Here is a 72,089-nt window from a genome sequence, read left to right on the forward strand (position 1 = left end):
CAGATTGACTCCAATTTGCTGATTTGGTTGGTATATTTTCTGATCCATTCTTCACACCTTGAATCCTCATATCAATGCTGATGGTTGGGTTGTGATGGTTATGGTAGGATTTGTTTTACTTTATTATAATTAAATTTGGCAATTACTGTGAATATTGTACATAGTTTATCATCTAATAAGAATTGCTATCTTATTTCTCTGTAAATTGTTGCTGCTTTTATGTGTATTACTTTGAAGGTTTGGATATATTTAATTTATAATATAGAATATTTGTTTGATCTGAATTTCGAACATGATTTATGCTACTAATAGTTTATAGGAAGCAATGCTTGTTGGTGAAGTTTGGGTCTGTTTGCTTCTCTCAAGGTCTCAGGTTCGATGCCACTAGGTAGGTCATGCTTGTATTAGGTCAGTCCATACGGAACACTGCTCTAGCTTTAAATGGGTCCTTCTCTAGCGAACTGAGGAATTGGTCCCTTGAATTAGTCGGCCTCAGGCACGATGCCAAGTTTCTAGGAAGCAATCTGGTTAAGTGTTGAATTATTAATCATTACTGCATGATTTGGGTTAGTTATATGTATTGTGTGCAAGGCAAGGCAAGGCATTCTCTTTTATGAGTTAATTTTTGTCATATGTTTGAGAGGATTGTACCAAAGAGAAGAAATAGATTTTTGGAATTTCCTTGGATATGAATCATCAGAGCACTATTTATCTATTAGGCCATTATTCCTTCATTGCATATGAACCATTGGATTTTGAAAGCTGGAGGAAAAAAATTGGAGACAATGCATTCACAAGATCATATTACCTCTTTAACAAATTTATTTTCTTGTGCCACTTCAATGTATGGGATTTTTTTATATTGTTGAAGGCAAAGAGAAGAAATAGATTTTTTTGGACTTTCCTTTGAAGTACCTTGAATGTTACTGTTTCTGCTGCAAAGTTTCTATTCTGTTTTGATCCTTCATTATGGTGTTCTGCCTTTTGGTGTTTTGTTGGATTCAAACTATTTTGCTTGTCTACACTTACACTTTTTATAAGCTCCTTGTCAACGATTTGAGAATAGTTTAAGGATTATTTGTTACATTTCTTTCTGTTTAGAGACTAAATAGTAGAGACAGTAACAATTTACATGGATAAATTGAAGGTTTATTTTGTTTAAGCTTGCTCACAAATGTTTCTTATTGACTTCAGTCAAAATTAAGTAAATGGACTAAATGTTAGTTGGTTCAGTGGTGATTGGTGCTGGATTTGATAGGGAGGATCATAATTCGATCTCCTGTAGCTGTGTTTATGAGGGAGCTGAAATCATTTGATGTCAGAATTAACTCTTGAACCGGATTAGTCGGTCCAGTGGACTGGATACCAGATACCGGTGGTGGAAAAAAAATTGAATTCTATTTTGGCTTCTTTTATCTTTCTTGGGTACCATGTTATGTTACCATGTTATGTTAGGAAGATCTCATATCTCCTTGAAAGTCATGAACATTCTTCGACCTTAAAAATGATATGAACCACTCTAGTAAGAAATGCAAATATTCTAAATAAGATTAATGATTTTAGAAAAGTTTGGTCCTAATGGCGTGAATTAAGTTGGCAAGAGTTTTGGAAGTTAATCTATCTATCACTTCCCCCTCTTTATGATGTGTTTCTATCTATCTTATTTCTTTCTTTGCTAAATAGCTAGCTTGCACCATGCACGATTTCAGTGAGTCTTGCATTTGCATCACGCTATAAACACTCTTTGGCTAGTAGCCGTGAGAGTTACTACTAGCTAGACTTTGATGTTTATTAGCTCATCATTTTTTTAATTTCAATCCAGACTGTAATAGAATTATCTATTACTCTCTCCGATTCTTTATAAGTGTCATTTTCTTGATAAATTTTTGTCTTTTTTAATTGTTACTTGTAAAATTTTAGGTAATATTAAATGTATTTTTGTCAAAATTACTCCAAAATAATTATTACGGAGAGAAAAAAAGTAAAATGAATGTAATAAATAATCAAGGGTATTATAGGTAAAATGATAATTCTTGTTTAAAAAGTAACAATAATGATTAACTTTATTAATATGTGTAAAAAAATCAAAAAAATATGACACTTAAGAAGGAACAAATGGAGTAGTTATTTATGAAATTTAAATTCTCTCTTAGGGTGTAATAATTGAGTGTGGAGACTGTAGCGGGGTATTCGTTACCTTTAGATTTATTGACTAAATCAAAAGTAAATCATACAAATCGATTCGCCACCGCACTTCTATTTATCCAAAGGAAAGGTTAGAAAGCGAACAAAAATCGAGAAATTTTATCGAATAAAAAACTAATAAAAATGTCAGAGATCGGAGTAAGGGGGTTGGTTATGCAATGGGAAGATTATAAGCACCCAAAACATCCTAGGTACTCCTAAGGAGCCCTTTTCACAATTGTTGTAAGGTAGGTTGGTATTTGTGAAAATTATTTGTGCAAACATGATTGGGGAGATGAGAGAAATAAAAATGTCAGAGATCGGGGTAAGGGGGTTGGTTATGCAATGGGAAGATTATAAGCACCCAAAACATCCTAGGTACTCCTAAGGAGCCCTTTTCACAATTGTTGTAAGGTAGGTTGGTATTTGTGAAAATTATTTGTGCAAACATGATTGGGGAAATGAGAGAAGAATGTACAAATTATTTACAATTTTGTGTTTGAATGGATAAACTCATTGCCTACGTACCATCTTAAAAAAGATTAGGATCAAAACCTCGTAGTTCGGGGTAAAAATCTCAAAACAAGTTGGTGAATTGATTGGTCCAAAAGCCTTAAGGTCTTTTGTTATCCAAGGGAGAAAACTCAACCTAAAATCACAAATCCACCATGTGAGGATAGCTTCAACATGCTAGTGAGGGGTTAACCTTATAATAAGCATGAAAGTCTTATGGTCCATCACTAAGGATATAGGTGAGTATTATATCAACCTTAAGGATAACTTAAACCTAATAGCTAATGTTTATGAAAAGTTTTGGTAAGAAGTGGCCATTGAAACCACAAAAATAATTGAGTGAGTTGTATTTACCAATGAAAAGTATTTACAAAATATGGTCAAAGTTGACTTAAAGATTCAATTCAAAATAAGTATTATGAAAAGAAGTTTTGGAAAATCAAAAGCATAATGCTTAGGTTTCTAATTTTGAAAACAAGTGTTAATGTTTGCACAAAAGTTTTGGCTTGGGTTAGAGTGGAGGGAAGAAGAAGAATGACTAAGGTCCTAAACATACAAGAGGTGAAGGGAGAGAAATAAAATCACAAATGGAGTTCCCTTCTTGAGATCATAGTGATGATCTAAGTAGCTCCCATCCTTTGGAATAAGCAAGCAAATAAGCAAATACTCAAGCAATCAAGCACACAATCACACAAGCTCCTAGGAATCTTCCAATGACTTTTGTATCTCTCACTTTAGAAGCTCATGACAATGGTTCTTCAATTAGACTCAAGTTGGAATCCCTAGCACAAGAACACACACATCAAAAAATTCTATAATGCAAACAAAGAAATGGGCAAGAGTGAGTTTAGAGGTTAGGTCCTTTCAAAGTCTTCAACATTAAGCATTCTAAAGGCATGAGGCCTAGTTGCTCTTTGACATTTATAGCACTCTAAAGGCATGAGGCCTAGTTGCTCTTTGAATCCATTTTGCATAGGGTATGTCCTAAAGTCTAAGTCCTTTTGTCCATTTGCATTTGGTTCACAACAATCAAAACAAAACACAAGCACAATAGAATATACACAATTATGTGCTCAAGTGAGCAAAAGACAAATTGCATTAACATAAACATGTGCTCAAGTGAGCAAAGGGCAAAAACAAATGAATAATATGTACAAGAATATTAAATTGCATTAATGTAAAGTGCAAGAATTAAAAGTTAATGGTCAATAGTTAGAGTTAGTGTGCCATAAGGCAATTTAGCGCTATGTTAAGCAATCGTAAGTGGACTAATGTAGTAGTCACACCTATCTGAGGCCGGTCAATAAAAATATAGGCAACGAACACAAGTTAGAGATCTTGATTAGTAAATCAAGCTCCTACAACTTGCCAGGCCAAAAGAAAGTGACAAATGATCTTGTATTGATTTAGGTTTTCATGCTTGATTAGGAAGCAACCTATCCTTAATGCAAAGTCATTCACTTGACCTTTGGATCAAGAGGAATTAGATTTGAATCAAGGAAGGTTAAACCTCCCATACATCAAGGCTAACCACCAACCTTTAACTCATTGATCAAAAAGAGAAAAAAAGATGAAGAAGAAGATGGATACGAATGTACATTAATTGAACTTCAAATAAAATAAGCAAATTGCATTGACCAAAGACAAATGGAATCAAGGTCAAACACTAGTAAACATAAGCAAAATGAAACTTAGAAGTCAAGAAACAAATAAAATATTTTTGGTATTTTTCAAAATTAGAATAATACTTGAATTAAAATAAACAAATAAATGTCAAACTTCAAATCCATCTCAAATCAACTTTGAAAAGTCCAAATGGATCATCCTAAGTTCAACAAGGTCAAACAAAGTTTGACAAAAAAATTCAGCATTTTTAGAGACCAGAAACTATTTTTTAATCAATTAAAATGCATAAAAAATAACCTAATTGAATTAAAATCTCAAATAAATCTCAAATCAAGTAATAAATTGATGAGAATAGTTTTCATAGATCCATCATCATTCAAAGAGGTTAAGAAAATATTTTTGTATTTTTTGGATATTGAAAACTATTAAAAATGAATTAACCAGAAAAGAGAAAATTCATAAAAAATATCAAATGATAAAATAAAAAATATTAAAATCATTTTTAGAAACTAGAAATTAAAAGAGAAATAATGCAATTGGTCTCATATTTTTTGGAAATAAAATGAGAGAGATGTGATTTTTTGAAATAAATCGAATTAAAAGAAATAAAATGGAAATTAAATCAGAAATTGAAAAATGCTAAAATATGTGGCACGTTGGATCCAAGCTCATTAATTGAGCTGACACATCCAAGGGTCCAGGCCTGCGCGCGCATCAAACACCTTAGTCAACTGAGACACATGTGGTATTTAAAAAAAGTCATACAAATGAAGAGTGGAGATTAGATCTGGAGAATGCATCGCACGACTCACATTTGATCTGGAAAACAGACGGTGGTGTACACCACCGTCTTCTCCGGCGAGCTCACCAGCGCCGGTGAGAATTGCAGACATGGCAAACTCAACCAAATGGAGCGATTTATACATCAATGGAAAGCTGGGGTGATGTACATCACCCCTGTACCATTTATTTTCACTCTAGACCTCCATGGGAAGAGAAATCGGAGGTGGAAAATAATGGTGTTCAACTGGAACTCAATGGATTTGCAAAATTTAAAGCACAATTCAAATGCCTCTTATGAGAGGACTTCAGCCAAACCAATAAATGCAAGAAACAAGCTACAATTAGTGAGTTTCGAAGAAGAAAAGTTTGAACATCCACCTCTGAAATGTGGATCTATGGAGCACAATTCCTCTTAGCTATTGATTGCAATGTGATCTAGAGATGAAGATGAAGCAAGGCCAAGGAATTTTGAGTCTGATAATCAACCAATGTAGTTGAAAATCAGATCTGAAATTTTGAATTGAAAGAGTGAATTCCTTTAGGTATGGTTAGGGAGTGAGTCTTACAACATAACATGCGCCTTCAGGTTGAAGAATAATGAAGCCAAGCACCTCTATTTATAGCAAATGGCAAGGCAATGCATGAAAATTGTGTGTGCATGAATGAAGAGGGCGTCTATGCATGGGCCTGTACAGGCGCATGGTGTAACACCCCGATTAAAATAAGAGAATTATTTAATTGAGTTAATAGTATTTTATTAATTTAATTAAATAAAGTTGAATTATTGGATTATTATTATTATTATTATTATTATTATTATAGATATTATTTATGTTAATAATAATTAAATAAATAATATAATTGGAATATGAAGAGTGGAAGGGTAAAAGTGGAATTGGGTAAAAGAGGCCAAAGGAGATAACTGAAGGTTTTCATTTTCACGTATTTTGCCTCAGAGTCAGAAAAGGGAGAAGCGCTGAAGAGAAAGAGAAGGAAGAGGAAAAGACCAAAGATTGCTCAGAGCTTCCTTCAATCCAAAGAGGTAAGGGGTCTGAACCTTATTAAACGATAATATGCGAGCAATTACATGATATAGGATTGGGTTGTTGATAAATTTGGGGAATTTAGGGAGATTGGGAAAGTTGTGGTTTTTGAGGGAAATTGTCCGATCTGTGAGTATGGTGGCGTTATATACATTGTAATCGAAGTATGTTGTGTATGTATGATTGTTAAATGTTGATATTGGGTTGTAGGCTTAGAAGCCGCGCGTCCACTGTTTCTGCGCTTAAAATCTTGTTTATGCACATAACAGCCAAATGACGTTCGCCATTATGCCTTTGGCGCTCGCCATTTGGGCCTTTTTTCAGAATAAGAGCGTTTAACGCTAATGGCGTTCACCATTAGCCTAACGGCGTTCGCCATATCAGTTTGACAGACAGTTTTCAGAATAAGAGCGTTTAACGCTAATGGCGTTCACCATTAGCCTAACGGCGTTCGCCATATCAGTTTGACAGACAGTTTTTCCAGAATAGGAGCGTTTAACGCTAATGGCGTTCACCATTAGCCTAACGGCGTTCGCCATATCAGTTTGACGGACAGCTTTCGCGTTTTAAACTCCCAGATGTGATATCGTTGTAATGTTGTTGTTGTTTTGTTGAGTTGTATGTCATGCTATTAATGAAGATGATAACATGACTATATGATGTTGTTGTTGCTATGTTGATTATGATGCATGTTTGATGTGCATGCATTCATGAAAGGCCGATGCCTAGTGATGAACGGACTGAGTTCCAATGATGTTGTTGACTCCGGGCTTGTTGAGAGGCTTGGTTCCTTATGGGGAACTCGGATTCTATGGTGGTGAATCTGGGAGTAGTGATCCTGTAGTGGTCACAAAATGGGTATACCGAGTCGTGTTGAGTCATGCATGGGTGTGTGTATTGCAATTGATGTGTTGTTTTGTTGATATTCATGAGTTTGTTGATTATAATGATGATTGTGATGATCCGTGTGACATATGTGCAAATTATTCATATTATATTCTGTCGTTATATTATTGTTTAATAATGTAATTCTCACCCCTTCTGCATGTGTTTATGTTCATCTATGATGAGCAATGTGCAGATAATGAGGAGTAGCTTTTGTTGAGGTGAAGAATAAGTGTAGAGTTATTCTACAGAGTCGAGTCAATGCTCTGGTCATGTGACACCGGGGTTATGGGATTCAATAGAGATTATATTATTATTTAAGTTGTGTATGAAGACTAAATTATTGATATGTTTTGTTGAAACATTTTTATAAATCGTTAATTGTGTTGTTGTCCGCTGCGAAGTTTTATTAAAATAAATGAAATATTTTTATGTTGTAAAGTGATGAGTGTTAAGTTGAATGAAATGTAAACTCTTCTACATGTTGTACTCTGATAAATTCTTTAAATATGTCGTTTGGGGTAGAAGGGTGTTACATTAGTGGTATCAGAGCATAGTCAGTCCAGTCGAGTCATAATGTGATGTTTTCCCTGTTAGTCGATTAGTGTAAATGACACTGGTGCTACTCATTCGTTTATTTCGTATGAGTGTGCGACCAAGATTGGTGTGATTATGTCGTCCCTAGGCGGAAGTATGGTGATAGATACTCCTGCTAATGGTTCTGTGAAGACTTCTGTTGTCTGTCGAGGTTGTCATTTGACGATCTTTAAGAGAGAGTTCGTGATTGATTTGGTGTGCTTACCCTTGCACCAAATTGATATTATTCTGGGAATGAATTGGCTAGGATTCTATGGCGTGTTCATCGACTGCTATAGGAAGACGGTGCGGTTCTCTGAAGTTGGTGAGAATGATGAGGCAAGATTTCTATCTGCTAGGCAGATAGGGGATTTTGTGAAAGATGAAGCTCAGGTATTCGCTTTATTTGCGTCTCTACAAGCGGATAAGAAAGTAGTGAGTGTAGATTTGCCTGTTGTCTGTGAATTTCAGGATGTGTTTCCGGAGGATGTAAGTGATTTACCTCCAGAACGTGAAGTCGAATTTGCCATTGACTTAGTACCAGGTACGAGTCCAGTGTCGATGTCTCCTTATAGAATGTCGGCAACTGAATTAGTTGAACTGAAGAAGCAACTTGAAGAATTGCTTGAGAAGAAGTTTGTGCGTCCAAGTGTTTCTCCTTGGGGTGCACCAGTATTGTTAGTGAAGAAGAAAGAAGGTACGATGAGGTTGTGTGTCGATTATCGGCAGTTGAATAAGGTGACTATCAAGAATCGGTATCCATTGCCGAGGATTGATGATTTGATGGACCAGTTGGTTGGAGCTCATGTTTTCAGTAAGATTGATTTGCGATCGGGTTATCATCAGATCCGAGTGAAGTCAGATGATATTGCGAAGACTGCTTTCCGTACGAGGTATGGTCATTATGAATACACTGTGATGCCGTTCGGTGTATCTAATGCTCCAGGTGTGTTTATGGAATATATGAATCGTATATTTCATCCGTACCTTGATGATTTTGTTGTGGTGTTCATAGATGATATATTGATATATTCTAAGACGGAAGAAGAGCATGCAGGACATCTGAGAATTGTTTTGCAGGTGTTAAGAGAAAAGAAATTATATGCAAAGTTATCTAAATGTGAGTTCTGGTTGAAGGAAGTGAGTTTCCTTGGCCATGTGATTTCGAGTGGTGGGATCTCTGTTGATCCTGCTAAAGTTGATGCTGTGTTACAGTGGGAGACTCCGAAGTCTGCTACTGAGATACGCAGTTTTCTGGGGTTAGCTGGTTATTATCGCAGATTTATTGAAGGCTTCTCTAAGTTGGCATTGCCGTTGACGCAGTTGACTAAGAAGGGTCAAGTGTATGTGTGGGATGCAGCTTGTGAAGCGAGTTTTGTTGAGTTGAAGAGGCGGTTGACCAGTGCTCCAGTGTTGATCTTGCCTAATCCTGGTGAGTCCTTCGTTGTTTATTGTGATGCTTCTTTGATGGGTCTTGGTGGTGTTTTGATGCAGAATGGTAAAGTTGTAGCTTATGCTTCTAGACAGTTGAGAGTTCATGAGAGGAATTATCCTACGCATGATCTAGAGCTTGCAGCTGTTGTATTTGTGTTGAAAATGTGGAGGCATTATCTGTATGGTTCCAGATTCGAAGTGTTCAGTGATCACAAGAGTCTGAAGTATCTGTTTGATCAGAAAGAGTTAAATATGAGGCAGAGAAGGTGGTTAGAATTACTGAAGGATTTTGACTTCGAATTGAGTTATCATCCCGGTAAGGCTAATGTAGTTGCAGATGCGCTGAGTAGAAAGTCTCTACATATGTCTATGATGATGGTTCGGGAGCTTGAGTTAATTGAACAGTTCCGTGATATGAGTTGGGTTGTGAAGTTTCCGCTGATAGTGTAAAGTTGGGTATGCTGAAGTCGACTAGTGGAATTCTGGAAGATATTCGGAATGGTCAGCAAGTTGATGTCGCTCTAGTTGATCATATTACTATGGTTAACCAGGGTAATGGTGGTAATTTTGAGATTGATGGGAATGGCATCCTGCGATTTAAAGGTAGAGTTTGTGTTCCCGAGGTGTCTGAATTGAAAAAGAGTATTCTTGAAGAGGGCCATAGGAGTGGATTGAGTATCCATCCAGGTGCAACTAAAATGTATCAAGATTTGAAGAAGTTGTTTTGGTGGGCGGGTATGAAAAGAGATGTTGCTAAGTTTGTGTATGCCTGTTTGACTTGTCAGAAGTCAAAGATTGAACATCAGAAACCGACAGGTATGATGCAACCTTTGAAGATTCCTGAATGGAAGTGGGATAGCATTTCCATGGATTTTGTGACGGGACTGCCGAGGACGGTGAAAGGTAATGATTCTATTTGGGTGATTGTGGATCGATTGACTAAGTCGGCGCATTTCTTGCCGATGAAGATTAATCACTCTTTAGAGAAGTTGGCAGAGTTGTATATTGAGGAGATAGTGAGGCTGCATGGTATTCCATCCAGTATTGTGTCTGATAGAGATCCCAGATTTACTTCTAGATTTTGGGAAAGTTTGCAGAAAGCGTTGGGGACTAAGTTGAGGTTGAGTTCAGCTTATCATCCTCAGACTGATGGTCAGACTGAAAGAACTATCCAATCCTTGGAGGATTTGTTGAGAGCTTGTGTGTTGGAGCAGAGTGGTTCTTGGGATAGTTATTTGCCGTTGGTGGAGTTTACTTATAATAATAGTTGTCATGCTAGTATCGGTATGGCTCCATATGAAGCATTGTATGGTAGGAGGTGTAGAACTCCATTGTGTTGGTATGAGTCAGGTGAGAGTGTTGTACTCGGACCTGAGATTGTGCAGCAGACGACTGAAAAGGTTAAGATGATTCAGGAGAAGATGAAGATTTCTCAGAGTCGTCAGAAGAGTTATCATGATAAGAGGAGAAAAGCACTTGAGTTCCAAGAGGGAGATCATGTGTTCTTGAGAGTTACTCCGACGACAGGTGTGGGTAGAGCTTTGAAGTCTAAAAAGCTTACTCCGAGGTTTGTGGGTCCGTATCAGATTTTGAAGAGGGTTGGGGAAGTGGCGTATCGGATAGCTTTACCGCCGTCGCTTTCTAATCTGCATGACGTGTTTCATGTATCTCAGTTAAGAAAGTATATTGCGGATCCGTCGCATGTTGTTCAGTTGGATGATATCCAGGTGAGGGATAATTTGACCGTTGAGGTGTTGCCAATTCGGATAGATGACCGAGAAGAGAAGACCCTGAGAGGTAAGAAAATTGCTCTAGTGAAAGTTGTTTGGGGAGGTCCAGCTGGTGAGAGCTTGACTTGGGAGCGTGAAGATCAGATGAAGGAGTCGTATCCGGCTCTATTTGCTTGAGGTATGTTTTCGAGGACGAAAACTTCTAAAGTGGGGGAGAGTTGTAACACCCCGATTAAAATAAGAGAATTATTTAATTGAGTTAATAGTATTTTATTAATTTAATTAAATAAAGTTGAATTATTGGATTATTATTATTATTATTATTATTATTATTATTATTATAGATATTATTTATGTTAATAATAATTAAATAAATAATATAATTGGAATATGAAGAGTGGAAGGGTAAAAGTGGAATTGGGTAAAAGAGGCCAAAGGAGATAACTGAAGGTTTTCATTTTCACGTATTTTGCCTCAGAGTCAGAAAAGGGAGAAGCGCTGAAGAGAAAGAGAAGGAAGAGGAAAAGACCAAAGATTGCTCAGAGCTTCCTTCAATCCAAAGAGGTAAGGGGTCTGAACCTTATTAAACGATAATATGCGAGCAATTACATGATATAGGATTGGGTTGTTGATAAATTTGGGGAATTTAGGGAGATTGGGAAAGTTGTGGTTTTTGAGGGAAATTGTCCGATCTGTGAGTATGGTGGCGTTATATACATTGTAATCGAAGTATGTTGTGTATGTATGATTGTTAAATGTTGATATTGGGTTGTAGGCTTAGAAGCCGCGCGTCCACTGTTTCTGCGCTTAAAATCTTGTTTATGCACATAACAGCCAAATGACGTTCGCCATTATGCCTTTGGCGCTCGCCATTTGGGCCTTTTTTCAGAATAAGAGCGTTTAACGCTAATGGCGTTCACCATTAGCCTAACGGCGTTCGCCATATCAGTTTGACAGACAGTTTTCAGAATAAGAGCGTTTAACGCTAATGGCGTTCACCATTAGCCTAACGGCGTTCGCCATATCAGTTTGACAGACAGTTTTTCCAGAATAGGAGCGTTTAACGCTAATGGCGTTCACCATTAGCCTAACGGCGTTCACCATATCAGTTTGACGGACAGCTTTCGCGTTTTAAACTCCCAGATGTGATATCGTTGTAATGTTGTTGTTGTTTTGTTGAGTTGTATGTCATGCTATTAATGAAGATGATAACATGACTATATGATGTTGTTGTTGCTATGTTGATTATGATGCATGTTTGATGTGCATGCATTCATGAAAGGCCGATGCCTAGTGATGAACGGACTGAGTTCCAATGATGTTGTTGACTCCGGGCTTGTTGAGAGGCTTGGTTCCTTATGGGGAACTCGGATTCTATGGTGGTGAATCTGGGAGTAGTGATCCTGTAGTGGTCACAAAATGGGTATACCGAGTCGTGTTGAGTCATGCATGGGTGTGTGTATTGCAATTGATGTGTTGTTTTGTTGATATTCATGAGTTTGTTGATTATAATGATGATTGTGATGATCCGTGTGACATATGTGCAAATTATTCATATTATATTCTGTCGTTATATTATTGTTTAATAATGTAATTCTCACCCCTTCTGCATGTGTTTATGTTCATCTATGATGAGCAATGTGCAGATAATGAGGAGTAGCTTTTGTTGAGGTGAAGAATAAGTGTAGAGTTATTCTACAGAGTCGAGTCAATGCTCTGGTCATGTGACACCGGGGTTATGGGATTCAATAGAGATTATATTATTATTTAAGTTGTGTATGAAGACTAAATTATTGATATGTTTTGTTGAAACATTTTTATAAATCGTTAATTGTGTTGTTGTCCGCTGCGAAGTTTTATTAAAATAAATGAAATATTTTTATGTTGTAAAGTGATGAGTGTTAAGTTGAATGAAATGTAAACTCTTCTACATGTTGTACTCTGATAAATTCTTTAAATATGTCGTTTGGGGTAGAAGGGTGTTACACATGGAGGACCCAAATCCTATTGAAATGGCAAGCTGAAGTCATTTTAATCTGGAATGGACGTGCAACTGTGAGGTAATTGGATTGTGCAATGAGTTTGAATCAAGTTTCCATAAATGCATCAAAATATTCCCCTCTTTGAAAATGCCACTTCCAAAAATAAAACATGGCCTTGTGGGTAATGGTTGGAAAGGTCTTGACATGTGGATCATTTGTTATGTTGGACAAAACTTCATTTGAAAATGGGAAATTAGTGAAAATTGGTCATAAAGTTCAATGCGCAAAACTTGTGTATGTGAAAATTTCCAAAGTGGGCCAACTTCAAGCCCTTCTGTTTCAATGATGCAAGCTCCAAATGACAAACCTTCAACATAAAAGTTGTATATCTTTTCAATACAATCAATTTGGGCTCACACTTTGCATCATTTGGATTTTTTATGAGAAAGTTATGGGTACTTGAAGTTGGACTTTTTCACATTTCAATGCATTTGGTCCAAAGTGACCTATAATGTTTTGCATTATCACATGTATTTATTTTAGGATTATGAAAATTTGTTCAACATAAAAAATGAAGTAGACATCTTAAAATTTCCAATTCATTTGATCTCGCCTCAAAATCATAAAAAATGAGTGAGTTAGGTCCTTGGGAAGTTGACCCAAAATTAGGGTTTCAGACAAAATGACCTATAATGTTTTGAAGTGGATGATGACCTTACAAGCTTCAAATCAATTTTTGATGAACATGAAAGTTGTTTATATGGTTCTTAAGAACATTGTTTCTCTTGGGGTCATATCCATTTGACTAACACATTAAAAGTTAGGTCTCAGTGTATTTCCAAATAGTCAGATGAATTGACTGATCAACTTCTCAAGTCCATACCTCAACTCTTGATGAATTGATGATTGAGGACACTCAAATAAGCTCAAATATGCATGAAATTATGATTGGAAGAACTTCCCTTGATTGTATTTAATCATGGGTTGAGGTTGCTTCCTGAGCAAGGCACAATTGATGAACAGATGAATTAGGGTTTCCTTGGGAAACAATCCTCAAGCCCTTTGGTTTGCTTTGATCAAATTGACAAATTGAGACACTTGGAAGGCATATATGATGATTGAGAGCCTTGGGAACCATTGTCATGCTTGCTTTCACCTTCACCTGGCCATATTAATGAGCATAGGGTCTCCTAGGAGCATTAGATCTTATGATTGCTCAAGCTACAAAACAAAAGATGTTAGTGACATATTTTTGTGTTTTTGGTTAGAAAACAAAGTAAGAAAAGCAATAATATACAATTCAAGCATGCTTGGTGGTCTCAAACCAACTCACAAAAGTCCCACCCTAGGGTTAAGGAGCCAAGATGCTATGATCCTTGAGGCAAATACAAAAATGCAATGATATGATGCCATGAGGGATCTTAGGGTCCAAATTAGGGTCTTATAGAGAGGGAGAAGAAGAAGGAGAGAGAGAGAGAGAGAGAGAGAGAGAGAGAGAGAGAGAGAGAGAGAGAGAGAATTGATGATGAAAATATGAACATTACATAGTTCATAAGATACCTAAAGAGTATATATACAATATTAAGATGATGTATAATTAACAAATCGTCTACGTAGAGACATATGATTATCACCTATTTATTTGTATCCATCTTTACAAATACACCATGTTCGGATACACACTTCTTGAAGTCTATCTCCTTTAAGAAACCATTTATCCTATTATTCCAAGCTCTTGAAGTTTGTTTCAAATCGTATAATGCCTTCTTCAATCTATATAACTTTGACTCTTGATTTTTCACAACAAAACTAGGGGTTATTCTACATAAACATCTTCTTCAAGCGGTTTGTAACACATATTTGATGTCCATTTGATAAATGGACCAATTTTCGTTTTTTGCAATTCCAACAACCAATCGAATTGTAAATATGAGTGCACAACCTAAGAGGGGTGAATTAGATTTTATGAAATTATTCGGTTATTTTTGCAAATGAATCTCTCTTTTATTTTTCTGGTTTAACAATGGAAGAAATGCAGAAAAATAAAGTGCATAAAAATAAATAATACAAAGATATATATTGGTTCCTCTTTTCAAACAAGAATAATCTAGTTACCTTACCACGTGAGAGATTTTTACTATTTTCAGATCTTTGTACAAGCCTACCATTAAGACTTCTCTTACAATCTTCTAACAATAACAATGCAACAAACCACTTTCTTAATTTCCAACAACACCAACTATGATGGACTTTGGATCACCTCAATTCAAAGGACTTTTCCAAAAAAAAATAGCAAGACAATCATTCCTAATTGCAAACACCTGTAATAAGTACAACAACTTTCTTCCATATAAAAATCACCTCACTCTTGGTTAAATAAATTACAAGTGACAAATAAAATCGATTCTGCATGAATTCTAATATTTTGAAAATATATTTTTTCTCTTTCCTGTAACAATTTAATCAACGAATATACCTGAAGTGCTCAATATGTTAAAAGAATTTTTTGTCTCATATGTGACATTTATGTAATAAAAAAAGTTTCTGTAAAAATGATATTAACACAATAATTTTCAAGAAAGGGGTAATTTTGAAAAATCTGATAAAATGAGATTTTATAACATCATGATATCTTTCAAATTACCATTCAGTATTTTGATAAAATCTGAAAGAGGTAATTTTGAAAAATCTGATAAAATGGGATTTTATGAACACAATAACCCACGCATAATTACCATTCGGTATACCAAATTTTTTAAAAATAATATGCATCGATGGTGTGACCTTTCAAATTACAATAAAAAAAGCAATTGGATCCATTTGGACAAAATTCATCAAATCCATCCACCAAAAAATCCATCCAATCCATCCACTACATAAAAACTAAATTAATGGATTGGATTAAATCCATTCATTTATAAACATGGATTGACTCAATCCATCCAACATATTTTAATGATCCAATAGATTTTTTTTATCTAATTTTAAAAAAATGAATTTTTTCAAATATTAAAAAATTATTTTTTTGAAAAATAAAAAATTAATTTTTTTCCGAAAAAAAAAATCGATTTTTTTTAAATAACAAAAAATTGATTTTTTCCAAAAATTTTAAAATTATTTTTTTGGAAAATATCAAAATTCGATTTTACTTTCGAAAAAGTTATTTTTTTACGAATATAAAAAAAATTAATTTTTTTCGAAAAAGAAAAACAATTTTTAAATTATTTTTTCCGAAAATACAAAAATATGTTTTTTCCCGAAATAAAATTTTCCAAAAAAAAAATTGATTTTTTTAGAAAAAAACTGAACTTTTTTCATTCAAATACAAAAAAATATTTTTTTTCTGAAAAATATAATTTTTACAAAAAATAAGTGATTTTTTTCAAAAGTAAAAAAATTGAATTTTTCAAAAATACAAAACTTAATATATTTAAGAAAACTATTTTTTCAAAAAAAATGGATGGATGGATATCCATCCGCTAAAAATATGATAATAGGTGGATTAGATGAATTTTATTCTTAATGGATGGATTGGATTGAATATTTTAAAGAAATTTTTAATGGATTGTTAATGGACTAATGGATTGTTTTGATCCATCCATTAACGATTCAATCCATATCCATCCAATCCATCCATTTTGCCACCCATATGTGTCATGTTAGGCCTCTTTTTATGATTACAAAAGTAATTCTTGATATATGTCTTTTTATGACATACTTTTCTAAATTGAACATTGTTACAAGTATTGCTAGAGTTGACAAAGATAGTCTTCTTGATTTGAATAAAAAAATTAATTTTAGAAAATCCTATACCACTTTTATCATTCACATAGCTTTGATTACTTAGAACTTATGCAATTCATTTTTCCCTTTTTCATATTTGCAAATTTCTTGATTTAGATCAACAATTTTAGTTTCAAGAGAACCACATTTATTACATGTTTAAGAACTAGCATGAAAGTTAATTTTTGCTTTAATTTTATCTAACTCTTGTCGCATGTCATTATATTTACTTTCTAACAAAGAAATAATTTTCTTTTGCTTAGAATTTCATTTAAAAGTTTATAGTCATTCATCATACAAATCACTAAAAGCGCCATGTAATTCATCATTAGAAGATTTATTAATTGAGTCAAAATCACCAACTTCATCATCATCGGAGTGATTTTAAACTATGAAAAATGGATATTCTTGTTCTTTATTTTTAGAATTAGTCCTCACATCATTATCTTTACAAGCGATATATGCTCCTTTTGACTTTTTATCCTTCTTGTTGTTTTGTTGTTTAATTTTAAGGTGTTTCATATTTTCTTTGTTATTTTGCAATTAGACACCCAAAAGAATTCCTCTATCTCTAAAGCAAATGCAATAAAAAATTTAGACTTCTTATCATATAGAAATTCTTTGTTATCTTCTTTATTCCATTTTTCTTCTAATTTTGATTGACTTGCACCATTAATAATTGTAGTAGGAATGAAAGAATATTTTTTTCACAGCATCTCATATTTCTACACCTTGTGCTTCTAGAAACATTTGCATTCTAATCTTTCAAATTTCATAGCATTAATAAGTAAAACTTGATGGTCTATTAATGTTTGATCCTTTTTTAAGAAAGACTTTGATGAAGCCATTTTATCCCGGATCTAGGAGCAAGTTATCTTAACCTACTCTTGTGTCAATTGTAAGTATGAGTGTGTAACCTAAGAGAGAAGTGAAGTAGGTTTTATGAAATTATCTGATTATTTTTGCAGATGAATATCTCTTTTATTTTTCTGGTATAACAATGGAAGAAATGTAGGAAAATAAAATGCATAAAAATAAAGAACACAGAGATATATTCTGGTTCCTCTTTCCAAATAATAGTAGTCCAGTCCCCTCACTCTCCGTGAGAGATTTTTATTATTGTCAGATGTTTGTACAAGCCTACCACTAAGACTTCTCTTACAATCTTCTAACAATAACAAAGAAGCAAACAACTTCCTTGATTTCCGACAACACCAACAACTATAATGGACTTTGAATCACCCCGATTCAAATGAATTTTTCAACGGATAGAAAGACAACCCTTACTATTTGCAAACACCTGTAATAAGTACAACAATTTTCTTACAGATAAAAATCACCACGCTCTTTGTGAAATAAATTATTGATTATGTATGAATTCTAATATTCTAAGAATATATTATTCTCTTTCTTGTAACAATTTAATCAACGAATATACTTAACTGCTGAAAGCATTTCTTTGATAAGCCAGAAGTGAATAAAGTAAAAAAGATCGAAGGAAAACATGGCAAGTCACGAGTAAGGATTCTCTCCTGTCATTGTTTCCTGGAGTGAAATCACAATGGTTGATTTTATTTTATTATAAGTTATAAAATTAATTAACAACTAGCATAAGATCCGCGCGATACGCGGTTGTAAATTAGTTTATTTGTTTTTTATTGAATTTAAATATATTAATAATTTATTTTGAAAAAACTTGATTATTAAATTTATATTACAAGAAGTTATTGTAAATTACAACTCAGACAATGATATGAGTTAATCATATAAAAGATACATTTTATTTGAATGCAAAATACATACTTCTAAATTGACAATGACATTCGTAATTAATTTTGCAAATTTAAAAAACTATAAAATGATTTTTGTTTTGTTTTGATTCTCATGTGTTTTTAGTAGTTATCTTTGATTTAGATATTAAATTTTTAATTGTTAAGGTGTGTATTTATTTCTGGTGTTAAATAAATTTTAAGATTTATTTGTAATTATTATCAAATAAAACTTTATTAGCTTTATAAAATGTATATCCATTATTGTCAAATTTTAGTTATCTAAAGAATAAATGGATGAAAATACTAGTTCCTATAGTAGCTTAATTTTTTTTAAATAATTATTTTAATTTTATTAATTGGATTGTAAAAATTTATTTGATTTTATTGTTGATATCAATTTAAATAATTGAGTGTTCTTTTTTTTTAGACATTATTTTCAATAATTTTTATTATACTATCTATGTCACCATTATAAACGAAAAGAGTAAAATATAATTCGTATTGGTAATATATATTTATGAAAATAATATATTTATGGTTTAATTCATCATTTAGTCCCTTAACTTTATGTTATGTTTCGTTTTGGTCCCTTAAGAAAAAAGCGTTACGTAGTGGTTCTTTAGCTTCACATCCGTTACATAGTGGTTCTTTAACTTCACTTCCATTAAAGTATTTGGTCCTTTCCGTTAGTTTGTATTGAAAAAATTATCCTTGAAGAAGTAAATATAATATATCTAGATACTATTCTTGAAGAAGTAAAGATAATTTTGTGGAAGTGGATGAGGATCAAACCTAATAGTCTGATCTATATTTTACCTCAGTGGTACCTGAGCCCACTGGAATTGTTGAATTGTAATTTCTTGTGTCAAAGCATGTTGCTCGACAGGAACAAGGAAGTGTCGAACCACCTAGTGTGTTAAGTTGTGTTAGTGTGTTGAAGTGTCGAGGCATGTTGTTTCACACAGGATTTCGACTTAGGCAGTAATGTTAGTTATTTTGGGCTTTTATAGTTTTAGGTTTTGGCTTGAGGTCCAAGTTAACCTAAATCTATAAATAAAGGGAAGTGAATATAGTATTCATAACATTTGTAATTCACAGTATTTTGCAGTTGCAAAGTGAATAAGAAGTTTTCCACAGTTTGTGGGCAGAGAGAAACTCTACAAAATTTAATTCTTTTTCTCCTTCATCGTTCTTTACACTCTTTCTTTCTCCATTGTTCTTCTCTTTTCATTGCTATAGTATGGGTGATAACAATCTTGTTCATCAAGATTGATTGAAATTCTCCGTAGGTTTTGGTGGATTTCCAACATCTGGTATCAAGAGCTCCGGTTTAATCGATTCGTGGGAAGAAAATCACCATGGCAACGAATCATGCAAACGGGCATTTTCCAGCAAATCTTATGATTCTCAAGAACAACAATTATGAGAATTGGTTCCAAGCAGATAAATTTTGTGTTCTGTTATCAAGATCTTTGGGATCTTGTGAAGGAAGGAGTAGCAACGCTTGCATAAGCCGCAACGGATCAAGAAAAGAATGTACATAAAGAATTGAAGAAGAAAGATTATAAAGCTCTCTTTATAATCCATCAATGTGTTAATGTAGATAACTTTGAAAAGGTTAGTGATGCAGAGTCAGCAAAAGAAGCATGGGAAATTCTGGAGAAATCGTTTGGAGGCGCGGAGATGGTGAAAGAGGTGAGGTTACAAACTCACAAAAGAACGTATGACTTGCTTCAGATGGAAGATAGTGAAAGCATAACTGATTTCTTCACCAAGGTTACAAAAATGGTGAATCAAATTAAGGTATGTGGATAAGTCTTGACATCAAGATCTGTTGTTGGAAATATCTTGAGATCGTTGGCTCCAAAGTTCGACCACGTGGTAGTAGCCATAGAAGAGTCGAAAGAGTTGTCAAAATTGACAAAGGAAAGGCTTCAAGGGACGCTTGAATCTCATGAACAAAAAATGGATGAAAGAGTTGCAGAAAAGTTAAAGAGTGATATGGCTTTGCAGGCTCAATCAACAAAAGAAAGAAAAGGCAAAGGAAGTTAGAATGGCAACAAAGGCAGAGGAGGTTACAATTTGACTGGTCAAAATTAGCAAGAAGGAAACTGGTCGAATCAGAGAAAACCCTAGAACCAAGGTAACCAAAGAGGTGGTGTTGCGGATAGAGGAAAAGGTGGTAGTCAAAAGTCAGACAAGAGTCACATTTAGTGTTACAATTGTCAAAGGTATGGTCACTATTCTAGGGATTGTCCAGAAAAGCAGAAGAATCAAGAAACTTATGCAAAGATGGCGAAACATGAAGAAGAATAGACGTTGTTGATGGTTACAACAAGAGAAGAAGAGATATTCAAGGACAAGTGGTACTTGGACTCAGGATGCTCATCGCACATGCCTGGAAGGAAAGATTGGTTTGTCAACATAAATCCCTCAATGAAGAACATGGTGAAATTTGTAAATGACAACACTCTAGCAGCTGAAGGTGTTGGTGATGTTCTGATTATGAGAAAAGATGGCAAGAGGTCAGTAATTTCAAATGTGTTGTGCATACCAGGCATGAAGAGAAATTTGCTCAGCATATGGTAGTTAGTCGTAAATAACTATAGAGTGTTGATCTAAGACAACATGATGAGAGTTCTCGACTCAAATGGAAGGTTGATCTTGAAGGCTCCAATGTTTCAGAATAGAACCTTCAAGATTGAACTAAATGTGATGGAGCATAAGTGCCTTGCAACAGCAGCCAACAGAGATGAATAGATATGGAATTATAAACTTGGTCATCTCAATTTCAAAGACATCATAGATTTGAAGAGAAAAAATATGGTTTCAGGATTACCAGAAATCGACATTCCAAACGAAGTGTTTGAAGAATGCGTGCAGGCGAAGCAGCATAAGAACAACTTCAGTAAGGATGCAGGAAGCAAGTCGAAGGTAATTCTTGAAGTCATATATTCTGATGTATGCGGTCCTCTTCGGGTGGATTCGATTGCAGGTAACAAATACTTTGTTACATTCATAGATGATTTCAGTCAAAAATTATGGTCTTACCTGATCAAGAAGAAAAGTGAAGTGATCAAGGTATTTGTCAAGTTTAAATCTATGGTCGAAAGACAGAGCGGTCGAAAGATCAAGATTTTAAGGACTGATGGTGGTGGAGGATATGTTTCGAAAGATTTCGATGCATTATGTGTGAAAGAAGGGATTATGCATGAGGTGGTGCCACCCTATACTCCACAGCAGAATGGAGTCGCAGAAAGTAGGAATAGAACCATTATGAATATGGTTAGAAGTATGTTGAAAGGCAAGCATCTGCCCAAAGAATTATGGGGAGAATCTGTGTCAACTGTGACATATATCCTGAACAGATGTCCGACGAAGAAGCTAGAAGGAATCACGCCAGAAGAATGTTGGTTTGATGTCAAGCCTAGCTTGATTCATATGAAGGTGTTTGGATCTATAGCACATAGACATGTGCCAAATTAGTTGAGAAGAAAACTTGATGACAAGTCGAATCAGATGATCCTGATAGGATATCAATCGGCTGGAGGATACAAGTTGTTCGACCCAGTGAATAAGCAAGTGGTGATGAGCAGGGACGTGATCATAAATGAGCTTAAATAATAGGATTGGATTGAGAATGTCAAGAAAGATTCAGTGAGAATCTTTTGTGATGAACCAGCTAGTGAAGTAGAAATAGAAGTTCGACAGGAAGATGTCAGAGGAGAAGCATGCCTAAGCAGACCTCAAAGAACAAGACACATGCCTGTAAGGTTGCAAGAATGTGTGTTTACATAAGATGATGTGGTCGATGAAGAAGGTGAGGTGTTACATTATGCTTTCTATGAAGATGTCGAACCAGTCAATGCAGCTGAGGCATTGAAAGATTCGAAGTGGATGAAAGCAATGAACGAAGAGTTGAAGTCAATCGAAGTCAACAACACTTGGTCACTTGTCAAATTTTCCCAAGATAAGAAGGCAATTGATGTGAAGTGGGTATACAAGGTGAAGTTGGAAAAGTGACTCGACACAAGGCGAGACTTGTGGCGAAAGGATTTCTTCAAAAAGAAGGAATCGACTTTGATGAAGTTTTTGCACCTGTTGCTAGGATCGAAACAATCAGGTTGGTTGTTGGTCTAACAAACATGAACAACTGGCAGATATGTCAGATGGATGTGAAATGTGAATTCCTGAATGGCCCCTTAGAAGAAGAAGTTTATGTTTCACAACCAGTTGGGTTTGTGAAACAAGGCAAAGAAAGAAAGGTGTACAGGTTGCATAAAGCCATGTACGGAGTTAAACAAGCTCCAAGAGATTGGAACAAGAAGATAAATGACTATCTAAGGGAGAAGGAATTTGTAAAGTGCAAATCTGAACATAAAGTGTATGTAAGAAGAAGCAAGAGTGAATTGCTTATACAATGCCTCTATGTCAATGAGTTGTTGATAACAGGTAGCTGCAAGAAGGAGATCGAAGACTTCAAAGGTGATCTCAACAAGGAATTTGAAATATCAGATCTGGGTGACATTTCATATTTCCTTGGTATCGAATTCTACAAGAGTGGTGGAGGTTTGATGATGCACCAAAGAAGGTATGCAAATGAAATACTTAAGAGATTTGAGATGTAAGATTGCAACCCAACTTCGACTCCAGCTGAACCCAGATTACAACTGTCGAAAGATTCAGATGAAGATGATATCGATCCAACCCAATATAGAAGATTTATTGGGTCACTTCGATACCTTTGTCATACAAGGTCTGACTTAGCATACAGTGTAGGTATGGTGAGTAGATTCATGCAGAAGTCAAAGGTATCACATCTAGCAACAGCGAAGAGGATACTAAGGTATCTGAAAGGAACTCTCGACTATGATATTGTGTTTTCTGCAACTAATGAAGGAAAAGAATGCAAATTAGTGGAATACACCGACTCAAGTTGGTGTAGTGATGCTGATGACCGAAAATCCACAGTTGGCTATGTGTTTATGCTAGGTGATGCACCAGTTGCTTGGAGTTCGAGAAAGGAGTCAGTAGTGGCATTATCGTCATGCGAAGCAGAATACATAGTTGCTTCTCTTTGTGCATGTCAAGCAACGTGGATGATGAATCTAGTCGAATAGATGACATCGAAGAGTCACGGAGCAATTACCATGAAGATCGACAGCATGCCAACTATCAATCTGGCGAAGAATCCGATAGCACATGGTCGAAGCAAGCACATTGAGATGAGGTTCCATTATCTTCGAGAGCAGGTAGTAGATGGGAAGATGAATGTGCAACACTACAGAACTGAGAATCAGATTGCAGACATCATGACGAAAGGAGTGCAGGTCGAAGTGTTCAGAAGAGTAAGAGTTATGATGAATGTAGATAACTTAGACACAATGAATTAGGTGGTGTATTTAGAATTTCAATTGTTGTATTGTGCTGGAATTTGCTTTGTTGTGATTCAGAGTTTACCGAGTAAGATCCATTAATCGATTTCGAGGTAATTGTTTCGCGGTTGGTTATCTGAGCTAGATCTTTGTGTAAGGCCGCCAATTTTCTCAGTTTGAATAGTCTGTTTAAATAAAGCCGGTTCAGAAATCTGGTATTGTGTTTGGTGATGATCATGGTGGAAATTAGATTTTTGCTTCAGGGGCCTGCATTGTGATTTCAACGAGTACATCTAACTCGTACAACAGTTTTGTTTGTGAGTTGGTGCTTCAGATGAGGGGCAGGACTCAGGAGGGAAGGAGGTCGATCAGCGTGTTAGACTTTCTCTTATTTTCTTTTTCTCCGAGCTATTTTGATCAGCGTGGTAATTTAGTTTTGGGTGGCTTTTGTTTTCTGCTTTATGTAGTTTGGTGGACATTATTGTACTTTGGTTGTCTCTATCTTTGCACAATTTATGCCTAGTGTAGATTTTCTTTAATATAATGGTTTATTTTGTTTTTGAAAATGATACAAAAGAAAATAAAAAATAATATTTAATTTAAAAATTATGTAAACTCACGTTTTTAGTAATAGTATTGATGTTAAATGAATTTTTTTTCTTCAAAATTATGATTAGTAGTGAAATATTAATTTTATATTTTTATTTAAAATAATAAATCATTATGTAATATTAATGGATTGGATTAATGGCATGCGAGTTGAGAAATTCAAATCCGACATCTAAATCAAAATTATACAAGTTATTGCCTATTGAGTTGGATATATCTATAAATAAATAATTTCAAATAATTTATGGATTGGTTTCTTCCCTAAACATCCATAAGCACCCTTACACCCTTAAATATTTATTATATGTTATGTGAGTGTTATAAATTATTCTCTTATAATAATATATGTCACTCTTTGATTCGAAATCACTACAATGCATGCATAAGGAGTTGATAACTTTAGTATCATTACTTTAAAATATATGATGATATTAAAATAAGTCGAAATGAAATATAAAATATTGAAGTTATTTATTACTAAAGAATACTTAAATATAAGAAATATAATATTATGCTATATATATATAAATGACACAGTGTCTTATGTTCAATAAACATATAAGAAATAGTAGTTATTCATATCATTATTATTTATAAAGCCGCTAGGGCTGGTCCCAAATTTTGAAAGACCCGATCTAATTTTTTTTTATAAATATTAATAGATATGTTATATAAAAATCCAAAAAATAAATAAAAAATTATTATGATAAAAACTCAATATATATAAAAGTTAAAATTGATCAAAATTTAAAATAATTATAATTAAATTTATTTTTGATTAATATATAAATGTATTTTTTATGTGTGTTTTATTTATTATAATTGATTTTTTTAATTAAATTTGGGTCCATTTTTTAAATTAGAACGGGCCTCCATGACGATTTGTCGGCCCTGAAACCACACACATAAATTAAAACAGATAATCGAGAGATTAAATATATGTCTCAAGTTCTTTCTATAATTTTCATTCATTTCCAATTATGGATGGGAATAGGCTGGACCCAACTAGACTTTGCCAAGCCTTAGTCCGACCTTCCAAAAAATCTAAAGCTTAAACCTGACCTATAATCTTTCATAGACCTATTTTAAAGCCCGAGTCTGACCTTTTCAAAGACCTGGTTACATAAAAATTTATTTATTTTAGACATGTGTAATAAACAATTTAAATAATGTTTAAATAGACTAACAAATTAAAAGACCAACGAAACTAAAAAAAATTTTGTATTGACTTATTTTAACTTATCTATTAGTATAAGTTTTGTGAGATTATTTGTTCAAGAGAACTTAAGAAAACAACTTATAATATTGTTCATAAAATATTTTCATCTTATTTTCATAAGTTCTCCAACATAACCAAGTTTTATTTATGTATTTAAATTCAAATTACAAAAGATAACATAATGATAGTAAAAAAATTATTCATATTTATTTAAATAGATCAACCTTAAAAGACTTTTGTATGGTCTATAAATTAAATAGGCTTATAAAAAAGTCTAGTTCTTTTCTATTTAAAAAAAATATTTGGCATAGTCTATGTAGACTAACCTAACCGTAGACCTCTGTTTGTTGGTTGGCCTTACATATTCCCAATTAACACTATAGGCAAAAGACTCTCTTGCAAATTTTGCTTGTATGAACTCAAAGATACATTGTCATTCGTGCGACACTCCTGATCAATTTGTTTGGACGATCAACAGTTTTGTGCTAACTCGTTATTATTTGTGGGTGAACCAACCCAACCCAACCCAACCGTATAATATGTGCATTTTTGTAGAGAATCTTCATCGTGGCAGGCTATCCTGCATACTCAACTTCACTTGCACCATGATATTACCAAGTTAAACTGCACGTCTAAACTCAATGCCAGCACGAGAACAGACACACTATACTAAACATTCTATACAAAATTCTAAGTAATATGATTAATCGTGTGCATAAGTATATCTACTGGAGTGAGATTAGAAAGAGCAATACTCACAAAGAACAAACCAGAAACTTCGATAAAAAATTTGATTATAACTTGAAGCCTGGATGGTGTGTTAAGAACTTTCACAATTTAAGCAACACTTACTCTTTTACATTTGCCTCCAAACTTGCCCAGCTTCAACCCTTTCCTAAAAAAATCATTCTAAGCCAACCCAAATGGTGAGTTGTGGAGAAAGAAATGGAAACTAATATGGTAAGGATGATGCAAGGTAGCATCTATGGACTCACTTGATCAGACAATTATAAAACTTGATCCATAATGGACTATGAATAGCAACGGTACAAGCTATTCTTCAAGAATAACAAATATGTATCTTAATATGTAAACAATCTAAATGAATCACATAACATAGTCAGGAAAAGAATATGGCAATCAGTATTGAGTTAAAATCTAGGTGAAGGAAGCAAGAATATTAATTTCAAGACAATGCATATTGTGAAAAAGCCATACATCAAAAGTCACATGAAGGGTGACAGCAATCAGAAGGCACCCGGTATATATCGTTATAAGGAAAAGAAAAAATGATAGATTTTTCCCCTTTTATTCAGCCATCTTAGCCAACCGGTGAACAGTACTTCTAGCAACCCGATTGGTAGGATCAATCTTCAGCACGGTTCTCAGGTCTTCAGCACCAAGTTTGTACTTTTCCATACTTTCATACAAGAGAGCTCGCTGAACGAGGACAGCTACATTTTTTTGGTTGTTCCCAATAACCTGCACAGCATAATGCAGATGGTTTACATTCTTCCTCAAAATTACATGGTGAAATACTGATAAGAAAACAGTGCGTTGCATTCATGAGAAAGGAAACGTAAATATAGAAGGGAACATATTAGGGTGCCTACAGAACTCATGGACTAGCCATCTATAGTAGTTTTTCAAACTTCAATTACAAAATTGACTACATATACCCTGGGTGTTAATGAAGAAAAATGCAAGACAAGGCAATGATCTAATGGGAAAATCTAAACCCAACAGCATTTACCGATACATATCTAAAACCAATACACTTAGACAATTAACATACCTTTGAAACATCAAAGTCCAAACATAAAATGTTCTTATATATATAATGACTTCCTTAAGGCATTATGGGTGTGTTTGAAAGAGTTTATTTACAACTTAGTTGGACTTGCTTATGGCAAAATCACTCTAGTGTTTTGGAGAGCTTACATAAACAACTTGAGTCTTGTTCATAAAAAAATTTAGGCTTATTTTATTAAGCTCTCTATGCTTGCTTATAAAAACAACTGACAACTTATATAAAAACAATTTAACCATATTTTATATTTAGTTATAAAAATAGCTTATACATAAAACACTTAATTAAGTTTAAAATAATAATTCAAAGCTTCTTTTCATCTCCTAGGTCCTAGCTAGTTGATCCTAATATTTTCTACCAATCCTTGTTTTCCAGCAGAACCTAAAATGATATTTTGATTAGCTTTTTAGCTTCTGTATTTACAGCTCTTACTTCTAGTAAAGTACAAATCCTTAGCATAACATATTTCAGCTAACATTTTCGCCCCCCCAAAAAAACATGTAAAGACAGATTTTTATTAATCCAACAATTCGATCATAGTAACAGAACTGGCAATGTAGTGATTGAACAACTAAACATTACCAAATAAGTTATGTCTAGTAAAATTCTGTAATGTAACTTATGAAGCACAGCAAGGTACATGACACTAACACGTCGATACACGTCAATAACAATAGCAATTAGGAAAGAATGAATTAATTGAGTGTAATTACATGTGCCGGTGCTACGGAGATACATATATTATTCATATCTACAAAAGAACTACTATGAATAGCCCTTAATAAGATAGGAAAATATACCTGTGTACAATCAGCCACTGCTTTTTTATACTCTCCAACTTCTTTGTAACAAGAAGCTCTGCATGACAAAACCTCCACCGTGCCAGCATCATCTCCAGCTTTCTCCAAAAGGATGAGAGCCCATGAAAGCCATTTAATAGCATCAGCAAATTGTCCCTGTTTGTAATTATCCATCCCTTTGCCTTTAGCAGTAGAACCTGATATCCCAGCAGGCGGAGGTGGAAGCCCGTCAAGTTCGGTAGTTGTTCCACCCACATCATGGTTTCCACCTCCAAACTCAGTACCCCAATCATCAATTTCCGAAGATGCAGCAGCAGAAGCAGCAGCACCACCACCAACTCCAGAAGAAGCAGTTGAAGATGTGAAAAACATATCCATCGGATCACCGCCACCGGAAGAAGCTTGAACCGGAGGACTCCTATTCGAAAAAGCCGAAGATCCAGTAAAATCAACATCAATTCCAACACTACTACCACTTGATGGAAACACATTCGAGCTCGGTTTTGAAGCATTCTGAAAATCACCAAACCCGTCATCTTCTGAATCAACCTTCTGAGGTTTAGCAGCTGAATTAAGACTAGAAGAGGGCTTAGATCCAAAACTACCCAACGAACTAAAAGGATCTTTGTTACTAGAACTGATTCCGATTCCACTACCAGATGCAGCAACACCAACGCCACTTCGGATCGAAGGACCACCAAGATTGGGTTTTTGATTAGCATTCAAATTAAAGCTCCCAGAAGATGATGATCCCCAAGTAGAACCACTTTGTGGCGTATTAGAATTTTTAGGCAAAGAATTCGCCACATTTGACATTGAAAAAGAGGATTTATTAGGTGCTGGAGTAGCATTTTTCAGAGGAACATTCGAAGAAGAAGAAGAACCTTGACCCAAAGCAGAGGTTACCAAATCCCCAAATAGATTAGGGTTTTTATTAACGATTCCAATGCTAGGACCGGAAGGTTGAGTAGATCCCCAGCTCTTACCGAAGATGTCTCCAACCATGGACGGTGGTGCACCGGGTAATCCGGCTGGAGTTTGAGTGGGTTGGTGGGTCCATGCGGTTTTTTTGGGTTGCGCCGATGAATATGAATTGGAATAGGAAGGATTGGGGTTTTTCTGATCTTTTAGGGATTTGGATCGATTGGATCCGATACCGAGATCAAGATCGAAATTGAAATTATTGAGAGAAACGGAAGGTGATGATTTTTGGGGATTTGATTTGCCGTAATTGGAATTCATGTCTGAAAAGCAGCGACGGAATGGAAGAGGGAAGATGGAGAAGATGAAGAAATTTGCAGGAAAAGTTGGTATGCTCTGTTCTTGATGATTGATCGCTTTTTTTGGTATAATCTATTTTATTCTAGTAAAGTTGTCAAAGAAAAAAAGGACCAAGAAATTAAATAAACCAATTAACAGGTCAAATGAACTGACTCATGGATTATACAAAATGAGAAAATTGTAGTACTCACCAAAATAGTCAATTTTTGTTGGGTAAAGATTTCGACAGTGGAGTAAAATAATCAGACATGTATTAACAGAAGTCCCTAGCTTTTCTATACTATTAGTATTATTGGTTACTTATAGAGTTTCATACCAAATATATCAAATAATACGTCTTTGACAAAGTTATGTCGGTACTTAAATTCTATGAACTCTTTACGATGAATGATTTGTTTTCCAAATGTATCCAATCACGCTATGTGGCAAATAAGGGAATCATAAACTGGTATTTAAGGATGGTACAATACTCTAATGGAGAGATATGTTGGCCTAGACCATCAATATGGATAACAAGGAAAAAATCTTGAGCATGTGTTGCTTGCAAACAACTAAAATTTGTTTTATGCCTCGTGGTAATGTCAAACTTTACATCCATGTACTGAACAATTGTTAAAGTCAAAATCTGGAATCGTAACACTAAAAATCATCCAATATTGAAATCAAGATACATACCATATGTCCCATTGTCTCTCAATATATGATCTTGTAACCCCCAATATTGGACCGTAGAAGCCACAAATGTGTATGAGGAAACCTTTACTACTGAGTAAAACCCAACCCCCAACTATTATAGGTAAAGAAGTCACCCTTTATTGAAAGTCCCCAAAAAAATGACATCTTTATTAGGAAGATTGAGATCCTTGATTGATATAAATCTTGAATAAATAAGATTTTTTTCAAATCTGAACTCAAACTAGCACACTTATATCGCTGAAATAACATAAAAGAAAAACAAATCTTAAAAGGACAAGATAGACCTCAATTTATCTTTCTCACCAAGTATCAGACCGAGATAGATATTTCAAGATCGTGGGACATTTGGTCTAACATTTGTCCACGTAACAAAATTTATAATCTTGAACAAATCAAATAATTTTTTTACTTATATAAATCACAATTCCAATTTCTAAAGTAAATTATTCAAAATAAATATTTTATACAAACTAAATCACATTTTAAATCATTTTTAATAGAGATCGGAGATTTTCTCATTTAACTCAAATTCAAATCTTGTAATTAAAATATATTTAATTAAATCTCTTCACTAAATGAATCTTTAATCAATATCTTTACATATCCAATTTCAACACAATCTTGAATAAACTAAATCTGAAACAAATCTTCCTTCAAGGCATTATCAAATAAATGTTTTCTTCAAAGTAAATCCAAACAAATCAAATTTCATATATTCTTCAATTTAAATCCAATCAAATCAAATCTTTTTATTTGAATAGAATCTTTTCCAAATTGATTTGAATTAACAAACTTCTTCCAAAAGTAAATTCTCATTGTACCAAAATTATTAGAGGTTTTATAATAAAATGTTGAAGTCATCATATAATGCAATATGACAAGCTCACACGCCAAGATGTCACACAACATGTTTTAGACATCTTGCTCAACAAATTTCTTACAACCAAATCTTTTTGTCAAGCAACTTTATCAAAAACTTGGACTTGAACAAACTTGAATCGGCTCTGGAATCACACATAGAACCAAATGAGTCGAGATGTGTTCCACAACTTTCACAACATCTTGCTTTTCATTTTGCCTATAAAAATAAGTCAATCTAAAGGAACAACATAAGCATTATTGGATACTCTCAATATCAAATCATTAAGACATGACTAAATCTTCTTTACTAAACATGTATAAATTTAGTGTCTTTTCTCCTTCCCTTAACCTTTTACTTTTCACACTTTTACTCTCCGCTACTAATTTCTTAAATGTTTTAAACTCTAAAAATAATCACAAAAGTTTTTCAAACCATAATTTTCCGAAACCCACAATTCACCTCATATTGTGTGTGGAATCACATGTTCAACAGACGTTGTTGCACTTGCTAAAAAAAAGGCATAGCAACCCTATGTTGATAGGAGTTATCAAAGATTTTAGTGTTTTTAGGTGTTAGGGCAAGCTCACGAGGGTGAGGGTCCTATTTTAGAGGTGTTTTGTGTGGGGGTTAAAGCAAGTTCGTAGGGATGAGTAATTGTATTACAGGGGTGGTTTTCGTGTGTATTGAGAATGTCCTCTCAACCTTAAAGTTGATGTATTTATAAAGGCCTATGAGACAAAATTTAAGATTTCTAGAAAATTCATCCTAATAATGAAGGCCTATGAGCCAGAATTTAAGATTTCTGGAAAATTCATCCTAACAATGATAGTGAACGGTTGAATCCCTATTTTCAAGAGAGACGTGAAATATTCCCCAAACTCCTTCTCTATATCATTTTTAGAATCTTTAAATCACTAATTAACTTCACATAATTGAAGTATTATTTAATCAAATTTATCGGAATTGAAGTATTATTTAATCAAATTCTATTGTTTGAATTTTCAAATAAACAGAAATGGAACATTATAGAATCAATTGTATCATATTTCATCCAATCTTCCAATTTTCATTTCCATTCCCTCAAATTATAAAAAATTACACAAACAATAAAATTTAATCTTTGTTCCATTCCATCATCCCCTCTACTCCAATCCATCATGTTTCATTTTTCATTTTGCTCCACTTCATTCTAGTGCGTCAATCAAAAGAGTTGTAGTGTTTGAGAGAAACTTCTTGTAGAGGGGAAACATCAATTAGACACAGTTTCTTGACATGTGGAAAAATTTATGATGTAGCCGGTGCATAATAAGATCCATGGACCTGACTTTTTTTAAGCCTTGGAGGAAATTTAAACTACTGTACATACTGAGATGACTGATTCAACAAAATCAATGCAGCATTATCCAGAATGAGAGATGAGATTATTGGAATAAATATTAATGCATGCCAATCAAACAATAGATCGATAGAGTAGCAGCTCCAAACACAAGTACTGAACAAGTAACTTCAATGACAGGGCATTGAGGGCACAAATGAAAAAGACTACAATGATACTGGAAAGCAACCAGTAGAGCCCAGAGCATATCCAAGTCCCAAACTCATCATAATTCTGAATGGTGATAAATACTATGATCAAATGTCACTCAGGTACATGCATTTTCTAAACAAGGGAAAATGAGAGTAAATATCACCTTAGAACCTTAAATCAAAATCATCTACTTGAAAAACTTGGTTCTTTAATCCACTCGAGACTACTGCTCAAGCAGAGTTCCTAATATACATTTCATGGCTTTCTCCACCATCTGAAGGCGATTTTTGGCTATTCATTGGAATTTGATGGCTGCATATGTCCTCCCTGACCTTGGTTCCAGTTCTGTCTTGGAGTAGGATCTCTCCTTTCAACTTGCATGGTTTCTCGTCGCCTATCATGCCGTGGACGGGGTCTACTCCTACTTGGTTGCCTTTCAGCATACCTATACTGTGGCCTAGGGATTACTTTACCATCAATAAACAAATCACCTGAAACTTGCCAAGATTCATCAAGTTAACAAACAATGATCCAACATTTAACCAAACTTTTAATTTAAACAAATCCACTCACCTCCATAGTCCTTGTTAGGAACATCAAGATACGAATCTGGCAGTACCCAAAGAACTCCCGGCAACTCTATTAAGACAGAAAAGATGGCCACAACAAGTTAAACATATGTGGTAAATCTCGATAATCTAGAATCAAATATTTAAAAACAACTTAATTAAGCATAAGGTCTTATAAGTTATTTCTATAACTAAAATTAAACTGTTTTCATATAAGCTATAAGCTATTTTTATTAACTATCCTGCACAGCTCATGGAAATAAGTTGATCTTGCTCATGTCACAAGTTGTTTCCACAAGCACTCCCAAACCGTTTAACAAGCGTTCATGCTAGAAGATAAATTCAAATAAGTCAATTCAAATATGTCAATTCAAATAAGTCAATCCAAATAGTATGTTATAACAGTTCTCGTTACGATACGAAAATCAAAACAACAAACAAATTTGATTGCACAACAAAAGTCAAAAACAAGAAAATCTCAAGAACAGTCCATGAAATTAACCTCCATTATAATCCATATGCAATATAAAATTTCCAATCAAACAAACATTAGCACAACAGCATTCACAACAAAACCCTAATTACAAAACTCATAAGCTAAATTGAGATTGGTGAATCAGCTAAAAAGGAACAAGAAAACAATCACCTTTGAGTTTATAAGAAAGCTCTTCCGAAACAAGAGCACCAAAACCTGTATAAGTAGTAGTAGAAACAGAGTATATCTTCTTCTTAGCCTCTTCCTCACTACAACAAAAAAATCCAAACAATAAAAATTAGAAACCAGATTAAAAAAAAGTGCTAACAAAGCATGAGAAAAAGTGAAACCAACGAAACCTTCCGAGAACTTGAGCTAGGGTTTTGACATAGCTATTAACCATTTCATCTTCAGAGGGTTTAGGATTATCAGGAAACTCCATAACAATGAGCCAGTGCTCGTAGTCACAGCCATCAAGAAGAATCGTTTCCTTTGGAGGACGGTTGCTCCAATTTGGGGATGGATCGTTCAACGGAGAATAACCCGAACCCGATGATTTCAACCGAACAGGGAACGAGTGAGGGACGGGTAGGGTTTGTTTGGGAGAAGATAACGCAAAAGCGAAACGTGTGCGGCTGCGAGAAGCGATTCCAGATGATGATGATGAAGAAAGAGCTCGTGAGAGAGTGGAGGCTAACGTGCGCCTGGCATTGGAGTACGCCATTTTCCGATTGCCACTGCTACTTACCAGCGATATGTAGTGTAACCTATTCAATTTTTAAAGAGAGAAGGTAAAAAGTAAAATAATATTTTATATTAATTGATTATTTTTTTCAAAAAGAAAAGAAATTGTGTAGGGAAAAATGTTGTTTATTTTTAAAAATATTGCAATACTCTAATATTAATTAATATTTTCATTTCAAATTAATTTTATTTTATTTATATAAATTGAATTGATTTATTAATTATTTCAAATGATTAATATTAATATATGAAAATTTTAGGATTAAGTGAGGGTTCCAACAAGTCTCTCAAACATTATTATTCTTTTTCAAGCAAAAGGTATATTAAATGGAGTATAAAAGATATTTAACCCAATACAAAGAGGAAAGAGAAATAAAGTCAAAATCATTGTTAATTCAATCGAACGAATTAGGGGTGGCAAACAGGTATGTTCGTCTCGCAAAAGCCCGAAAAAAATGGGGCGGGCGGGACGGTTATAGTTGAGAATGTGGACCTAAAATTTAGCTCCGTCCCACAAAAAAGTGAGTGCGGAATGGAGAAAGCTCGTAGGCACTGCACTCTTTAAGCCTAAAAATGTAAAAAAATTATGTAAATGCACGTGCCCACAAAAGCCTGCGAAAAAAACGAGGCGGGGCAGACACATTAGAGGCGTTTTCACATCTTCTTAACCAAAAATAGCTGGGGAAGCGTAAATGTTTCTTATAGGGTACTCCGGGGAACAGATCTAGCGGAGACAGGGTAGGGTCTGTAGAAAGCTTGGAGCAGGTATTGGAATTGACTTTTGGAGGCATAGGCGGTTCGATTCTCAAGCATTTTAGGTTCAATTTTGACATTTATTTGATTTTGTCTCTGATTCTAGGGCAAAAATTGCTTCGGTAGGGAATTGGTTGGATGCCACAAGGTATTCTATATCTATATTCAAATTGAAATAAAAAACAAATATGAATAGATACCTAGAAAACGAGTTAAAACCGATTAATGGATTATCTCCCCCTCACTTGTTCCTTCTCATTATAACAAGCTAGTTAGAAATCTTTTATTTTTTGGACCAATCACTCTTTTGATTTTGGAAAAAAAATATCTTTATCAATATACTCTTTCTTCTACATATTTCTTACTACCCCATAACATAATGGGGTTTTGACATTTCGATTTCTTCGATGTGTTCTTCAATCCCATTTGCTTAGCAACACAATATTAAATAACTTACATTGCTTAATGCCCAGACCTCTAATAGACTAAGCATGACAAACTGAATCCCAATTAATTTCCCACTTCTTTTCTTTCCCCTTCCAAAGAAAGGCACACTGGATTTGACTAATTTTTTTAATTACTAGCATTAGAGCCCTAAAAGATGAGAAGTAGAACAATGGTATGGAATTCAAGGCAGAATTCAAGAGAACCACACATCATCCATATGAAATTGATTTACCACACCACGAATTAAGCTTACTTCAAAGTTTTAGGATATTTGGATCCCAAGTTGACTTCCTCTAAGGGTTTTTCCCAATAGGAATACCAAGGAATAAGAATTGTAGTTGAGTGATTGATCAAGACAAAAAATCTGAATCAACATCCAGAAAATTAGGATCTAAATTTAAACCAAGGATCTTACTTTTGTAAAAATTCACACTTAGCCCATAAACCAACTCAAAGCCACGGAGAAAAGATTTTAATGCACAGATGTTATCCTAGTTTTCCTCGCCATATATGATTATGTTGTCTGCAAACTGCAGCAAATCAACATGGAGGTTTGGTGAAAGCTTTAAAGGGTGAAACACTGTTTGCTTTATGGATCTCTTCAGTAGCCCTACAGGGCCCTAAACAATTATGATAAAAAGGAAGAGGATAAAAGGTCCCCTTGACGGAGGCCACGCTCAGCTGAGAAATCCAAAGTTGGACTTTTGTTGATGAGAACAGATAAAGAGATGAAAAAAATGCAAGCTTTAATCCATCTGATCCACCTTGTACCAAAGTTCATCTTGTTGATAACAAAGGAACGATAACTCCAAGAAACAATGTCAAAAGCTTTTTCGAAGTTCACTTTAAAGAGAAACAAGCTTTTTTATGCCTTTGAGCAAAGTCAACAACCTCATTAGTTACTAGAACACCATTCATCATGTTTTGATTTGAGATGAAAGCAAATTGTTTAACCGAGATTGGCCCACCAATTACTCCCTTCATCCTTCCAACTAAAAGTTTAGAAATTATCATGTAGATGCTACCAATTATAAAAATTGGACAAAATTCGTTGAGAACTTGAGGATTTTCTTTCTTTGGAATCAAAGTAATGAAAGAAGTTGTGAATTATTTGGGAAGATGACCTGCAACAAAAAACTTGCTAATGCAGTTAAACAAATCATCACTAATTATGTTCCACACGACCTTGTAAAAATTCAGGTCGAAACCATCAGGCCCCAAACTTTTTTCACAAGCTAAGGCTCAAATAACTTCTTTGATATCCGCGAGAGAGAAAGGGCTTTGAAGACTAGAGCTATCTTCGTTGAAAATTGTTTAAAAGGAACTTCTTCCAACCTAGGTCTCCTAAAGGATGACTCCTTGTATTTGGGTTTGAAATGTTCAAACACAAGTGTCTTAATCCCATAACATCCTCAATTGGAATATCATCGAAATTTAGAGCCATAATACCATTGCGCATGAACCTATACTTCATGTAGGAGTGAAAAAATATGGTGTTGTGATCACCTTCTCTGAGCTAGTGACATTTCGACTTTAACAAAAATGGAGTTTGTGCCAAACAAGACTTAGGGCTTTAGCTCTATTCTTTATTGTATCGGTTCTAACATGATCACCATCAGAATCTACTACTTGATCCAAAACATTTAAATCTTTGATTGCCTCATTAACTTTTAGATCTAAAATCCCAAGCACATATGAGTTCCAAGCTTTCATAGTCGATTTCAGTAACTTCAGATTTTCCTTTAAAATGAACATTTTCTTACCATGATAACATTTAGAGCAAATAGGAACACAGTTGGTCTCAACTGATAAATTAGAACATTCAAGGGTATATGAGATATTACAAAATATGAAGTATGCTACTTCTGAGTCTGAGAAGGTGGCTCAGAAGCCACCTAACCAGAAGGTTGTACATCAGACAGAAGTTCAAGAAGTTTCCTTTATAACTGTCTTGATTCCTACCAAGACATGGAGTGGAGCCATTGGCAAAACTCCTTTTAAAGCAACCACTTCTGATCTGGATGTGTATGTAAAGAAGAAGAATAAGTTGAGGAATATGGTGTTTCCATAAGATATAAAAGAAGAATAAGATGAACAACCTTTAGTCAAGAGGACCAAGGTTGTGAAAAAGATTGCTCAAAACATTCCTACAAAAGATATTTAAGAAGGAGAAAAATTGATAGCATTTACTTTGCTCAATCAGACTATGGTAAAACTTTATATTATTGAAGCAAGTAGAAGCTGGAGTGAAAGCAAAAGTACTGTTGAAAGAGGTTGAGTGTCTTTTTTCCTCTTTACGGTCTTCTGCCCAGTAACCGATAGTTGTAAATCCTGCTTCCCCCTGCCGAGTCTATCCTTGATATGTTCATCCTAACCAGTAAGAAATATTCTCTCTTTGGTATTCTATCCAGTAACCGATACATATAATTCCTGCTTTTTCTAGGCAGTATATCCTTGATATGTTCATCCTAACCGATGACAGATATTCTTCCTCTGAGTCTATCCTTGATATGTTCACTTTAACCAGTGACGAATATTCTCTCTTTGGTCTTCTGCCCAGTAACTGATAGTCGTAAATCCTATTTGATATTTTTCCCCAGTAGGCTATTCTTACCCAGTAACCGATAACGAATACACCTCATTTTTCACAGTGAGTCATCCTTGATATGTTTACCCTAATCGGTAACGAATGTCCCTCTGTCAGAATACATTATCTTCCTACTCAGTAACCGGTAATAGATAATATACTTCTGGTACTCTTATGTTGAACCTCCGTGGCCGTTTGATATGTGGGGCATTGATATGATCGGAAAGATCGAACCTACGGCTTCGAATGGGCATCGGTTCGTATTAGTGGCTATCGATTACTTCACCAAGTGGGTGGAAGCGGCCTCCTATGCAAACGTGACAAAGCAGGTTGTTGCCAGGTTCCTGAAAAGAGACATCATCTGCAGATATGGGGTTCCCGAAAGAATCATTACTGATAATGGTTCTAATCTCAACAACAAGATGATGGCAGAACTGTGCCGGGAGTTCAAGATCGAGCATCACAATTCTTCTCCTTATCGTCCGAAGATGAATGGGGCGGTCGAGGCGACTAATAAGAATATTAAGAAGATTGTGCAGAAAATGGTCGTGACCTATAAGGATTGGCACGAGATGTTGCCGTTTGCATTGCATGGGTATCGAATCTCAGTACGTACATCTACTGGGGCAACGCCTTTCTCACTTGTGTATGGGATGGAAGCCGTGCTACCGGTTGAGGTCCAGATTCCGTCATTGAGAGTCCTGATGGATGTGAAATTGGAAGAGGCTGAATGGGTAAGGACTCGGTATGAAGAGTTGAGCCTAATTGAGGAAAAGAGGTTGGCAGCCATTTGTCATGGGCAGTTGTACCAGCAGCGAATGAAGCGTGCTTTTGACCGAAAGGTGCGACCTCGGGTATACCATGTGGGAGATATGGTGTTGAAAAGGATCCTTCCTCCTCAGAACGATCGTCGGGGCAAGTGGACACCCAATTATGAGGGTCCATTCGTGGTCAAGAAGGTTTTCTCTGGCGGAGTCTTGTTGTTGACGACCATGGATGGTGAGGATTTTCCATCCCCTGTGAATGCGGACGCAGTTAAAAAATACTTCGTATAAGAGACCCGCTGGACGAAAAGAATAAAATAGTCCAGGCAAAAATGGGCATCCCGGGGAACCAAAAAAAAAATGATGATGAAAAAAGGTTCGGGCAAAAATTAGGGATAAAAAGAGAAAAAAACTGTACACCCGGCAAGTCGAAAACCCCACAAGGGCGGCTTGGGCAAAAAAGGGTATCCCGGTTGACTGAAAACCCGAAAGGGCGGTCCAGGAAAAAGAGGGAATGAAACGAACAACCGCGTCTAGCATGATCGTTTGTACTTTGGATATGACACATGGGTAATCCCCGGCAGAGATCGGTCGGAAGCGTCTTGTTCAGAAGGCAGAAAGCGCGGAGAGTCTTGAGGACATATGGGTTGTAACCGGGTTGGAACTCGTTGAGATCACGGGTTCACATTGCCATTAGGATAGATTTTCCTTTTGTGCGCAATTACCTCTTTTCAGGGATTGCTTCCTGTGTATTGCTCAGTTACGAGCCACCTTTCTCAATCAATAAAATGCATATTCACTCAAATAATTTTGTTTTTGTTTTCATTACCACTTTGATTGCGAAAACATCGGTTTATTTTGATACGAATCTTTGCATTTTGAGACATACGGGTCCCTTCCAATGCATGTTTATAGGATTGAGAACTTGAAATCTTATTCGGAAGGTTAAGTGACCTGGGTGTTGAAATTTTGGCACGCCTGGGGCACGTTTTTGTCTAACGATCTCTTTTGCAGGTGTTGTTGGTTATTTTCACTCACTTGCAGGTTGTGATGTGAAGCTTTTTGACGAAAGATTCCTTCGAGTCCAATCAGGGACAAGGAGTTGAAGAATGGTGTAGAGACGGCGAGAGAAGTGCGACGATCCTGGAGGATTAATCAAGAAGACTCTTCAAAGTCTGAGGACTGGAGAGTTGGCCCGAATATGAGGAGATCGATTGTCTTGGAGTAGAGAGAAGTCGAGAATACAAGGTGATGAATCAAGAAGACTCTTTAAAGTCTGAAGAAGTGGAAAGCCGATACTGAGGGTAGATGGTGAATACCAGTGGTCGACGAGTCGACAGGTGTTCCGTGTCAAGTATGCTGTATCTCCCCAGCAGGTTTGAGATCGGTATTTCTTTGGCAGCCAGGTCTGAAGGTTGTTGTTTCCCCTAGCAGGGTTGAGATTGTTATTTCCCCAACAGGTCTGAAGATTGTCGTTTCCCCAGCGGAGGTGTGCGTTGGTAGCTGTTTCCCTAGTGAAGTCCCCAAGTGGATCGGGTTCAGTGGAGGTCATCCCCAGTAAGGGTTGTCCTTTCCCCAGCAACGGTGTTATCCCAAGCAGGGTTGGAGATTGGAGAGATATTGGGTTCCTCAGCAGAGTTGCTCGTGTCGTCCCCTGAGGGGGATATTTCTTATACATTCATCATTTAGAAAAGTATAGCATATTGCATAACTCGTTGCGTAGCATTTCCATGGTTATGGAGCATTACGCTGTAAAAAATCATGCATCAGCATATAAAGCATAAACTAGTCTCGAGCCGTAGTTACCGTTTGAGAATTGGTTTTGCTGGTTGGTGAAGGTGTTACTCTGAGAAGTTTAGCATTGTGACGTTGGATCAACAACATTCCCCAGTAGTGCGATATTGGAGGAAGAAATTCTGTCGTGCGGAGATAGAAGTTGGAAGATGTTACTCTGAGGAGTTTAACATCGTGACGTTGGATCAACAGTATTCCCCAGTAGTGCGATATTGGAGGAAGAGTTTATGACGGTCGGAGATGGAAATGAAGATCATATAAAGCATAAACTAGTCTCGAGTCGTGGTTACCGTTTGAGAGTTGGTTTAGCTGGTTGGTGAAGATGTTACTCTGAGGAGTTTAGCATCATGATTTTGGATCGACAGTATTCCCCAGTAGTGCGATATTGGAAAAAATTCCGTCGTGCGGAGATGGAAGTTGGAAGATGTTACTCTAAGGAGTTTAGCATCGTGACGTTGGATTAAGAGTATTCCCCAGTTCCGTCTGGCGGAGATGTGTAACACCTCAAAATTTGCCCTCCTCTCTTGGGACTAGCATAACATATTACATATCATTTTTAGGTCATTAGGCATTGCATATTGCATATCATGTGGTTACATTGTGCAAGTCATCCTCACAAGTCTTGATCAGGAGATGAAGAGGTCATGGTGCAAGCTAGGGTTTCATTGGACTGGTTATTGATCATCTGAGGATGTGCAGGTTCAAATTAGGGTTTCATGATTCTCAAAGGATATTGGTCTTCATCTTGTTTGAAATGATTCATCATCATCATCATGATTTGGTTTCATCAAGTGTTGAAGCACATTCCTTGAGATTAGGGTTTTGACCACTGGTCAACCCTAATCAGTTGCATTGGGCCAATCAGGGCATGATCAGGAGATGGGGTCTATGATGTATATGGGGATCATTATTTGATTATATGGAGATTATTGAGGCTAGGGTTTCATCCTTGAGCCATTTCATCAGAGGATTGGAGCTCAGATTGATCTATGCATTGCCAAATTCATCTATCAGTTGAAGAAGACAACTGTGGTCAACTGTGCATGATTTAATGGATTTGGAGGTGGAAATGAGTTGGATATACTTAATTCATGTTGGAACAAGTGTTATTTGACATGTCAAAGCTCAAGAATGGAGAAAATCAAGTCAGACAAGAAATTGCCAAAAATAGAAAGTGACTTGTAATAGAAGTTTCCAAAAATGGAAAGTTTTTGACCTCAAAATTACATGTCTAAGGAAGCTTCAAATGAAAATTTGTTCAACATGAAAGTTGTAGATCTTGGTCTCACCTTTCCAAAAAGTCCAAGAACTTGAAAATCCCATGTATGGTTGGCAAGTTATGGTCCATTCAATTTCAAAAATGACCCATAATCAGAGGGGCATAACTATCACATGGAGTGTCCAAATTGAATGATCTTTTTATGCACAAACTCCATTTGACATGTACTTTCATGGTGAATAATTGGAATTCATCAAAAATGGTCAACGCAAAAAGTCAAATTTCAAGTGTACAGTTAAAAATTCAGGGGCAAAATGGTCCAACTTGAGAAATAATGAGAATTTTGGAATGGGGATTTTTGCAACACCTCACAAATGCAATTTGAAAATTGTTTGGATGGTCATAACATGTCAAGGTGCAATATTTGAACAATTCACTTTTGAAATGCACTTGAAATTATACCATTTGCCATGACATAGTGAAAATCAAAATTACATGGCCAATCAATGTGGGACAAGTTGCAACACATCATAACAGATATTTAGAGCATGTGTGAGCTGTCAATGAGCTGTCACAAAGCCCATAGGAAAATACCATTTTGCCCTTGGCTTTGAAAGTGACATTTTGCTAATCACTTACACAATTGGCTAATTAGGTGATTAAGGCTTGATTAATTGGAGGTATAAGTTCCTAATCCTAACAAACTCCTAACAGAATCATAAATCACAAGATCTCAACCTCTTTTCCCTCCAAATTCTCTAAAACCTCTCAAGAACACATCAAGCAAATGGAAGCATAACTCTTCCAATTCTCCACCAAATCACGATTTTCTTTTTGCTTCAATCTCCATTCATCTTCTTCCTCAACTGTTTTGGCAATTCATCATCAAACAAACACCAAATCGTGACTGTCCAAGTGATGTTCATCAATGGCAAATTGGAATTCTGTCCATTAGAAGCGACTTTGAGCTGAAGCAATTGTTCTAATCACCTTCCTAAGGCTCCGTCTTCAACTGTTTTTGGCAATTGGATCGAAAAGCTTCAAGAATCGTTGCTGCCTTCATCAATTGGTAAGTTTTCGAATCTTACCATTCCTTTAATTATTAGGTGCGTTTTGAAGAGTGTTCAATGTAGAATGCAATGCTAGTTGTGGTTTGTGGATTGGTTAAGTATTGAGAGAGTAATCTGAATTCGAAGCTTGATATGCAAAACCTAATTCGATCGATCCGGTTTATACTGTTAGATTTAGGTTGATTAGGTTATATATTTGTGATCCTGAGACTTAGACCGTTCCAACGCATATTCGTTTGTGCATTTTCATTGAGTTTTGATGTTCTTGGTGTTCTTGCCTGGCTTTGAATTTTCTGGAAATTTCTGGACTTGAAAGAGATGAAGAACCGTGTTTGATCCATTTTGCGCCTTTCCAATTTGAAAAACGTGTTTACCGCGCCTGGCCATGGAATTACAAGTCTGCCACTGAACATTTTAATTAATAATAACAATTACATAATTATTACATAATTCACTTAAATATTAGGAAATTCATAAAAAAATAATTATAAGTCAGAAAATTATGAGGATTTTTTTGATAGCTCCCATTTTTCCCCTAGTTTTTTATGGACATGATTTTGCAAGTTGTGCATGGTGAATAGTTGACTTGGACTATAGAACTTTGACTTGTGTGTTTTTTGGTATGTTTCACCAAATTCATCATGAAATGCTCATACATTTAAAGAAATGCCTGAAATTTTTTGAGCTTATTCTGGACATGTTGCTGGTGATTTACATATAAAGTTTGTGATTTTTGGATACCTGGTGATTGAGTTATGATTTTTTGAATCTAGGTGTGACAATTTGTGTCACACCTAGCTAGGTCAATTTTCTGGATTTATTTGCATGACCTATGATTGTTGAAATGGAGTGAAATTTTGAATGAATGATTATTGATATGTTGGGATGTCTTGTGAATTTTTCTGGATTTTTCCATGGCATTTTCAATTTGATTGATATTTTTCTTCTCTGTTGGTTCATTGTGCAAGCTTATAGGACACATGTTTGTATATCTTGTGTGAAATTCTCATATGGTATTATATGGATGTGAAACTCGGTGTGCTGGTTTTAGACACATTGTAGGACATTACTGTTTTGGTCCCATTCATTTCTTAATTGTTCTCACTCTGTTATGAATTTTTGAAGTGAATGCTTGTGTTGATACCTTGAATTGGCTTGAATAATTGTGTCTGGATTTCTTGATTTTCATTGGCCTAGTTCCTTTTGTCCAATTGAGCTGAAAATTGACATGCTACACCTTGAATATGTCATGTTTAGGTGTGAATTATTTGAGGATTTTTGGAATTGTTTTGGTGTGCTTTTGATTGAAGTTATTCTGTTTGGACATTTGATGTTCCATTTGACCTAGTTTGACTTGTTTTGGTCATGAAATGAATATGATGAATGATGTGAGTATGGGATCAATTGCATTGGCTTTCTATTTGCATTAATTTGGTTTTGGTTGAGAATCCCTTGCTGTTTAGAGTTTTTTCTCCCTTTTGGACCCTAGGCTTGGCCTAGTGGTCCAGTTTCTCACATTTGGTTTGACTTTTCAGGATGAAATGCACAAAGCTTAAGGAGAATGATTCAAGTCAATAAAATTGAATTTGTTTGATGTGGAGAACTAACATAACTTTGTTTTGTAGGTTGTGAAGCTTGAGCTTGAGCTTGTAGCTTGCATTTATGTGCTTATGTTGTCTGTATAGTCTGACTGATTAATATTTGCTGTTTATTGTTGTCTGTCTGAGTACTGATGATACTTGATTGTTTTCAGGTACATTAAGTTGCTTACAGTTCTTTAAGAACTTGCTTGCTGCTGCTTGGTTTTTAAACCACTTGAGGTAGGACTTCTGTTCTTCATGTAGTCTGGAGACCCGGCCTGTTATTTGGCCGGGCAAACTGTCTGAAGTCCTCCTTAAGAGGCGATGTTTGTGGTTGTTTACATTTGTGCCAAGCAGGTAAAGACCTCTATGAGGCAATTGGTGGATCAAAGGGATATGCAATCTATCCCCCACTATTCTGTGAGTCGTCCCTCTGCTCACACGGCTGTGTGTTGATGCATTGGGGCACAAACCCAAGATCTCGTGCTGTTGCACAATCGAGTCAGAGTCTTTGAGCGTAGAAGGGTCCCTCCATTCTGGACCCACGCTCCTTTGTCTAAAAGCTCTCCCTGGTCAGGGATAAGAGCTGTGAGGTCTCATCCTCACTTCACTTTTCATCTGCTTCACCTTAGCCTCGTAATGGCAAGGTTAAGAGCGAGCAATACCCATGTACAGATGAATTGCTTCGGCAGTTAAACCCATTGTTTGAGCCCACTTGACTGGTTATAGTGTGTGCTATGTGGATACTTGCTTGAAATGCTTGTTTTGATCTGTTGATGCTTGTAGGCTTGTATGCTTGTTTTCCTGGATAGGATTAGCTTGCAGTTGTGTAAGTAGGCAGAAACCTCAACGTAGGGTAACGATGCATGACAACACTAGGCTCGAGTCCAGCTCCCTGGTAGTGCGTCTTCCCGTGGTTTCTGGCTAGATTTTCTTTCCCTTTAAGGGGAACTACATCGCCCTGATCCTCGTTCCAGACGAGGTATGTAGGCAGGGGGTCGTGCGAGACCTCTCCGGGCACCTTTTTTTCTTTTTGTGTGTGTTTACCTGTTATCTGATTGTGTGTTTGGTTCGGATGCCGACGTAAGTCCAGTGATTGGCAATCGGGCTCCACGTTTGCCGTTTTGTGCGTGTTTTGTTCGGATGCTGACGTAATTCCATCGAGTGGTTGTCGGGCTCCATGTTTGCCACCCTTGTGCGTTTATTTGTTTTGTGTTGTTTGACGTGCGTAAGCCGAACTACGGCAGCTCTGATTCTCGTTCCAGACGAGATACGTAGGCATAGGATGCGACGTCCTATCGAGCTCCCTTCTCTTAACCCCACCTGCGTTCCCTGTGTGTGTGATGTTTTAGCAACCTTTTCTTTATTTTAGAACGTGGATCCCGTCGAGTACGACGGACGTGAGGGGTGCTAATACCTTCCCCTTGCGTAACCGACTCCCTTACCCTTTCTCTTTGGTCGCGAGACCATTTCCTTTCCAGGTTTCTCTGAGCGTTTCCTTTCCCCATTTTGGGATAAATAACGCGCAGTGGCGGCTCTGTGTTGTGTTTTTATTTGAGTCCCGCCGGTTGTTTTTTCGCGGATGCGACAAGATGGAAATGAAAATCGGAGAACGTTACGCGATCAGCGCGAAAATTGGGGTTCAAATGGAGAAAAGGAAGTGCTGAGCATTTTCTGGAGAACGGGGTTCAACTGGAATTGAAGATTGTATTCGGGATGAGGTCCTCAGGATTGTCTTTTGATCATGTGTCACCTTAGACTTTGGCTGAGGCCAATAGAAGTCGTTATGGGTGTCTTCCGAGGAAGAAACGCACATGTTACCTTCCTTTCGTGAAGGTGTACCCTCTGGTATGTCGCCATCAGAGTGGTGGTTGGTGTTATTTCCGGCGTTGCCAACGGAATTAGCACGGGGTTCAAATGGAGAACGGGGTTCAAATGGAGAAAAGGAGACACAGGGTGTTTTCTAGAGAATGGGGTTCACAACGACGATCGCGAGTTATCGTCAGGCGACTGGGGTTCAAATGGAGAACGGGGTTCATTGTTTGGCAGCAAGAGTGACATGAAGTTGTCGGGGTTCAAATGCGGTGATCAGGGTTCATCCGCGCGGAAGAAAAATATTAATTTTGGGGTTCAAGAAAAGCAAAAAAAAAAAAAAAAAATCAAAAATCAAAGAAATTTTGGGTTTCAAGAAAAGCAAAAAAAAACAAAAGAGGTTTTGGGGTTCAAGAAAAGAAAAAATAATAATAATTCCCAGCGAAGCGCAAATTGTTCGTCTGTTCTTGGTATTCAACCACTCTTCACTCTGATCATCTGAAAGCCGAGGTTGTTCATATCGACAGGTTCACAGTGGATTGAATAGGGGCAACTGTTGATCGCTCGACTCTATGAGTCGAATTGGGGTACAAACTGCAAGTGCACAGTTCTATCGCGTAGTTTTAAAAGATATCGATCCCACAGGGACTTATGAATCGATATACCGTTATCTAAGGTTACTTCGTAAAGCTAAGGCAGGTAATACTTTGATTTTTGGGGGAAAAAACTAAGACTAAAATAGGATCTAAAGTTAATATCTAATAAGCGGATATCGGTACGTAATTCGTCGTAATTAGGGAATCAATTCTTTATTGGTTTCTTGGTTTTAAAAATAAATCTTTTCAGTTAACGCTATTGGTTAAAAGTTTTATCTCAAACTCTCGCTCTGTTGAATAAACTATGATTTTATATTAACGTAGCTGTCACTTATAGTTAAGTCAAAAACCACTTTTTGAAAACAATAGAATCCGTAGAAACTCTTTTTAAGAAAACACTAATCGTTTAAACACCCTTATCTCAAACTCTCGCTCTGTTGACTTAGGTTATATAATTAAATTCAAATGCTTAACTCTCGCCCTCACATTCAATCTTTAAAAATACTTTTTGAAAAAGGTTAGAATTTAATTAACTCTAAAAATTGCTCTCGCCCTGATCTAGAATTAATGTCCAATTTACACTGTCCAGTCAAAACCTCAAACTCTCGCTCTATTGATTTTAACTTCTTTATGTCTTTTACTTTCGTACAAAAACTTTGTTATTAAACCTGTAAATTGAGACCGTAAAAAGAGTGATTTTAATTTTAAACTTAAATAAACCAACTTAGTTTTGATTCCTTCATTCCGCTTACTTTACGTACCGATACCTAAATAAATTAGCCAGACATGCTAAACAGACTTAAATAAATATCATGCATAAACAGACTCATCGCAGGAAAACAGTATAAATTAATAGTAAAAACAAGCATATATAAATTCAACAAATAAATAAAGAACCTGAATAATTAAATAGCAGTCTTGAACACTCCACCACAGACCGGTTGGATTTGTTCTTGAGTTCTTCAATCAGGCAGAAAAAATAAAACGAAGGAATAAAAAAACTAGATTCTAACGTAAGGTTAGATCCGTCAAAAGGTACACAATAGTTCCCGGTGTAGAAATTATTGTGTGAAAAATTAATTAAGTGCTAGAAAAGAAAATAGAATTGCTAAAGAAACAATATAACAATTATAAAAGAGGTACTATAAGGAATATGCTTAAGCTGCTGGAAAAAAAAAAAATGCAAAGAAAAACTAAAACTGGAAAACTGTCTGGGAGCGTGGAACCGAGGAAGGGTTTGCAAAGCTGGTATTTATATTGGCACTTTCCGTAACGGTCTTCAGAAGTAGTCCGCGTCAAAGGGTCTTCACGTAACGGAGGTATAGGCGTGGAAATAGGATTCAGCGTGCAAATAGGACTCAACGTCTCTGAAGGCAAAAATGTAGGGGAATGGTGTGACGTCCGTCACACCATGTGTGACGCTCGTCACAGGCATGTATACAGCGTGCCGCTCGTCACAGCCTCTGTGACGCTCGTCACAGGCACAACGCCTGTGCCTTCTTTAGGCTGGGCTTGGCTTTTGCTATTTGTTTCCAAAAACTTCTTTTTGCACCTCCTTTTCTTCCTTTTTTTACTTTTGCTTCAAATAGATACCTGAGATAAATAGAAAGGAAATACCGCGTAATATCTGATAAAATGAAATAAATTAAAGTAAATAATAATATATTTTAATTGAATTAAGTCCTAAAATGTGATATAATTTCATGTTATCAAACTCCCCCATACTTAGATCTTTGCTTGTCCTCAAGCAAAATACGGTATAGAACTTGTTTTAAAAAATTTAGCCAGATGAAATTTCAAAACACACATCAATTTGTACTAGGTTGCATGTAAACCCTGTTTAGAAGTAACTTGAGTTTAATCTTGACATCAACAACCACCGTCACAACCTCAGATAACCTCACCTTATGCAAACCAGTTCAAGTAATGCCATTATAGTTGTTCTAGTTCCTTTACTCTTATTTCACCCGTTTTCATTCTAGCGAAATCACATTAAGCCCTTTATCTTTTCGCGCACATAGTGGAGTAACCGGTTAGTGATTCTGATCCCCTTTCAGCTAGAAGTTCTGGTACATAAGTCGGATAACTTCGTTATTCAGTCCATTGCAAATTGCGGGGGATCGGACCGTAGTCCGCCCTACCAAGTTCAGTACCAGATACCTACTGAACCAACTCATAATGGATCTCTCGTATTATGCTTTTGTATGATCTGCAACTTTTAGATTAAATGATCTGGTAAGGATCACCTAACTTAATTAGTGCATTTCCTGATATGTATATATATATATATATATATATATATATATATATATATATATATATATATATATATATATATATATTATGTTACTTTGGGAATCATTCACTTATATTCATCGGCTCTCCACGTAGTTTGCTATTAAGATGGTGCTGACTTCTCGTATAAACTACTCGGGGTTACTATAAAACTAAAAGTTCAAGGGATTGGTATAATAGGTACTTATCCTGATCTAACATGTTGAGGTTCTTAGAGCGTTGTTATGGTAATAATTTTTGTCTTGATTTCACTCAAGTTTTATAAAATAAGCAACTTTTATACTTACTGGGTGTGTTAAATTTCTGTTATTATGGCTCATGAAAATTTGAGGGGAAATAGATAATAGAAGGTTTTTCACGCTAGGGACTTAACTTAAAATAAATTATTCTTATTTTATATATATACATATCATTTGCATCATCGGTTATGGTATTCCTCTCTGCCTGCTGTTGTTGCATTTGGCGCATCATTTGCATCATTTCGAGATTCTGTGCTTGCATACCATCAATGGCATCCATGATGTCGTCGTTGGTTGCAGGCCTTCTTCGTCGACGACGTCGGGAGGATGGGCCAGCTGCAGTATCGGAAGGGTTGAGCGGGACTGATTGTTGTTCAGGAGCGTTATCACCTTGCTCCATTTCTTCGAACTCGTCTGCAGACAGGTTTGTATGCGAAGGCTCGGTAGCTTCGGGAGCATTCAGATCATAGAGGTGGCGGTTGGGATTGGTGACATCGGTTAGGGAAATGTTGGGGAGAACAACGCTTGGGACGGCCTGGTTATTCACCATAAGGTAATATTTTCCGCCTATTCGGTTCTTTATTAGGCGGCTGGATCGACAGTAGCCTATATCCATAAATAGGGGAGGTAAAGATTCTAAAGTTCGGAGTCGGTCCCCTAGGTTTAAGCCAAGTGCTATGGTGGTTATTAATCCACCAATTACAAAAGGTTGACGGCCTCTAGCGCATAAGGTGCGGATATGATGAAATAGGAAGGAGGCGGCGTTTACCTTAGCCTGCGGTTCGAAGACGCATTCGAGGAAGAAGAGTTCCTTTGCGTTGACCTTGCTGTTGTTCGGTCTTCCAAAAACGGTGTTTTGTAGGATACGGATAAAGTACCGTATAGTTGGGTTATGTATATGGGAAACAAGGAGCTCTTCCCAGTTGTTGGCATCTACTCCGGATATTTTCCTAAAGAGGTCGAAAGCAGCAACTGTGCTCCAGTTTAGGTTAGGAGGGATTCTGGGGTAGACTTGACCTTCTGTGGGAAATTGTAGCATGGTACTCAATTGGTTTTGGGTTAAGGAGTACTCGGTGTTGAACATACGAAAGGTTGCGGTACCGGTTAAGAATTCGTCCTCACCGGCTGGAGTGTTGTACGTGTATGAACTTAAGAATTCTAAGGTTAGGGATGGGTAGGTGGGTTGATTATGCGTGCATAGAAAGGTTAGATCGGCAAGGAGGAGCATCCACTCGATACCTTGAAGTAATCCTAATTGCTGTAAACAAGTTGAATCAGGATACCTGGTAGAGATGACGCCTCGCTGTTGAAAGCGCTCGAATTGCTCCCTTTGATAGTTTTCATCTCCGGATCGGAAGATGATATTTCCGAAATTCTGATTTCCCGCCATACTGATGAATGAATTTAAAGGAGTAATAAAGGAAAGAAATGTATTTGATATTAGAGAGTGGATTGTGGTGAATGGAGGGGGGTTTTGATGGGTATTTATAGGAAAAGAATTTGGAAGTTGGAAATGAGGTGGTTGAAAAGTGAATAAGTGTGGGTTAATGGGAATAAATGGGGAAGGTAAAAAGTGAAAGGGTGTAACGTTCGTCTCCAACGACACTGTAACGTTCACCTAGTCAGAAAGGTGTTACGCTCGTCACAGGGGCGTGACGGTCGTAACAGGTACTTGGCATGCCGTCCGTCATAGATTGTGTGACGCTCGTCACACAGTCTTTTTGGCATGGCTTCAGCTAGCGTTCTTCAGAATAACTTGGTAATTTATTTTTATTATTTTTGTTTTGTTTTGTTTTGCTCCAGATTATTTTATTTTGCTATTTAATTTTCTTGCACGTCATTCTACTTTGCACAATGATGCATAAATATATTGTTCTTTAATAAGTCATGTAGGCAGCAACAGTAGAGAGCATAATAGATATTACATAATAAAATGAGTAAATAGCTTCAATAAAATAATCATAATGTAACAATGGAGAAAAACAAAAAGTGAGAAAGAGAAACAAATACGAATATAATTTGAAATAACGTTAAATAATTAATCTAACTTAAGACTAAATAACTAAGAAAAATAAATAAATTCTATCCATTTGCACGATCTCTGGCCGGAGGAGCAAAGGAGTTAACACGGTATAGCAACTCGTGAAACTGGTTTGTCATACTATTCATGTATCCCAGAAATTCGTGCCTCAAGCTAGTGAATTCTTCTCTGAGGGCATCTTGTTCTGACATCAAAGCTTCCATGGCAGTGTTATAGTCAGTTCCGGGCATATGATGTCTAAGGTCGGGTATTGCCGATTCTTCGGTCTGAGCGGGTTGAGGAGGAGGATCAATATCATAATATCCAGATGGTGTCTGAGGATCTGATTCAGCATAAGGAATCTGGTCATCATAAATCTCATAGTCATCACAAATCTCATAGTCCTGGATGGATTCAGTGGATCTAGCAGGAGAGGGGGTTTCGTTCAGGTTGTAGAGCTAGTTGTTGCGGTTATGAACACTAGTCCTAGGATCGGGCATGGTGAATAGGCAAAGAACTTGGTTATCAATAATAAGCTCAAACTCATCAGACCCTAGGTTTGCTATAAACAAAGTGTTGAAAAGGAAGGGTATACTCATAGTAGTAATGCCACAAAAAGGGCTTAAGTCAAGCATAGGCTGACGTAATCCAATAGCATTACCTATCATAGTTATCAAACCGCCTATTTGAATTGGTGCTCGCTCATCTTGGATAAGGTGGTCCAAATTTGCTAACATAAAAGTGGCACCATTTACTGGACGGTTCTGAGAAGCGCAAAATATGATGAAGAGTTCATCACGTGAAACTGTGGTACTGTTTGGCTTCTTCCCAAATAAGGTGTGGGTCAGGATCTTATGGAAATAACGAAAGGCCGGATTATGTATGTTTCCAGAGAGAAACTCATGTTCCTCGGGATCGTCATTTCCAGTCAAGTTACCCCAAAAGTGTTCGAGTTCTCTATATTCGAAAAGTTCCTCTTGGCTCACTGTGAATGTGTCAAAGGATGTAGGGAAGCCTAAAAGGTTGGTAAAATCTTGAATATTAAATTGGTACTCCATGTTAAACATTTTGAACTGTATAAAACCTCTGCTTATTCCTTTTCCATGGCTGGGTAGATAGATCAGAGAACTAAGGAATTCTAGAGTCAGTCTCCGGTAAGTGACAGATTGTCTACGGATAGGAGCGGTTTCCCACCCTATCTGATTCAGCAAATACAGGACACTTTGTCTTAGTCCAAGGGCAGTCATTGCCCAGTCATCAGCATACAGGCTAGGTAGCATCTCTCTCGTGGCTAGTTCCTCAAACTTTTGTTTCTGAGTTGTTCCTCTGAATTTGATACCCATACGATCAATATGTCCCATCAGGTTAGTGTTAGCTAGAGAAAAGAAAAACAAGAGTTTTAGTCAGGATTTGGCCAAATGCCGAAAGAAGAGAAAAGTTTTTAATAAATTAAGATAAATTAAGAATGAATACTAAACAGAAATTTAAAAGAATAATTAAGGAAGAAATAGAAAAATAATAATAATAGAATAAGGAAATAATAAAATAATTGTGGGTTGTCTCTGTAACACCCTTCTAAAATACCCCAAGTATATAATTAAAATAACACATATCAATCAGAGTAAATATGCAATCAAGGGTGTCACACAACATTTCACACCATAATAACTGTCATGCTCTTTCATTAACTCAAAACATAAAACGTTTGCACAATACGCAGCGGATAGAGATCAAATCGATCATTCAAAACATGCAACATACTACATGTAAACTGGTTCAACAATCATCAACAACAATATTAAAAATGTTCCCTCCCGATGTTACATCTATCAGAGCATGACCCACTTAGGAGACTACACTAGACTCCAAGCATAAGCTTCCACTCAACTCATTTGTTCATTACCTGAAAAATAGTTGTAAGGGTGAGTTCCTCAATCGATACAATAAGCATTATAAATCATCATGTAATGCTAAGTAAATTCACACATTTCATCACCCTAATCGTAACATACATCCAGTAACGGCACATCAACTCAACATCATACTTAATATCAACACAATTCCACTCCTCAATTAAATTAAATATCCATACAACAAGCCAACAAAATGCAACTCTAATGAGACTCGACTCGTCATGCATGTGGTACCATTCGGAGTAAAACTCCCAACTTAAAATCATTGCCATTTTATTGGGCATCAAGGCATAAGCCTTCAACTTTCAACTTAAAATTTGCCAATCCAGGCCAACGTGGTGTGAGCAAAGCTCCGACTTAATGCATATGAATGTACATGGCATACACGACTTTAAACTGTCGACAACATAATAATAATAGCAATACAACAATGTTTTCAACACATCAACTTATAATCAACTTTGGCTCACCAAGCCTACAACTCAGTATTTTCAACAACTTTCCATACACGGAACAACTCAGCAACATACTTGTATCAACACTTCATAACATAAATCCAACAAAATTACTCATCACAATTAATGATAATAGGCCAATCACCAATTAGGTTCACAACATTAAAAATTTCAATTTTTCAAATTTCCAACAGTGTTAACCGGTTAACGCCCTGGGTTAACCGGTTAACGCAGGACAAAACACACTTTCTGGCAAAACGCAACAGTGTTAACCGGTTAACGCCCTGGGTTAACCGGTTAACGCAGGCAAAACAGCACATTTCCACAAAATATAACAGTGTTAACCGGTTAACGCCCTGGGTTAACCGGTTAACGCAGACAAAACAGCAGTTCCTGCGCTAACACAAGGCAGAATGCAGAGTTCTCCGCATTTTCCACCGTTGGAGGACTTCCGGACCTCCGATTCAATTTCCGTAAAAAGCTATACGTTCGGGGGAACACGACTCACACAATTACGGACTCAATTACAGCTTTAATACAACTTATTCATCACAATGTTTCAGCATTCAACATCCCAATTAGGGTCACTTCAACGGTTTATCACTACCCATGACATGTTAATCTATAATACCCATTAAACGACGATAAACCCCCCTTACCTGAGATAATCCGGCAATCTCTAAGCTTCAAGCTTTTCCGTTCTTCAACCTTTGCTCTCTAGCTCTTCCTCTTTGCCCTTTCTCCACTTTCCACTTTTCAGCCACTTCTCTGTTTCACGTGAAAACTCTTTACCAAAAAATGAAAACCCTTTTCTCTTATTCCAACTTATATATTTTCCACTAATTATTATTCCAAATAATAATAATAATAATAATCCAATAATTCAATTTATTTAATTAAATTAATAAATATATTATTAACTTAATTTAAATAATTCTCTTATTTTATTCGGGGTGTTACAACTCTCCCCCACTAAAAGAGTTTTCGTCCTCGAAAACATACCTCAAGCAAATAACTCTGGATAAGACTCTTTCATCTGACTCTCCAGTTCCCAAGTCACATTGCCACCTGCTGGTCCTCCCCAAGCTACTTTCACCAAGGCAATCTCTTTACCCCGCAACTGCTTCAACTCTCGATCCTCAATCCTCATAGGCGATATTTCAACAGTCAGGTTATCTCTCACCTGTACATCATCTACTTGGATCACATGCGACGGATCATGAATGTACCTCCTCAACTGAGACACATGAAAAACCTCACGCAAATTCGCAAGTGACGGCGGTAAAGCGATACGATAGGCTACCTCTCCTATCCTCTCCAAAATCTGATAAGGACCAATAAATCGAGGTGTCAACTTCTTTGACTTCAAAGCTCGACCAACCCCAATTATCGGAGTAACACGAAGAAACACGTGATCTCCCTCTCGGAATTCAAGTGATTTCCTCCTCCTATCATGATAACTCTTCTGACGACTCTGAGCAATTCTCATCTTCTCCTGAATCATCTTAATCTTTTCCGTAGTTTGTTGAACAATCTCCGGTCCAACCACAACACTCTCACCGGACTCATACCAACATAACGGTGTCCGACATCTCCTACCATACAAAGCTTCAAACGGCGCCATACCAATGCTCGAATGAAAACTATTGTTGTAGGTAAACTCAATCAAAGGTAAATAACAATCCCAAGCACCTCCCTTTTCCAAAACGCAAGCTCTCAAAAGATCCTCTAATGACTGAATCGTCCTCTCAGTCTGACCATCAGTCTGCGGGTGATATGCAGAGCTCAATCTCAGTTTAGTTCCCAAAGCCTTCTGCAAACCTTCCCAGAATTTCGATGTAAATCTAGGATCTCTGTCCGAAACAATACTCGACGGAATACCATGCAAGCTTACAATTTTCTCAATATACAACTCAGCTAATTTCTCTAACGGATAGTCCATTCTGATCGGAATGAAATGAGCCGACTTTGTCAATCTGTCAACAATCACCCAAATAGCTTCAAAATTCTTAATTGTCCTCGGTAAACCAGAAACAAAATCCATACTGATACTATCCCACTTCCACTCTGGAATAGCCAACGGTTGCATTAGCCCAGACGGCTTCTGATGCTCAATCTTTGACTTCTGACAAGTCAAACAGGAATAAACAAAACTCGCAATTTCTCTTTTCATTCCCGGCCACCAAAATAACTTTTTCAAATCATGATACATCTTCGTAGCTCCAGGATGAATACTCAGACCACTACGATGTCCTTCTTCAAGAATACTCTTCTTAAGTTCGATAACATCCGGAATACACACCCGATTACCAAATCAAAACATCATTCTCATCAACTCTGAATTCGCCACCTTGACCTTGATTCACCAGAGTCAACTTATCAACCAAAAGCACATCGGATTTCTGACCCTCTCTGATCTCATCCAGAATACCACTTGTTAACTTCAACATCCCCAATTTAACACTATTGTGAGTACTCTCACACACCAAACTCAAGTCTCTAAACTGCTCAATTAAATCCAATTCCTTAACCATTAGCATAGACATATGTAATGATTTCCGACTCAATGCATCAGCCACTACGTTTGCTTTACCCGGATGGTAATTCAAACCAAAGTCATAATCCTTCAGAAACTCTAACCACCTTCTCTGTCTCATATTCAGCTCTTTCTGATCAAACAAATACTTTAAACTTTTATGGTCACTGAAAACCTCAAATCTTGACCCGTACAAGTAATGCCTCCATAACTTCAGAACAAACACCACAGCCGCCAACTCTAAATCGTGCGTCGGATAGTTCCTCTCATGAACCCTCAGCTGTCTTGAAGCATAAGCTATAACCTACTTATTCTGCATCAACACGCCACCCAAACCCAACAATGAAGCATCACAGTAAACTTCAAATGATTCTGACGAACTCGGTAATATCAGAATAGGAGCAGTAGTTAACCTTCTCTTTAACTCTTGGAAACCTTCTTCACATTTTGAGTCCCAAACAAACGCTTGCCCCTTTCTAGTCAACATCGTCAATGGTAACGCCAACTTAGAAAATCCCTCAATGAACTTCCTATAATAACCAGCCAAACCAAGGAAACTTCGAATCTCAGCAACAGACTTCGGAGCTTCCCACTTAGATACCGTTTCTATCTTAGAAGGATCAACAACAACGCCACCTCTTGAAATCACATGACCAAGAAAACTCACCTCTCCTAACCAAAATTCACACTTGGACAATTTAGCAAATAACTTCTTTTCTCGTAGAACTCCCAAAACCACTCTCAAATGTTCAGCATGCTCTTCTTCAGATTTCGAATACACCAAAATATCATCAATAAACACCACAACAAACTTGTCTAGGTACGGATGGAAAATCCTATTCATGTACTCCATAAATACTCCAGGCGCATTAGTCACACCAAAAGGCATTACAGAATACTCATAATGTCCATACCTTGTTCTGAAAGCAGTCTTCTGAATATCCTCGGTTTTCACACGGATCTGATGATACCCAGATCTCAAATCTATTTTGCTGAACACACTTGCACCAACCAACTGATCCATCAAATCATCAATCCACGGCAAAGGATACCGATTCTTGATCGTCACTTTATTCAGTTGCCTGTAGTCCACACACAACCTCATCGTACCTTCTTTCTTTTTAACCAATAGCACTGGTGCACCCCACGGTGACACACTCGGACGAATAAATTTTTTCTCCAACAGATCTTCCAACTGACTCTTCAATTCAGTTAACTCAACAGCAGACATACGGTACGGAGCCATCGATATCGGCCTAGTACCAGGTACCAAATCAATCGAGAACTCCACTTCGCGCTCTGGCGGTAATTCATTCACCTCTTCCGGAAACACATCAGGAAAATCACACACCACGGCTAGATCGCCAATCACCAGTTTATCTTTAGCCTCCAAAGTCGCTAACAGCATAAACAACTCTGCCCCATCAGCTACTTCCTCATTCACTTGCCTTGCTGATAGAAACAAACTCTTTCCCTCCTCAATCTCAGGAAAGACCACCGTCTTATCAAAACAGTTGATAGAAACTCGGTTAAACACCAACCAGTTCATACCCAGAATAACATCAATCTGCACTAGTGGAAGACACACTAGGTCCATCCCAAAGTCTCTACCAAAAATACTCAAAGGACAATTTAAACAAACCGAAGTAGTAGTCACTGAACCCTTCGCAGGAGTATCAATTACCATACTACCAAACATCTCAGATATCTCTAACTTAAGTTTCACAGCACAATCCAAAGATATAAAGGAATGAGTCGCACCTGTGTCAATAATAGCTACAAGAGGAAAGCCATTAATATAACACGTACCTCAGATAAGTCTGTCCTCACTGGAGGTTTGAGTTCCGGTCAATGCGAACACCTTCCCAGTTTGAGATTTCTTTGGCTTCTGACACTGACTTCCAATATGCCCTTCTTCGCCACAATTAAAACAAATCATTTCCTTGTGCTTGCAATCAGCTATTGCATGACCAGTCTTACCACAACGAAAACACCTCTTTACTTCAGCAGTGCATACATTACTCTTATGACCAGCCTGACCACATTTGAAGCAAACTATACCAACAGGAGCACCTCCCCTACTGGTCCTCTGAGCCGGAGCAGCTCCTTGTTTCCCTTTTTCCACTGGGGCATCATACGGCTTGCCACGATTTTGATGTTGCTTGCCCCTGCGGTCACTGACAATCTTGTAATGAGCATTATTGTCTTCTTCAAATATCCTGCAGCTATCAACCAATTCAGTAAAAATGCGTATCTTCTGATACCCAACAACCTTCTTAATTTCAGAGCACAGTCCATTTTCAAACTTGATGCACTTTGAAAATTCAGCACCAGCACCAGTGTAATGAGGATAAAATTTGGACAGCTCCACAAATTTCGCAGCATAATCAGTGACAGACATGTTTCCTTGCTTCAGCTCAAGGAACTCAATTTCCTTCTTACCACGGACATCTTCCGGATAATACTTTCTCATGAATTCCCTACGGAATACATCCCAAGTAATGACTTCACCTGCCACGGTCAACCTCTCGTGAGTCTCTAGCCACCAGTCATCAGCTTCGACTGCTAGCATGTGAGTACCATACCGAACCTTCTGAGCTGGAGTGCAATCCATAACACGGAAGATTCTCTCAATCTATTTCAACCATCCCAAGGCTGCATCTGGATCATGCTTCCCTTTAAACACCGGCGGATTCTCTCTCTGAAAAGTCGCCAAGCTACGTGATCCAGCATCACCACCAGCATTTGGCAAGTTCTGCACAGCTTGTGCCATCGCTTGCATTGCGGCAGCCATTGCAGCGTCATTCCTTCCAGCCATTTCAACTTATCAATACAACACAACTTAAAAGTTAGATTAGTAACAATACACAATTGTTAGACAGTAACGACACGACAACTGGCCGGACAGACCAACCAGGCTCTGATACCACTAATGTAACACCCTTCTAAAATACCCCAAGTATATAATTAAAATAACACATATCAATCAGAGTAAATATGCAATCAAGGGTGTCACACAACATTTCACACCATAATAACTGTCATGCTCTTTCATTAACTCAAAACATAAAACGTTTGCACAATACGCAGCGGATAGAGATCAAATCGATCATTCAAAACATGCAACATACTACATGTAAACTGGTTCAACAATCATCAACAACAATATTAAAAATGTTCCCTCCCGATGTTACATCTATCAGAGCATGACCCACTTAGGAGACTACACTAGACTCCAAGCATAAGCTTCCACTCAACTCATTTGTTCGTTACCTGAAAAATAGTTGTAAGGGTGAGTTCCTCAATCGATACAATAAGCATTATAAATCATCATGTAATGCTAAGTAAATTCACACATTTCATCACCCTAATCGTAACATACATCCAGTAACGGCACATCAACTCAACATCATACTTAATATCAACACAATTCCACTCCTCAATTAAATTAAATATCCATACAACAAGCCAACAAAATGCAACTCTAATGAGACTCGACTCGTCATGCATGTGGTACCATTCGGAGTAAAACTCCCAACTTAAAATCATTGCCATTTTATTGGGCATCAAGGCATAAGCCTTCAACTTTCAACTTAAAATTTGCCAATCCAGGCCAACGTGGTGTGAGCAAAGCTCCGACTTAATGCATATGAATGTACATGGCATACACGACTTTAAACTGTCGACAACATAATAATAATAGCAATACAACAATGTTTTCAACACATCAACTTATAATCAACTTTGGCTCACCAAGCCTACAACTCAGTATTTTCAACAACTTTCCATACACGGAACAACTCAGCAACATACTTGTATCAACACTTCATAACATAAATCCAACAAAATTACTCATCACAATTAACGATAATAGGCCAATCACCAATTAGGTTCACAACATTAAAAATTTCAATTTTTCAAATTTCCAACAGTGTTAACCGGTTAACGCCCTGGGTTAACCGGTTAACGCAGGACAAAACACACTTTCTGGCAAAACGCAACAGTGTTAACCGGTTAACGCCCTGGGTTAACCGGTTAACGCAGGCAAAACAGCACATTTCCACAAAATATAACAGTGTTAACCAGTTAACGCCCTGGGTTAACCGGTTAACGCAGACAAAACAGCAGTTCCTGCGCTAACACAAGGCAGAATGCAGAGTTCTCCGCATTTTCCGCCGTTGGAGGACTTCTGGACCTCCGATTCAATTTCCGTAAAAAGCTATACGTTCGGGGGAACACGACTCACACAATTACGGACTCAATTACAGCTTTAATACAACTTATTCATCACAATATTTCAGCATTCAACATCCCAATTAGGGTCACTTCAACGGTTTATCACTACCCATGACATGTTAATCTATAATACCCATTAAACGACGATAAACCCCCCTTACCTGAGATAATCCGGCAATCTCTAAGCTTCAAGCTTTTCCGTTCTTCAACCTTTGCTCTCTAGCTCTTCCTCTTTGCCCTTTCTCCACTTTCCACTTTTCAGCCGCTTCTCTGTTTCACGTGAAAACTCTTTACCAAAAAATGAAAACCCTTTTCTCTTATTCCAACTTATATATTTTCCACTAATTATTATTCCAAATAATAATAATAATAATAATCCAATAATTCAATTTATTTAATTAAATTAATAAATATATTATTAACTTAATTTAAATAATTCTCTTATTTTATTCGGGGTGTTACAGTCTCCCACTAAGCGCTTTGTTTAATGTCGCAAGCTCGACATAAAAACAATCAATTATAATCTATAATTTCTGGAGGCATTTCGTCTAAGTGCAAGACTTGCGAATCTTCATTGTTTTCTGCATAGTGATAATGTTTTAGACGTTGTCCGTTTACTGTAAATGGTTCCATAAATTTGCCTTTAATTTCTACTGCTCCACTGGGAAAAACATTGGTGATTTGAAAAGGACCTGACCATCTAGATCGTAGTTTTCCCGGAAATAACTTTAGTCTGGAGTTAAATAAAAGGACTGTTGTCATACGGTGAACTGACTTGGGGTATTTTGCTTTTTATCGCAATGTCGCGGATAGCAAGAGTCGCCACCGACTTTTCTTTTATCCAATAAGGAAAGGTGGAAAAGAACAGGAAAGACCTCAATAGATTTTGGGTTCGGGAGGTACATTATACAAAGGGAAGGTATTAGCACCCTTTGTATCCATGGTTATCCATGGGCTCTTAATTGCTGGATCACTTATATTTTTGTCTGAAAAGTGTTGGTGAATTGTTTAAAAATGTTTCGAAAAGAGAGTTTAACTTTGTAATGATTCTCGTATGAATGTATACAAAGTATTTATCTCGTTTGATTTTGAAAAACAGTTGAGAAAGATATAACTTGGTAATGATTCTAGTATGAATGTATACCAAGTGGTGATTTTCTAGGACTTGCAAAGTGTGAGGGGTGGAAAATGTTTTAGGTTATGATCCAGTAATTGAGAGTTATACCTTCCTAAGGTCGTTATGGGCATTTCCTATCCTTATGAGGGTAAAACTGTCCTTACTATTGAGAAGTAAGTAGTTTTATCCTTTGGATGTAAAAGGGTCATTGTAGGGTCATCGATAGGTCATTGAAGGCAACAGTTGTAAGGATACCTTAGCATTCGAAGGGACGATCATCATTTAACCGTAGGCTACACCGAAGGGTCATCGAGGGACAAAATCATATATTCGAAGGCAACATCCGAGGGACTATGATTTATTTTAAAGGGACATGATGATTTAATCGAAGGGTCTTTGCTAAGGGTATCCCCACATTCGCGGGACATGACCGTAATACCGTAATATCGTAAGGCAATAAAGAGAGGTCCAAGATCACATATTTAGAGGCCGTATTTTACAATCGATTAGGTAATTAGGATGAATCTCCACATTAAAATTAATACATTAAAATTAATACATTAAAATTAATTAGGTAATTTAGGGTGAAACTCCACAAGGGTATCCCACAAATAAAGTGGAAGACCTAGACAGCAATCTTTTCCTGGGAAAGGTGAACCTTTACAAAATTCAGCAAATGGGTTAGAGTACCAAGTCAGGATGCAATCAAGGATTGCACCGCAAAAGAAACCAGAACAGCAGTAGGGTCAGATAAACAATGCATGGCTATGATCAAAACATGACAGGTTAGCAAAGGACAGAACAGAAAAATCAGCGACTGTCCCGGTCGCCGCTGCCTCGCCTAGCGAGGGCTTAGCGAATACTCGCTGCATGCTCGCTTAGCGATGTGCTAGCGAGCGGCTGCGGATTCTGGTTTTGATAACAGCATAATGTCAGCAAGCTTCACACCTTATAACATCCATTACAGAGATTATGTGGTTAGACATTCAGGTGTTCATGCATACTGAAATTCATATGTAAAACTTAAGATAGTTTCATAAATTCAATCATGATACCATATGCAAATTAAGAACATAAGGTAGTAATAGCAATGCCAACCTGTTTGTAATCGAATTGTAACCTTGAATTGGCCGATCGGATCGAATTAAGCGGAAGTGACCTTGCTGCCGCCGGCTTTTCCTTCAGGGTTTTCCGTCTGTGAGCGCTAGGGTTTGCGTGCTAGGGTTCTCCTTTCGTCCGTTTTCGTCTCCCTTTTCATTACTGAAGTGCTGGTATTTATAATGCTCTTTTTTGTGACCTAATGGGCTCAGAGTGAAGCCTAGAATTTTCTGTTATCTGTCAGCTTCGCTAGGCGAGCGTGTAGCGGACGTGTAGCGAACGTTCGCTAGGCGAGCGTGTAGCGAACGTGTAGCGAACAGGCCAGTTTGGGCCATTTTCTGGATTGGCCCATTCGTGAGCTGGGCCTTCGTTCCTTTAAGATCAGTGTCATAAAAATGAGTCGGAGTGCCCTGAAAAATGTCTTAAAATATTAATGGGCAAATTTTGGGGTATGACAGCTGCCCCTGTTCAATATTCTTGAACCGAGAGAGTCAGAATGGTATGCACGCCATTCGTGGTCTGGAGGTGGAAGATTATTGAACACTTAGAACGCCCCAAAAATTTGCACTTGTCAATTAGTTAGTCTTGATGGAGATGGGCTTAAAGATGCCATCTAGGAAGTTTGATGATGAGAGCTTCAGAGTGCGTCGTACGTTAGAAGATATCTGAAGTCATGGGTGTCACTGGGTCATACGCCAGACGGTATAGTGAGTCATTCATTAGGCCGTCGACTTCACTGGGGAGTTAGAATGGGTCATACGCCGCTGGGGATAAAGGATCAGAATGGATCGTACGCTAGATCGTATCTGAGTTGCGGAACGAGCCGTCCGTTAGGCTGTATCGTTACTGGGGGTGAAGGATCAGAATGGATCGTATGCTAGATCGTATCTGAGTTGTAGACTGAGCCGTCCGTTAGGCTGTACCTGATGATGAAGGGGGTAGTCATACGCCAGACTACACTTCAGAATGTACCGTACGCTAGGTAGCATTTGAGGGGATGAACCTCCAAGCGGGTCGTAAGCTAGACCGTCTCTGAGTAGCAGAACGAGTCGTCCGTTAGGCTGCATCTGATAATAAAGGGGTAGTCATACGCCAGACTACACTTCAGAAGGTACCGTACGCTAGGTAGCACCTGAGGCCTTGAAGGTCCAAATGGGTCGTATGCTGGACCGTATTGGAGTTGTTGAAGTCGGAATGGATCGTACGTTAGATCGCATCTGAGTTGAAGGAGTCATATGTTGAGATGAATCAGGATGGACCGTATGCTAGGCAGTACCTGAGAAATGAAGGTCCAACTGGGTCGTACATTAGACCGTGTTGGACTAGTTGAAGATCAGAATGGATCGTCCGTTAGATCGTATCTGAGTGGAAGGAGTTATATGTTGGGCTGAATCAGAATGAACCGTACGTTAGACTGTATCTGATCGTATTTGTAGATGCTGTATTTGCAATGAATATCTGGGGTGGGCTTAAAGATGCCACCATTAGGAGGATATCAGAGTGCTTATCAGAATGAATGTATTTGAATCTTGAATGTAATCGATAAAGATGTCCGTCTGAATGGATCTTCATTTTGACTGTATCAGGAGGATAATTAACCTGAAAAATAAAGTTAGCTTCATGCCATGTCATGATGCATGAGATGTTTTATGCTTCTGAAACTAAATGCGAACAATGTATGCATGCGTATGTTGTGAAATGATATAATGAATGAATTATGCATCTGAAAAGTTCTTCCAGAGGACTCTACTGGGGAAAACAAATCTCAATCTTCTGGTTGGGAGGTACTGGTATCGATGACCCTTTCTTAGCCGGGGATGCTTGATTTCTGTCTGATGGTAGAAATGTTCAACAGAAGCCTGGCTGGGGGTGGAAGAGATGACCCATTTGTCTAGTAATGCCACTCTCTTCTGGGAATGACTGGCTTTGCTGGGGAATAGGATTAGCAACGGATTCATTGGAAAGCATGATTAGAACTTCTCATCGATCCTGAAGCCTAGTAGTAATCGCTATTTCTATTTTATGCACGCATTTTTGGTAAACATCGATCATATCCAAATGCATATATTAATTCGAATTAAATCAATGGACGTTTATGCAAACAAAACAGAGAAAGTAAAACAAGAGCATTTTTTTTGAAACTAAAATTATATTGATTTCGAAAGAGGGCCTATAAACAGGCAATTTGTGTACAAGGAGACAAAAATCCTAGTAAGAGGAAATTGTCAAGAAAACAAAGAGAAAGTTATGCCGAAAACGTCCTATTGACTTTAATTCCACTACTGCCATTATGTCTTCAAGCCTCTCATCTCCTGCTGTCGGATAGAAGTGATTAGCTTGTTCAGTCCTTTGAACTTGGATGAAGCTGTCTGAGAACGGGACATAGTCATACGCTTTGATCCCTAATTTTTGCCTGGACCGTCTTTTCAGGTTTTCAATCCACCAGGATACCCCTTTTTGCCCAAGCCGCCTTTTCAGGTTTTCGACTTGTCGGGTGTACATTTTTTTATGTTTATCCCTAAATTTTGCCCGAACCCTTTTGGTTCGCCGGGATGCCCTTACTTTTGCCTAGATACGTCGACCTAGCGGGTCTCTTTTATGCGTAGTATTTTTTGACTATGTCTGCGTTCACGGGATGCGGGAAGTCTTCGCCGTCCATTGTAGCTAGTATCATGGCTCCACCAGAGAATATCTTCTTAACTACAAACGGCCCTTCGTACGTGGGAATCCATTTGCCTCTGGGATCACCTTGTGGTAGAGTGATGCGCTTTACCACCAAGTCGCCAATTTGATACACCTGTCTCTTGACTCTTTTGTTAAATGCCTGGGTCATGCGTTTCTGATATATCTGTCCATGACACACAGCCGCAAGTCTCTTCTCATCGATCAAGTTTATCTGGTCGAGTTGAGTCTGAATCCATTCATCTTCATCTAAGCCCGCCTCTTTTATGATTCTTAGAGAGGGAATCTGGACTTCCACTGGTAAAACGGCTTCCATTCCGTAGACTAAAGAGAAAGGAGTTGCTCCTGTCGAAGTGCGTACTGAAGTGCGATAACCGTGAAGAGCAAACGGTAACATCTCATGCCAGTCTTTGTACGTCACCGTCATCTTTTGTATGATCTTCTTGATATTCTTATTAGCAGCCTCCACGGTACCATTCATCTTTGGCCGGTACGGAGAAGAGTTATGGTGTTTTATTTTGAACTGCGTGCAGAGTTCAGTAATCATCTTGTTGTTCAAATTAGTACCATTGTCAGTAATAATTCTTTCAGGGATGCCATATCGACAAATGAGACTATTCTTGATGAACCGTGCCACCACATTCTTGGTGACAGAAGCAAATGAGGCGGCCTCTACCCACTAAGTAAAGTAATCAATAGCGACAAGGATGAAGTGATGTCCATTAGAAGCAGTAGGTTTAATCTCCCCAATCATATCAATGCCCCACATTGCAAAGGGCCAAGGTGCGGTCAACACGTTCAATGGAGCAGGAGGTGCATGTACTTTATCCGCATATATCTGGCACTTGTGACAGGTTCTGGAGTGATGATGGCAATCAGCTTCCATGGTAGACCAATAATACCCTGATCTCAGAATCTTCTTGGCCATCGTATGCCCACTAGAATGAGTCCCAAAAATACCATCATGCATGTCTTCCATAATCTTTTCTGCTTCCTTTTTATCCACACAGCGAAGCAAAGTCGAATCATGATTACGTTTGTATAATAATCCATTACTCAAAAAGAATTTAGCGGAGAACTTCCTCAGAAATTTTCTGTCATTGATAGATGCCTCTTCAGGGTATTCCTGAGTTTCCAAATATCTCTTTACTTCGTGGAACCAAGGTTTCTCCTCTACTCCATCAGCGTTAAGTTCATAACAATACGCTGGTTCATCTAACCGTTCAATGGTGATCATGGGAGCTTCATTGTCCCATCTGACTCTGAACATAGATGACATGGTAGCCAATGCGTCTGCCAACTGATTCTCTTCTCGTGGGATATGTTCGAATGTAATCTCTCCAAAGTATGGGATTAGTGACAACACCTTCTCTCGATAAGGGATGAGATTCGGATGTTTAGTGTCCCATTCTCCTTTGATCTGACTGATTACTAATGCTGAGTCTCCGTACACACTCAAAAAACTTGACCCGCCGGTCTATAGCAACCTTGAGTCCCAAAATACATGCTTCATACTCAGCCATATTATTGGTACAATGAAAACATAATCTATCAGTGAAAGGCGTATGGTAACCCTCGGGAGAAATGATTACCACACCAACACCATTGCCCAATGCATTAGAAGACCCATCGAAAACCATAGTCCATCGGGATCCTAGTGCGGGTCCTTCATCCGGTCCATGTTCTTCATGATTGGTAACAAACATGACATCTTCATCTGGAAACTCAAAATTCATAAATTGGTAATCATCCACCGCTTGATGAGCCAAATGATCAGCTAGCACGCTTCCTTTGATTGCTTTCTGAGTAGTATACTGGATGTCATACTCTGTTAAGATCATCTGCCATCTTGCTATCCTTCCGGAGAGAGCGGGTTTCTCAAATATGTATTTGATAGGATCCATCTTAGAAATCAATAAAGTGGTGTGATTCAACATATACTGTCTCAGTCGGCGAGCAGCCCAGGCCAAAGCACAACAAGTTTTCTCGAGCAGTGAGTATCTTGTTTCACAGTCGGTAAACTTTTTGCTAAGGTAGTACATGGCATGCTCTTTTCGACCAGACTCGTCATGTTGTCCCAACACGCACCCCATTGAATTTTCTAACACGGTTAAATACATGATTAGAGGTCTTCCTTCAACTGGTGGCATCAGAATCGGAGGTTCTTGAAGATACTTCTTGATTTTGTCAAAAGCTTCTTGACATTCTTCATTCCATATCATCTCTTGATTTTTCCTCAGTAGCTTGAAGAGGGGTTTGCAGGTGGCGGTCAAATGGGAGATAAATCGGGCAATGTAATTCAAGCGTCCCAAGAAACCTCTGACTTCTTTATCTGTACTGGGAACTGGCATTTCTTGAATAGCTCTCACCTTGGTCGGGTCAACCTCAATCCCTTTACCACTGACAATAAAGCCCAGGAGTTTGCCGGACCTTACCCCAAAGGTGCATTTGTTCGGGTTCAACCTCAACTTGTATTTCTTCAACCTCTCGAACAGTTTGTATAAATGATCGAGATGTTCCTCCTCAGTATGAGATCTGGCTATCATGTCATCCACATATACTTCTATTTCATGATGGATCATATCATGGAACAAAACCACCATAGCACGCTGGTATGTTGCCCCTGCATTCTTTAAACCAAATGGCATTACTTTATAACAGAACGTGCCCCATTGCGTCACAAACGTAGTTTTCTCCATATCCTCAAGCGCCAACTTAATCTGGTTGTAACCTGAGAATCCATCCATGAATGAGAACACCTTGTGTTGAGCGGTGTTATCTACCAGAACATCAATGTGCGGGAGTGGAAAGTCATCCTTGGGACTTGCTTTATTCAGGTCTCGGTAATCTACACACATTCGCACCTTACCATCCTTCTTTGGCACTGGTACCACATTAGCAACCCATTGAGGATAAGAAGTAACAACCAGAAAACCTGCATCAAATTGTTTCATCACCTCGGCTTTGATTTTCTCAGACATTTCAGGACGCATGCGACGAACCTTTTGCTTAACAGGACGACATTCTTCCCTCGTTGGCAGTCGATGCACTACTATATCGGTATCCAGTCCTGGCATGTCTTCATAAGACCAAGCAAAAATCTCTACATAGTCATGCAACATCTGAATCAACCTTCTCTTGACACTGTTTTCCAAGCCTGCTCCTATTTTGACTTCTTTCTTGTTTACTTCAGTACCCAGATTTACAGTCTCAACTGACTCCTCGTGTGGCTGTATAGTCCTTTCTTCCTGCAGTAACAGTCTGGCAAGTTCTCCAGGTACTTCACAATCTTCCTCACTTCCATCCTCGGCTTGGTAGATCGGATTTTCAAAGTCATAATGAACAGTAGTAGAACTATTGTCAACAGGATCCAGAGTGGGTATAGATCTGCAATTCGTTACGTGAGTGTGTGTAAGAAAACATAGCTCGTTTGGAAGATGACAGAAAAGATAAAGAGCGCAATATTTGAATGCAAAAAGTCCATTGATTTATTGAATATGAATATGCTTATGAAGATGACAAAACCCTTAACAAATTAGCTATTGTGCCCCGGGCATAGACACAACGCTTGGAGAAGTTCAATTGTAAAAAAAACAAAAATTTGCAACACTAAAATAGACAATAACAATTACTCCTGACTAAAGGAAATCGGGATAGTGTCTTCAGCCTTCCAATTATTGAGTTCGTCACCAACTGTTGGGAAAATCCAGCTATCCAGGTCGCAATCGCTGTCAGCATCTTCTACAGCATTAATTTGACTCTTGTCAGAGCTGAACCCCAGGCCAAATTTGTCAGACTTGTACGGTACGTCGATCAATTGACCCCAGCCAGTACGACCACCATCTTCAACCACGGCTTGAGCGTCCTTCAGAGAAATCATAGCAGGAGGAGCACGAATAACCTTGGGTACACAGGAAGTTGGCTTAAGGACAGGATTGGTCGGAGGAACTACTTCAAATGACTGACAAGGAGTCTCAATGAATTCACCATCCATCTCGACGTATCTGAAGGTATGCACACTACTGACAATGTACTCTTCTTCTCCACACACGGTGACAATTTTGCCCTTTGTGGGATACCTCAACTTTTGATGGAGAGACGAGGCTACAGCGCCTGCCCCATGAATCCAAGGGCGTCCCAGTAAGCAGGAATAGGCAGGACGAATGTTCATTACATGGAAGGTAGTGTTGAAGACTTGAGGTCCTATCTTGATAGGCAGGACTACTTCTCCATGGACAACACTCTTCGCACCATCGTAAGCACGTACCACAATGTCACTAGGTTTCAGTTCACTACTTTTACAATCCAGCTTATCCAGCACGGCTGTCGGCAGCACATTCAAGGAAGAGCCATTATCGATCAACACATGAGACAAAGTGATTCCCCTACACTCAATGGAGATATGCAGGGCTTTATTGTGATTCTTTCCTGCTGATGTCAGATCAGCGTCGGAAAAGCCCAGGCCATTGTCAACAGCCAAGTGAGCAACATAATGTTCGAATTGATCGACAGATGTCTCCTGAGGTACATGAGCAGTCTTCAAGAATTTTATCAATGCATTGACATGAGATTCAAAAGATAACAGCAAGGATAACATCGAGATCTTAGACGGGGTATGCCCCAACTGTTCTACAACATCAAAATCACTCTTGCGAATGATTTTCAGCACTTCTTCCATTTCTTGTTTGGCAACATCTTCGGGAGTAACTTCGACCGGTGTCTCTGACTGAGAAGGATTGACTGGTTCCTTTCCTCGAGTTTCAAGGACAGGAGGTGAGATTTCTGGAGAGAAGATCCTTCCGCTTCGAATAATTTTACTAGTCCCAACAATGCCACTAGTATTAGCAGCATTATCCACTTGCTTCACGCCATGGACGTAAACATCACCGCCATAATTCCACGGAATAGCTTTGCTTGAGGAATACGGGATCGGGCCAGGTGCAGTGATGATTAGGGGAGCAACCCTGGGCTCAACAGTAATCTTCACAGGCGCCCTGGTAGCGGTAATCTTCACTGGAACTTTGGACCTAGCAATCACAGATATTTCTTCAATAGGGTTTTCCGCCTTAGGAATCCTTTCGAAGAGAACTGTACGATCGTCCATCAGCCGTTGAATACCATTCTTCAATTTCAAACAGTCCTCGGGCCGGAGTATGCAGAGATTGCAATCTTCAGCACAACCTGGAAATAAACCAGCTTGCAATAAATTCCTCTTTATGATCGGGAGAGGAGATGTTAAGTCCGCCACATTGGAAATGTGAGAATCGTCATCCATAGCATTAACAGTCTTGTCATGGTTAGGCATAGGAGCAGTGATGACATTAGGAGTCTCCGGAGGCTCAAACTCAATTTCTCCAGCTTCGATCATATCCTGAATCTTATTCTTCAATGACCAGCAATCGTTTGTATCATGCCCGGGGCTATCGGAGTGATATGCACACCTGGCATTGGGATTATAACGAGAAGAGGTAGTGTTGGGATTTGTAGGAGGATCTCTAAGGGTGATCAAATTTGCCTTTAGCATTCCCTGCAGTGCCTGTGCCAAGGTCATATTGATCCTGGTGAACTGCCTTCTTGGCCTGTCTTGTTTGGGCTGGCAGTTTTGAGATGGTGGTGCTGCAATCGTAACTGCTCCAATGTCGTGGTCACGGTTTTTCTTGTTACGACCCTTTTGACCGTACACAGCATTTGATTCGTTCCTCCCCTGATAGGACCTTTTGGTGCTTGCAGAGGTAGCCGCCTGTATCTTTCCACTTCGGATGCCGCTTTCAACACATTCACCTGTTAATATAAGTTCAGTGAAACCTGATGAAGAACTTCCCAGTAGATGGCTGTAGAATGGGCCGGTCAGTGTGCCCATGAACATATCCACCAATTCTCTGTCAGTCATAGGGGGTTTGACTCTGCCAGCCAAATCTCTCCACTTTTGAGCATATTCTTTAAAGCTTTCTTTAGATCCCATAGTCATATTCTGCAACTGTAGCCGGGTAGGTGCTAGTTCAGAGTTATACTGGTACTGTTTATAGAAAGCTGTTGCTAAATCAGTCCAGGTGCGGATGTCAGAGCTCTCGAGCTGATAATACCATTCCAACTGTGTGCAAGACAGGCTCTCTTGGAAGAAATGGATCCATAGCTTCCTGTCAGTGGTATGCGGCTGAATCTTTCTCACATAAGCTCTCAGATGCATCTAAGGACAAGACGCACCATCGTACTTAGTGAAAGTGGGGATTTTGAATTTGCGAGGAATGGTCACATCGGAGACCAGACCCAAACTTTCGAAATCCAGACCGGGCGCCTTCTGACCCTCCATAGCTAGCATATGTTCTTCCAGCAACTTGTACTTATCATCTCTTGGAGAGTACTGTTCATTTTCATAATCTTCATCGTCATCCTCAGGGTTGGAGAAATCAACATTCTCTTCCTCTGAATCATTCTCCGCCCCCTCTTCTGGACCATTCGGGATTCCAAACTTGACTCCTGTGGCCTGTCCTTTACGCCTTCTTCCCGGGTTAATGAAACTCACAGCTTTCTTGTCTTTCTTCTTTTCGAGCAAAAGAGCCTTCAGTTCCTCCTGCCCCTTGGATAAGCTTAACATCA

General features: G+C 37.5%; 2 protein-coding genes and 1 pseudogene across 5 annotated transcripts in view; 1 reads left to right on the top strand and 2 right to left on the bottom strand.

The window, feature by feature from the left end:
• LOC127073265 (uncharacterized) overlaps nt 1-1,538 on the top strand; it is a 2,311-nt gene extending 773 nt beyond the window's left edge. The window contains exons 1-2 of one of the 4 annotated variants that reach the window (XM_051014410.1): nt 1-103; nt 1,195-1,538. The exon at nt 1-103 is cut by the window's left edge and continues 773 nt beyond it. In XM_051014410.1, coding sequence (XP_050870367.1) covers nt 1-22 — 22 coding nt within the window. In that variant the 3' untranslated portion in view covers nt 23-103; nt 1,195-1,538. Of the gene's footprint in view, nt 104-312; nt 912-1,194 lie in introns of those variants that run through there. The other 3 variants (XM_051014411.1, XM_051014412.1, XM_051014413.1) reach the window with 3 other exon arrangements.
• Nucleotides 1,539-26,631: 25,093 nt separating this feature from the next.
• On the bottom strand, nt 26,632-29,678 carry LOC127073267 (suppressor protein SRP40). Its single transcript, XM_051014414.1, has 2 exons — nt 28,125-29,678; nt 26,632-26,996 (listed from the first exon to the last, which is right to left on the bottom strand). The coding sequence occupies exons 1-2, from the start codon at nt 29,364-29,366 to the stop codon at nt 26,823-26,825; spliced, it is 1,416 nt and encodes a 471-aa protein (XP_050870371.1). The 5' UTR covers nt 29,367-29,678; the 3' UTR covers nt 26,632-26,822.
• A 2,706-nt stretch (nt 29,679-32,384) lies between these two features.
• On the bottom strand, nt 32,385-34,323 carry LOC127073268 (multiple organellar RNA editing factor 3, mitochondrial-like; annotated as a pseudogene).
• Nucleotides 34,324-72,089: the final 37,766 nt, after the last annotated feature.

Source organism: Lathyrus oleraceus, chromosome 4, assembly GCF_024323335.1.
Source record: "Lathyrus oleraceus cultivar Zhongwan6 chromosome 4, CAAS_Psat_ZW6_1.0, whole genome shotgun sequence".
Classification (NCBI taxonomy): Eukaryota; Viridiplantae; Streptophyta; class Magnoliopsida; order Fabales; family Fabaceae; genus Lathyrus; species Lathyrus oleraceus.

Bases quoted from the DNA above. Each gene is read 5' to 3' on its own strand.
- LOC127073267 (XM_051014414.1), bottom strand. From the start codon at position 29,366: ATGAATTCCAATTACGGCAAATCAAATCCCCAAAAATCATCACCTTCC. The intron at 26,997-28,124 runs GTATATTTTCCT...TATGCTGTGCAG, and splicing joins CAGTGGCTGATTGTACACAG to GTTATTGGGAACAACCAAAA.